General features: G+C 41.7%; 2 protein-coding genes across 2 annotated transcripts; both read right to left on the minus strand.

Annotated features, from left to right (window-relative positions):
* Window positions 1-1,340: 1,340 nt before the first annotated feature.
* MYSM1 (Myb like, SWIRM and MPN domains 1) lies at window positions 1,341-43,331 on the minus strand. Its single transcript, XM_060231894.1, has 19 exons — window positions 43,041-43,331; window positions 41,191-41,266; window positions 40,292-40,362; window positions 38,815-38,892; window positions 35,272-35,347; window positions 32,735-32,833; window positions 27,314-28,014; window positions 21,998-22,128; window positions 20,188-20,291; window positions 14,821-14,898; window positions 13,480-13,568; window positions 12,275-12,329; window positions 12,140-12,190; window positions 8,034-8,108; window positions 7,539-7,727; window positions 6,700-6,832; window positions 4,671-4,776; window positions 4,523-4,580; window positions 1,341-3,248 (listed from the first exon to the last, which is right to left on the minus strand). The coding sequence occupies exons 1-19, from the start codon at window positions 43,109-43,111 to the stop codon at window positions 3,084-3,086; spliced, it is 2,406 nt and encodes an 801-aa protein (XP_060087877.1). The 5' UTR covers window positions 43,112-43,331; the 3' UTR covers window positions 1,341-3,083.
* An 18,656-nt stretch (window positions 43,332-61,987) lies between these two features.
* LOC132567647 (CARD- and ANK-domain containing inflammasome adapter protein-like) lies at window positions 61,988-64,287 on the minus strand. Its single transcript, XM_060233329.1, has one exon. The coding sequence runs from the start codon at window positions 64,280-64,282 to the stop codon at window positions 62,012-62,014; it is 2,271 nt and encodes a 756-aa protein (XP_060089312.1). The 5' UTR covers window positions 64,283-64,287; the 3' UTR covers window positions 61,988-62,011.
* Between the last annotated feature and the right edge of the window lie 7,802 nt (window positions 64,288-72,089).

Below are 72,089 nucleotides of genomic sequence, written 5' to 3' on the forward strand. Positions count from 1 at the left end.
ACAGCCTGGACATATGGGATGCCTCAGACTGCTGGTCCCAGTCTGCGAACTCGTGAGGAGGGTACCATTGGTACGGTGGGTAGGGATAAGCGTAAGGAGGCCATTGGTGCTGCTCCCATGGTGGAAGCGGTGGGAAGTGACAAGCTACTGTAGTCGGTTCCAGCTTTCTCTGGCCTCTCGCCTGATCCATCAGTGCTGAAGGTTCCATCGGCGCCGACACCTCCACCTCCGAGACCGAGTTGCTCTCACTGCGACGCCTGGACCCTGAAGAGTGGGAGTGCTGAGTCAGGTCGATCTCTTGCTCCGATGCCGATAGGCGCAGCTGCAAAGCACTGCCTCTCGACACCGAAGGGCTACGACGCAGGGATGCCAAGATCTTCCTCAGTGGAGCTGTTGATGTCGAAGCGTCATGCAAAGGCGAAGGGGTGCGGGATGGTCTCTTCTTCCGCTTCTCCTTCAATTTCACCTTCTTCGGCATGGATGATCGGATCCCCGAGTCATCCCGACGCTTCTTAGCTGGGGTGTCCACTGACCCTTCAGAAGGCCATTTCGTGGAACGCCCGCGCTCGACCGGCATCTCGGTCCTGATCGGTGAAGTTTCAGCTGATGTGACCGTCAGGGCAGCGGCCTCACCCATTGGTACCGACGGGCCCGATGCCATCTTTTGAGGACGAAGTGCCAACTCGACCAAAGCTGCTGAAAGCCTCGCCGCTTGATTCTTACAAGTTTGCTTGGAGAAATTCAGACAGTGTGCGCAAGAATCAACGCGATGTCCCTCGCCCAGACAGAGGAAAAAGAGGGAATGGCCGTCGGGGGCGGCAATCTTCCCACAGGAGCGGCATCTCTTTAAAAAACTCCGTCTTTCCATAGACGCCCAGGAAAAAAACCCACCCAGTAAAGTCTCTGAGGGGAAAAACACGGGGGGGGGGGAACCGAGCCCCGAAGGGCAAGTCCAACAAACTTTTTTTTTTTAAACAACACCAACTATCTAACAATGAACTAACTACACTAAGAAAATAACAAGCGGGCTATATACAACAGGAAAAAAGGAATCTAAGATTACTTTACTGACCGGGGACACGAAAGGAGATCCTCGCAGCGCAGCGGTCAGAAAGGAACTGGCAGGATCCTCGCTCTGGCACCGGCAAGCATGCGCATTGGGACGCCTGCGCATGCTCATTGGTGCCGAGTGCAAAAAAATCCCAGGCTTTTTAGGTACTGATTTGGGGATCAGCGCAGGCGCTCTATCCCATGAGTGTGAAGCACAGAGACCACAAAGAAGATCCTGCCCTGTTCAATAACCCCTTTGATATAAAAAAAAAGACTTGAAACAAAAGCAATATTTTCAATACCTTCACATAGTTTATTGAAGGGGCAATGCTGCCGGGAAGTTATTTCCATTATTTCATGATAAACCTTCGCTGTTATTGGTAAAAACATGTTATAGGTAAATGTATCTGTACTGTACTTTACATCAGGGTCAAGTAGTCAGTAATTAATTTCTGTACAAATACACATTATTTACACCAGTGTTACACATATTTACAATATAATTTATATATTACTCAATAATAATGTTGTTGCAATATAATTATGACAAAAGAGTCCCTAACTTAAAACTATGCTTTTTCATTGTTTTTAAAAAATCAGAATCAATGACCTTGCAGGGGGTCTTTCTTGGATAAATGAGGGATTACAATCAATTCAATGAAAACAGACTGCATCAAACCATAGATCAGATTTCAAAATGAATACAGGCTCCTGTAGCACACTACAATCAAGAGGCTCTAACTTGCAGATGAATACTATTACTAAGCCAACCTAGGTTCTGATCTGTCACTGAGAAACACACATGCTCGGCATACAAATATGTCAGGATAACTAAAAGAGGCCCAACATGCAGGGCACATAACCGTACCCAAGTTAGCCTAGCTCTCTGCTTTAGCTGAAGCTAAAACAGTTTATATGGAACATAAAATGCTTATTTAGGAGGGGTTTGTTCTTTTCTGTCCTGTGTATTTTCCAAGTTTGGGATTCCAGGGGACTGGGGCATATTCTCAACCCAACTCCTGTTTAGCATATCTCTTTCCCTAGCCCCTATAGCTCTTGACAAGTTTTTCAGATTTCTGCAATTCACTCAGATGGCAGAATTTAGTTTGGGGGACTTAGTCCAATATCATTTTGCCAGTTCAATTTCAGGTGCAGGGAGTGAATGACAATGTTTTTGCATAAGCAGGGTGCAGATGAAATGGCCAAGACTGAGGGTCTGCCCTTGGGACAGCTGTAAATTGATTGCCACCTCTGGTCCCCCCTCCCCCATGGATTGAACAGGAGCTGCAGACACGCCCAGTTTGGGCTGGAGCTGCATTGTGGGGGCAACGGAGAAAAAAAATACAAGTATTGGGCAAATTACCTATAAACTTTTTCTCACAGGGCAAATCACATGTCTGGAGGGCCCCAACTAAAGTCAGGAAAATGAAGCAGAGAAAGGACCTCCCCACTTATCTTTGCCATCGCCTCAATCGAAAGGTGTACTGAGGTGGCTCTGCTATTTATTTTTTAAAGTAAAATCCATGGGAAGTGCATCTCCCTGCATCACACCTACTCTGAACCTCAAATTCCCTGAATGGATTGTGCCTGCTACAACAGCTTTAAGAATGGCTTCCCCACCCTTCCTGCTACTAGCAATATACAATATTGCTTTGTTTATAAATCTGATCAATGTGTTTGCTAACAAAAACATCTTGCACTAGACACCAAAATGTTCTATACAGTAATATTCCTTAGAGAAAAATGTAAACTAGGTAAAATACAATATGAACATTGACCTGTTGGTCCAAGTAGTACAGCATCACTTTAACTACTCTGGGAAACCAATATAGAGTAGCTTACTAATGCTAAATACTTCATACATATGCCTGCAGTATTACCTTAATTTCAAAAGATTAGGAGTACGGTGGAGTTCAGGTGACTTGTCATGATTGTTTCACACTCTTTCAGTACAAATAATTTTCTTTAGCAACACTGTATGTTCACTTCATGGCACCGTGTTAGGAAGCAAGTGATTGTTCTTTCCAACACCATCATGTCAGCAGGTCATCTGGACACATGTTATTTTTTTCAGTAGTATTATTCCATTTCTTATTACTATAGTCCGAGAGGAATAAGTTTTCTATCTGAGCCAAGAATTCTTCAGCAATGAAGCTATTTGCCACATGATCCAGAGTCTTCCTCATACACTCCAGCAGCTAGTTTATTGTTGAAGGACAATACAAAAAACACACATTGCTTAAATAATGTTTAAGAACAAAAGCAGCAAGCAGTCTATCGTCACCAGTCAGAACATTTTAGGAGTTAGTTTACACATTATGATGCAGTTAATGGTTTCTTACCATCTACCCACAGTGCTGGTTTTTCTCAACTGAAAAGCTATAGCCACAAATAATCAACAGCCTGTAATACTACTGCTCCAGAGGGTCATGGGCCTTCAAAAAGATTGCAGGAAGTGGTGTTCAAGCAGAAAGGGTAACAGCTAGAAATCATCCCCATCCTCTTGCAAAATTCAAAGAGTTCCCCAAAGACACAGGGGCAGCAACATGTCAACATCTCCTGCCTGCAGCCCCTCATGCTGCATCCTACACAATTTCTGAGGGTTCCCCAACACTAAACAGAAGCCGGGAAGGAGACACAAACATCTCTGCATTGAACTCATTCTGTGGATGTATAAAATGCACCTTATAGTTTTTGCAGAAAGAATCATGATTTTCAGACAAATGTCAACGGCTTTGCAAATACTTTATATGTAATGACCAAAGTTATATCTACTCTTCAGCAAACTACCTCTTTCTGCAACCTAAATCTACCTTTCAATTGCATACATAAATGTTCATAGGTTATGCTAAGTTTCTGGTCAATAATTACATGATACAAGCCTATCAGCATTATAGCTATGTATTCCACTGACTGACCGAGGATGTTTGCAAGCAAAGTCACTGTGAAGCAAAAAAAAAAAAAAAAACTAAAAAAACCACTGGCGACTAATAGTAGTTCCTCCTTAGTCTTTTTGCTTTGAGTCCAATTTTTTCCAATTGTTTCACAATGTCTTACAACCAGGTACACATGACACTTCAGTTTTCAAACATATACAGAAATATGAATCCAGCAGAACTTAGGAATATGACACAAATGCAAGTAATTCTATCATAGAATACACATGGTACAGACAAAGATGTAAAGTTGCTTTTGTTACATCTCTGAGTTTGTATTAGAGATATCTATATACAAGGGATGTATTCAGTGGTCATTTTCTGAAAGTAGAAGAGGAAATGCTTTTAGCAGATCCTCACCTACCACGAAAGACTCCCAAGCCCCCCCATGCTCTTCCTGAGAGTTGTGCTACACTGAAAATGACCACTAGATCCAACTCATGATGACCTTTCCCAACCTTGGTAACAGGCAATAGTTTTTATTGCAATGACACTCCTCTGGCAAATGATATGGAACAACAATTTGCAATTATTACCTTCTGTAAGCAGGTCAGATCTGAATCTCTGTGGAAGATTTTGTCCATGGGCACACAACTAATTAAAAGAATTACATCAATACTATTATTAGAGCATACAGAAAAGTCTGAAAATTACAGGTGTTCTGAAATGTGAACAGAAACATACCTATGCGACATTCTGTATTTTTCAATGATCCATCGTGTTTTTTCCAATACTAATTCCCATTGAGGTTCTTCCAACATCTGTTGTGCTTCAAACTTGTAAGGCAAGCCTGTAAACCATTGAAACACATTATAAAGTACATTGTCTAGTATACATGTTATTTCTCCTTTGACCTGCAATGAATTCTTCAACTCTTACATTGTGGTCACAAGAACAGGAATATGAAAGTTGGTCTATACTGTCCGGCAATTGGTACATCTAAATAGATCCCAGTAGGCAGCCGTGTTGACCTGAAGCAACAGAACAAAGCAGTAGACAAGTGCACCTTTAAGACCAACTAAGTTTTATTCAGAATGTAAGCTTTCATATGCTCTTAAGCAGACTTCATCAGACAAATGGGAATGGAAGCAGCAATTCGTAATATAAATTCGACACTGCCCACTTATATTACGAATTGCTGCTTCCATTCCCATTTGTCTGATGAAGTCTGCTTAAGAACATATGAACGCTTATATTCTGAATAAAACTTACTTGGTCTTAAAGGTGCACTTTACTGCTTTGTTCAATTGGTATATCTAGTCATTGATACAGTCAAGAATAGTTTCTGTTCCAAAATCAGGATTTGTTTTTTTAAAAAAGCACATAGCCTCAGCCACAAACTTTCCACTGACAGCGTCTGGAACTCAAACCAAGGCCAAAATTCCACACAGCAACTTCCTGTCCTATGGCAGATAGCTTCTGCAACTGGAAGAATCTTCAAAAACAGCTTTTGATATGGTTTGGGGCTTCACGATTCACAGAAAAAGTAATCACACTAGGCACACACAAATTATTTATCTTTACTGTACTGTTTTGTAAACTGTGGGGCTGTTAAATGCAGTTAAAAAATATTTCAAAACACACACACACTATGGAAAGTAAGAGTAGAGATCATCTGCGACATTTTAATACTTGCATTCTAATGTAACCCATAGATCTTTCTATTTTTTAAAATCTCAACTGTTCCCATTTAGCAAAATCACCTCATGGCTGAGATTTTCCATGATTTATGCTTAACAAGTTATTCACATTCAGAAATATACTTCTTACACATTTATGCCATTTCAGGTATACATGTAAGTCTTTTCATTTTCGTTTTTTATTTTTTGTTTAGGATAAAGGATAATTTGCACTCTAGAGCAAACACTGTGGAAAGTACTGGCAAGTACACACTGGGCTTGAACTGCAGAAAGTAGTAGTAAGTCACTCTGGGTCTGGACCTAACAGAATCAAGGGTCTGTAGGGAATCAGCCTTGAATTCACATGCTTTACTTATCTAGCTAAATTAACTGTCATGTACAACTATTGGCAATGGTAATTAATACCAACATGGATATAGTCCCTTGAGAGAACCTGGGTAGAGTTGGGAGGAAAAGGAAATTACATAAAAAGGAAGGAGTATATTCTCAAGATCCTAAATCCTTTTTCAAAGATCCAGACTGGAGATTGACATTCAAGTGCAGTGACTAACATTTGAGGCTATATTTCAAAGTGAAACTTAAATTATGAAAAAAGAGTAACAATCAGGCCTTGAATTCAGCAGGAGCTCACAGGAGTGCAACTCCTGAACCTTTCTGATGGTCCCCCCCTCCTTCTCCCCACCTACCTTGTCCATTGAATAGTAGGTGCAGCTGCATAACAATCCCTGGATTAGGAGAATGGGCAGCCAGCCAGCCACCAGCTTTGCCACACCCCCAGCAGCCCTCATTAACCCCTGGAGAAACCCACACCACCCTTTCTCCACTTCTTAGGTGATTTTGGGTGGCAGGTGGTTTGCTGGCCCAGGTGAGTGAGGCCTGCTTGGGTTGGCTGGATCTCTAGCCAGCCCAAGCAAACCTCGCTTGCCCGAGGCTCTCCTTTCTTGCGTGAGGTTGCTTTTGGCTGGTGGGGGACGGCATACGCTAATGAGTTATGCTAATGAGCTCCACCACCTATTTTTCTACAAAACAACCCCTGGTAACAATGATTATGAATAGCTTATAAAAACACTTACGGTAGGAACCATCAGAACTACTCTCATCACTGATTACCAGACATGTAATCTGGGAATATGGAAGTGGGTTATTTCGATTATATGGACTTATGATCACTCCAACAAACATTGAGCCACCTCTGGAGAAATAATTCTATATGAAGGAAAAAATTTCTTTGTTAATTTCTAATAAAGGCTATGTAAAACAGATACAAATTTGTCTAATAACCCCATCTATACATAAATATAGCACTTTATATTTGGCATTTCATATTCAGATTAAAGTAATTGTTGATATATTTATATTCAGAGCTTTTTTTGGGGGGGGGGGTAAAAAAGCCCAGCAGGAATTCATCTGCATATTAGGTTACACTCCCTGATGTCACCATTGATCACACAGGGCTTATTTGCAGCAACTTATTTGCATATTAAGAAGAAAAAGGTATTGGATTTATACCCCACCCTTCAATCTGAATTTCAAATTTCAGAGTGGCTTATAATCTCCTTTACTTTCCTCTTCCACAAGAGACACCCTGTAAGGTGGGTAGGGCTAAGAAAGCTCTCAGGGAAGCTGCCCTTTCAAGGACAGCTCTGCAAGAACTATGGCTCACCCAAGGTCATTCCAGCAGCTGCAAGTGGAGGAGTTGGGAATCAAACCTGGTTCTTCCAGATGAGAGTCCATACACTTAACCACTGCACCAAACTATTAGGTCACATCCCCTGACTCCAAGTCCACCAGAACTACATTCCTGTGTGTTCCTGCTCACAAAAAGCCCTACACTTATTGAGTAATGCTTTGAATTGTTGTAACTTACATCCTTATTTCCCTTGCACAAAGGAAGATCAAATTACATATTTACCTGGTATTTAGCCTGTGTATCAATGTCTCTTATTGAAGGATTAGAGTCAAATGCAGGGTGGGAATGATACCATCCAATAATACTGTAACCCCTAGCAGCAAGTGTCTCTGATGCTTGAGTCTGAGATACAGGATCCATCTCACATTGTAAGCCTGTACTGAGGCTATTGCATGGTTCTGCTGTACAGATCTGTAATGAACAAATAAAGAGGGTCATACAAATGTGCTACAATTCCACAATGATTAAATATTGATTTTAAGTATAAAATAGTATTCTAAAATTAGGATCTTCTTGAATACTAGATTTACTGAAGAGTTCTCTAGTGTTCCCTTGAACTATTATATGCACAAATTTACCACACGTGCAGCACAAGCATGAGGAATCCCCATAAGACACAGAGCTTCTGTTTTTCTTTATTCTCTCTGTGCAAGGATATTCAGTGTACCAAACCACAACAAGGAACATGGCTTTTTATTAAAAAGGTATGCCACTTACTTCAACTATTTCATCTGTTTTGGAATATCTTCCACCTAGTAGACCTATTACTTCTGCCATTGAAACGTGAGCATGCTAAAAACATAAGTATTACATAATTAAAATTCTTTGATTGAGATAGTAAAAACAATGTCTCTCTTCAAGTCCATTGCCCCAATAAAAGTTCAAAATAACAGAACTTAATTATTATATAAAGACTAAGATGTCAATTTGTAGCTTTGCACCCAAGAGTTTTTGTTGCCAATTTGATATACACAAACAGAGGAGTCATGGCTTACTTTGCATGCAGGACCCACTTTGCATGCAGGAAGTTCCAGGTTCAATCCCTGGCATCTCCACTTAAAAAGATAGGTAGTAGATGAAGTGGAAAGTCTCCACATGAGATCCTGGGTAGATGTTGCCAATCAAGAGTAGATAAGATTTAACAGACCAATTATCTGACTTGGTCCAAGACAGCTTCACGTGTTCAAGATACACACACTGTTAACTCGCTTTTTTATGTAGCACACCACAACATACCATCTAAAACCTAAGTCACATAGTGGAAGGAGATCAACTCAAATTTATCCCAAATTCTTCCCCATATTTACTTTCCACTGCCATCAGCAGTAATATACAGTATAATACACACAGAAGTGTAAACATATGCCCAAGAGGGTTTTAGACCTGTCTGGAATCTAACCCATCACTGAATTTACCACCAAAGTTTTCTAATTGCCCCCTGCACTGATACTATTTGTACCACTAGGCATTCTACAGAAATATTTTTAATTAAAATTTGTTTTACTGGCAATCATAAGAAAGCAAAATAATATAATAGTGGAATGCCTCAAGGATCTGTCCTGGGACCTGTTTTGTTCAACATCTTTATAAATGATTTGGATGAAGGAATAGAGGGAATGCTTATTAAATTTGCTGATGATACTAAATTGGGAGGGGTTGCAAATACAGTAGAAGACAGAAACAGGATACAGGATAAACAAAGCAGGGGTCAAGTGGCACCTTTCAGACCAACCAAGTTTTATTTAGAACGTAAGCTTTTGTGTACTCTCTAAGCACACTTCATCAGACAAGGGGATCGGGTATTGTGGCTGGAATGCATGCATTCTGCTGATGAAGAGGGCAAACTAACTGATCACATGGTAACATAAAACAGTGTGGCTTGGCCATTTGGTCTGGATAGCCATAAAAGGTAACAAAGTTCCCTGCCAAATGGTGTTTCTGCATATCTAGGTAAATCACAAAAGGACATGTATATCCTAGTTGTAGTCCACCCAAATGGCCAAGCCACACTGCTTTATGTGACCATGTGATTAGTTAGTTTGCCCTCTTAATCAACAAATTGCATTTATTCCAGCCACAATACCTGATCCCCTTGTCTGATGAAGTGTGCTTAGAGAGCACATGAAAACTTACATTCTAAATAGAACTTGGTTGGTCTTAAAGGTGTGAACTTGACTCCTGCTTTGTTCAACTGCTTCAGACCAACACGGCTGCTCACCTGGATCTATCTACTAGGATACAGGATGACCATGACAAGCTGGAAAACTGGGCTAAAACCAATAAAATGAATTTTAACAGGGATAAATGTAAAGTTCTGCATTTTGGTAGGAAAAATCCCATGCATAGTTATAGGATGGGGTAGATCTATAAAATTCTGCCATAGAAACTCTGCAGATCGTTTCTTCCTATATCCTAGTTAGAAACATCTTGATTATGGTAAGCCTGAGAAAATCGTTACATCTCAGTTGTTCTAAGTGAGTTGTCACAGACATCTTTATGCTATGTTACAGTATAATACTGCATTTTATGAACCTGTGGTGAACCATGCCAGAAGGAAAGTCCAGCATGTATTTATTGGCAAAATTTATATCCTGCCTTTCTGCTCTTATGAGGGCTGTCACAGTGGCCAACAATTTAAAACATGTATGTTTGCGTCATTCTTGCTCCCCCTCCCACCCCCGCACGCGAAGTACCCAGCAGTCTGCAATTAGAAGAAAATTATTATTTGCCATCAGTTTTTAATATTTAAATGTTCCAGAAATGTATGTTAAACATGTTTTACTGTGATTGTTTTAATTATGTTGTAAATTCCCCAGAGCCCTGCAGTAGCAGGGATTGGGCAATCCATAAATTTAATAAATAAATAATACGTGATAAAATTACATTATGAAACCATTAAAATAAACCCACCGAACATATATCATTGAAATAACTTTAAAAATTAAAAAGAGTTAAAATACATATACGGAATATAAATACAGAATACATACAAAACATAAAACGTTGGTTAGATAGGAGGGATCATTGTGGGAATGCCAAATGAAACAAAGTCTTCATGCACTGGTGGAAGATGGCAACAGAAGGCAACAGATGAATATCTAGGGAGGGAATTCAGAGCTTTGGTGCCCTAAGAAGGCCTTTTCAGAAGACGGGGGCATCTGAAACAGAGCCCAAAATGTAACCTTAATGATTGGACAGGTTTGTGAGAGGTTAGGCAGACCTTCAGATATACTGGTCCCAAATTGTATGGGGCTTTGAAGGTCAATACCAACACCTTGAATTGTGTCCAGAAACACATTGGAAGCTAATTCAGGAGGACCAAGACTGGAGTGATATGGTGCCTGCGACATCGTGTCATTCAGCATCCTGGCTGCAGTGTTCTGTACCATTTGAATTTTTTGAATACTTTTCAAGGGCAGCCCCACATAGTTGGATCTTGTAACCAGGACATGCACCACAGTGGCCAGATCTTTACTGTCCAGAAAAGGCTGCAGCTGGCTAACTTGTCAGAGCTGGTAAAAGGCACTGCTGGCTGCGACTGCCACCTTCCTATCTAGCAGTAGGCCTGGGTCCAGGAGCACACCCAGAGTATGGATCTGTCCTTCAAGGGAAGTACGACTTCCTCCAGAATAAGTGAAGTGACACCTTAAATCCTGGGTGAGACCTTTTGCTCACTGGTAGCACGTCTGTCTTGTCAGGATTAAGCTTCAGTTTATTAGCCCACATCCACTCAAAAACTGCCTCCAGGCATAGGTTCAGGGTTTCTGCAGCCTCTCTTGGATTGGCTGGATGTGCAAGTTAGAGCTGAGTGTCATCCACATATTGGTGACAACACAGCCTGATCTTCAGATGACCTTATCCAATGGTTTCATGTAGATGTTAAACAGTGTAGGGGACATGATGAAATCTTGTAGGACCCCCTAGGCCAAAAGTCAAGGGGCTGAACAACAGTCCACCATCACTACCTTCTAAAACCTATCTTTCAGGTAGGATCAGAACTACTGCAGAATGGTGCCTCCCGGATAGGCAGTCCAGAAGGATACTATAATTGATGGTATTGAAGCCACTGAGGTCCAGAAGAATCAACAGAGTTGCTCCCCTTCTGTCCTTTTTCTGGTACATGTCATCCACCAGGGGGACTAAGGCTGTTTTAGTCACATAACCAGGCCCAAAACCAGATTGGAAGACATTTAAACAATTTTCTCATCCAGGAAGGCTTAAGGTTGTCCATCCACCACCTGTTCAGTCACCTTGCTCAAGAATGAAACATTTGAGACTGGTCGATAACAAATGATCTCCTAGGTCAAGGTAGGTTTCTTTAGAAGTGGACATATAACAGCCCGTTTTAAGGCTTAATTCAAGAAAGGAAGCCTTACCCTTCAGTTTGTGAGACCTGAGCAAAGCTGTTAATGATAGCATGGTTTGGAAGTAATTCATTTGTCTCTTGTCACACACGGCTACTGCAGTTTTATCTTTGTTTAAGTGTGGTCCTCAATACTATGGCTAACAGAATGCTTCGGATCCCCCTTATACACTTTCTGGGTTGACGTGAGAAGAGATAGGATACAGATATAGCAGAGAAACTGATAGAATAAGTCTAAGGATTTGCCAGTGGTCTAGTTAAGCAAGAAAATAGACCTACCAGAGAAAGTAATGGCCAAGGCAAGTGTGCAGACACAGCAAAAGTGGACAACAGAACATTCGGAGCAACAATAAGGTCAGCGTGTAATTTTGTTTGGTTTTCAGTCAAATACCCCATTTCTTTGAGCTTCGAAACAGAGAAAACTGAAACAAGCGAAAAAGAACTTGATATTAGCACTTACCAAATCCATAATCAGAAGTGCCTCTGGTGCTATTTTTACTTGGAATGGCTCCTGAAAAGATAAAAATGATAAGGAACGATGACTTCAGTTAAGTTGACAAAGAATGTGCTCTGGTTATTATTAAATCATACTTACTCTTTTTTCTTCTGTGAAGGAACAGCAAGGGATCAGCTGAAAAGGATCAAATGAACTATAAAAAGAAGAAAATTTATCTCAAAACCTAGAATTTATTTAAACATTTAAAAGTCACATTGTTTCTTCCCATAGTTTGGTGGGTGATGCTGGTGAAAAGTGTTGTCAAACCAAGGCCAGCTCATGGTGACTCCACAGCAGTTGCAGGACAAGAGAAAAACAGAGGTGGTTTGCCATTGCCTGCCTCTACATCACAACTTTAATACTCCATTGAGATCTCCCATCCAAATACTAACCAGAGCCTACCCTGCTTAGATTACAAGGTATGACAAGATCAGGTTAGTCTGGGTCATACAGATCCCATAGTTTAATCCCTGTAAATGCTGTACTCTGCAGTTCTTCATCCCAGCGATTTATTCAAAGATGTACATTTGTGTTAGTATAGAACTAAACTGCAACAACATTTTTTTAATTTCAACTTAATACTAAAAATTCAGTCTAAGCAAGCAATCCTCACCTTTCTAAGGCCATTAAAGTAAATGGGTCTAAAACAGTGTAACTCTCTTTTAAGGAAAAGGAAAAGTCCCTGTGCAAGCACCAGTCGTTTCCAGCTCTGGGGTGATGCTGCTTTCACGGCAGACTTTTTACGGGGTGGTTTGCCATTGCCTTCCCCAGTCATCTACGCTTCCCCCCCAGCAAGCTGGGTACTCATTTTACCAACCTTGGAAGGATGGAAGGCTGAGTCAACCTCGAGCCGGCAACCTGAAAACCCAGCTTCCACTGGGGATCAAACTCAGGTCGTGAGCAGAGCTTAGGATTGCAGTACTGCAGCTTTAACACTCTGCACCACGGGGCTCTTTTCTTTTTTAAGACTGCACTGTAAATTATACACACACACTTGTCATCAAGTCAAAGCTGACATAGCAATCTGCTGGGGTTTTCAAGACAAGAGATTAACAAATGTGGTTTGCCATTGCCTGCTTCCATGTTACAATTTTGGTATTCTTTGGAGGTCTCCCATTCAAATACCACCCAGGGTCAACCCTACTGAGTTTCTGACTAAATCAGGCTAGCCTGGAGTATCCAGTTCTGGGATAATCAATATTTACAGTATACGTAATTCTGATAAGCAACATTCTTGCTTGAAGTCACAGAAGCTAGTTAAGCACTACTTCTAACATATCATAGATATATTTAGACATTTAAACCTTTTGCTGTATCTTAGTCCTTTAGATGTTTTCGGTGGCTTATGTTTTTCATCTTCTTGCCTCTTCGCTAACTCCTCAGCAGAAAGATGCTAAAAAGGAAACCTTAATTAGGCAAATCGATCAAAACACAGAAGCTAGACTCCAACAGACAGTTAAATACATTTCAGCTCATTTAGATCAATAGGTATAAAAACACTGGACTAGGTTGGGATGAATGACTGTCATGATTAAACAGAGGGTCATTATTACAGTAGGACTGTGCTATGTACATGTTAACTGTAGGAATACACTATGACCCCCATGTGAACAAAAACAAGACTCGTCTGTTGGAAAAACTCCCTTTGTTTTCCCATTGACTATTCAGTGACTATTTCTGAAAATTCCAGAAAAGCACAAATGACATTTGTTGATCAGTTCAGTCAGTCCTGCTTGCCTAGTTATTGCCTTGAGCTTCTGCTAAGAATATTAAGAATTGCCATACTAAACCAGACCAAAAGTTTGCCATTCAGTTTGCCATTCAGAATAGCCAGCCTGATGCTCCTAGGTAAGCTCACAAACAGCACAAAGTGGCAATAGCCATCTGGCAATAAGTGGTATGCTGCTGGTTCAAAACATGAAGGTCTAACACATAACTGTTTTGACTGTTAGCTATTAAGTTAAACAGGGCTGAAGAACAAATAATACGGAGCACACATGCAAACATAACAAAGGCTGCCAGAAAATGAGTGATAAGATGTATGACTTCTAAAAAATATACCATAACAGTATCTACAGCACTTCATTTACACCTTCTGTCTTCCTATACTCTATTATACTGTCCCCATCATAAATACTTTAGTGCCACAACTGAAACCATACAAAGGAAGTTCATAAAGTATTTCACATGGCAAATAAATGTATCAACTCCTGCCTTCTTATTAATAATTATATAGGATTTTTAATAGCCAGTTTTCCAACACAGCATAAACAAACCTTTTTGAAACTAGATCTGTAGAATTCAGCTAAGCTTAAACCAAGTGAAAGTAACCAGAATACAAGTATTAAATAACTTTAATAAAAACAGATGTGATTTTCCAGTAACAGCTGATGAGTTTTAAGGCACAAGAGCACAAGGAAACATGGAACATGCATAGTAAACATTATGCAGAATTAGTCTTTTTGCACAATCAGCATTTGTTTACATAGTTTATTCTAAGTATATAAATTAAGTTTATTTTGCACAGAATGTGATTTAGTTGAACAAAATATTCTGAACACCAAAAATATATGCATGAACGTTTAGTCAAAAGTAAACTTTCTGAATTTTTCAGTAAATATCATAGCAATTTGAAGTCACATTACCTCAAAAGTTTGTCCTTCCAAATCTCTGGCATCACACCAGTTTCCCCAAGGGTCTCTGACTCGCCGTCTCCTTGTACGCTGTGGCAAGGAGAAATACATTAATGTAAGTACTCAAAGAGCACTCAATGTTTTTAAACTCAGGAATAATACATGCAACTGCTGTAGGAGTGTTAGTAAATTACAGATAGAGCCCACTAAGGGATCCCCCAAATTCAGCTCTATGCTTATTTCCTACTCTAAATTCTCATGAGGTTCATGGTATTGCATGTCGCAAATTAAGACAGGGTTCCAGTAAAATGCCACACAACTCAAATGCAGTTCTAGCATAACAAACAGGAAGCAGCCTAAATGGGTCTACTTGAAAGTAATTAAATCAGTCCCTTCCCCACCTGAAATTCCAGTGATGACTCAATTAAAACAAATAAGTCATGGAAGGATCCAGCTGGCAATCACCCTTATTGTAAGTCCATTATTATCCCTTGGACATAGCTATCTGGCATGCCTGGTCTTTTGTCCATCTTTGGAACATCAAGTATCCAGTCATTCCAGCTGCACAACTCCCCCCCCTCCACACACACAATGTATCATTTTGCTATACCTAATTTTCACAGGCAGCATTGGAATCTAAATTCACCAACATATTCCAAACTTTTTGGCTCCAACCTAATCCAGGCTCAGGAGCACACTGGCCACCCTACTGCCAGTATTTTCAATGCATAACTATAATTCCAAATCCCCCAATAATTTGCAGCAGTTTTTCAGACCATCCGCCTTCTGCCCATGACCCCACAGGATCTTCAGACAGGATCTTCAGCCAGTCTGCCCCACTTTCCCAACATTCTAATATTTTCTGCAATCACTTATCATGCTGCTGACCCTCTTCTTTCCGCTGGACCCTCCAGGACTCCCACCTTCTTCAGGACAGGCATGTATGCTTTCATTGACTACCTTCTTTTGTTCCCTTTTGTAACTATTATATTGCTAGGAGTTATCCAAATATTAGGGTTGACTGTGTGTGCGCGTGTATATATATTTATACACACACACACATATATATGTTTGTTCAGCAGACAATTCTCTGTGTGCCTCCTGCTTTCCTATTCACCGATTTTCCAAATCATGATTTGAATTTTGATCTGATCTTCAGTGTTTTATTTCTGGGAATCTCCCCATTACCTTAGTGAAGTGCTACCTAAATGCAGGACCCTGGTATACATCAGGCAGAGGTCCGTCAATAGTTTTGCCCTGAAATGCACATGTATGTATGATATGTAAGGGGGACATTTCAAACACTGAGGACTACACACATATGGTCCATTTGGTCCAGTGACAGACCCTGGATAGCACGTAAATTTGTGAATAAGATCCCTGCTTGACTAAATGCACTTTTTGAATGTGCTGAAGCAAAGCACCGACTTGTGTCTTGTGATGAGCAACTTATATCATTAGTAGAGATAAAGGTAGTCCCCCTGTGCAAGTACCAGTCATTTCCAACTCTGGGGTGACATCGCATCACGACATTTTCATGGCAGACTTTTTACGGGGTGGTTTGCCATTGCCTTTCCCAGTCATCTATACTTCCCCCCCCCCCGTCCAGCAAGCTGCGTTCTCATTTTACCGACTTCGGAAGGATGGCAGGCTAAGTCAACCTGGAGCCGGCTACCTGAACCCAGCTTCTGCCAGGATCGAACTCAGGTCATGAACAGAGAGCTCAGACTGCAGTACTGCTTTACCACTCTACACCACGGGGCTGCTACTTATATCATTATATAATAATAAATATAAATACAATTATCATATAAACATTTGTTGTAACTTGCCCTAAGCCCACGTGGGGAAAGTGGGATAGAAATCCTATTATAAAATAAAATAAAATGACATGAATCAGCCTTAACACAGCCACAAGAGTATAGCCAATTGCCATCAGACTGCAGTTATCTAATTTACTCTCTGGAAAGAATCCAATGCTTTGTTTGTTCATCTAGTTACAGTATTTCAAGGAAAGTACATACAGTAGTAAGAATTCCAAGTTTTCTTAAAAGGTATGGCAATGAAGATTGATCTTAACTAGATTTAGAAGTACACACTAAATCATTCTAAAAGCAAGACAGATATAAAACAGAAAGGAACATGCCTTGTATACACATTTCTTCCCTGTTCTTCAGCTTTAAAAGCTTTAAATGAAAAGGACCCAAGACAATTAAAAGGTGAAGGGAAATGCCATTTCCACTCTTTGCTTCTGCTCTCTGGCTGTGATCAGTGGTGGCTCAGGGCCAAGAACCATTATGAGCCCCAAGTCATTGCTGAAAAGCCTATTGGCCAGTTCACTGGGGGTAACTTGGGGCGGAAAGAGCGCTTCCATCCCAAAAGGAACCAAAGTGGAAAATACCATTCCCACCATCAATACCAGCTCTCTAGCTATAGTTCTATTCATATGACCTTCTTTGTTTCCTCCTCACACCAAATATGTTCTTCTCCTTTCCTCATCTATTTTTTAAAAAAAAAACATCTTTTTATCAATCTGCACTCCCATTTTTTCACTTCCATTGTGGCTGCTTTCATTGGCCACTTACTTCCTTTCTCCTTTTTGGGCCCTCATCATCCCCAGTGTTTTTTTTTTTTTCTCTATTCCATATCCTCTCACAGCTCCTGCTTCCTGTAATCTACTTCTATGCCAGAGTTTCCCATTTGCAGGGTCGTGACCCGGTACCGGGCCACGGAAGGCTCACTGCCGAGCCACAAGAAAAGCCAAAGCTAGCCTCGCCCGCAGCAAAGCTAGCCCCGCCTCATCTCTGTGTTGTGCAGAGAGGAGCTGGGCTGCCTCTCCTTCCTTCTCCCCCGCTCCCAGTGTTTGAGAGAAAAGCTGGTATCCATTGGCACTTTAGACCCATGAAGTGTTCTTCAGGGTATGAGCTTTCAAGTGCCTTGCAGTATGTTCTTTTGGGGAGATTTCCCAGGGAGGCCTGGGCAGCAAAGAAGGGTGTGTGTGCTTTTTTCAGCTGGGAGGGGCAGGGAGTAGGCATTGCAGTAGCTGTTTTTTTTAACCAAATGACCCCTGGGCAGAATTTTTGCTGGCTGGGGTCATCTGATGGTGAGGAAGGCTTTTTTTTTCTTTGCCCCCCCCCCTTTCTGTCTTTCCCTGCAAGTGATGCTCTGTCTGTTTTCTTGGTGCTGGGGGGGGGGGGGCAAGCAACAGTGGAAGGGCTTCTAGTGCCCTGGCCCCACTGGTGGACATTCTGGTGCTTTTGGGGCATTGTATGAGGGAATTTTGGACTGGATAGTCCACTGGCCTCCTCTTATGTTTATGTTCTTTCTTTCCATGTCTTTCTTTTCCTTTCCTTCCATTTAATTCTTTCCCTTTCTGTCTGTCTTTCCCTTTCTCTCTTTCTTTCCTTCCATTTTTGCTGGATGAAACTTTTCTGTTCATCATACTGTTGTTGCAGACATAGGAGCTCTGCCAATGAAAAGTTGGCACCCCAGTTGTAGCCAGGTGGCCTTCTATGAGATTTCTCTGTGAGTGAGAGTAAGAGGTGTGGGGCAAAAAGAGATTATTAGAGATTACTGCGCTATATCTCAACAGCACTGGAAGAGATGGTACTATGAACTTGGCAACATTTTACTGGTTCTGCTTTTAACAGCTGTCTGACACCAAAATTAAACTCCTCCTGTAGATATTTAAAAGGATGAAAGTAGTTCACTGGCTAAGTATCTGCCCAACAGGTTGCTTTTAAAGGCATGGGAAACACAGCCAGTAAAAAGCTGCAAGCCCCTCATAAATATCATTTTTGGGATAACTGCAGAAAAGCTTGTATGAACTTCATATAACTTGAACTTAATTAATTGCAGTACAATTCTCTGATACCTTTCACAGCAATTTCCCAGTGTTTCAACCAAAGAAAAGTATGAAAAATAGCTGTTAGAAGATTTTCTTGAAACCAAGCAAGCCTGATTGTAGCTTGAGGCAGGGTTCCACTAGTAGCAGCTGAAGGAAGTGATCCTCTCTTTCCACCGCCACACTTGCATGCACTTATCTGTTTGTGTATTCTTCTCCAGCTTACAAGCACTCCTAATGCCCATGTTCAATTGCCTGCACCACCTACACATCCCTTCCTCAACAGCACTGGCCAGTGTATGCAGCACTGTGAACCACTCATACGAGGCCCTGGCAGTTGCTGTACCTCAAAATATGCTGACACATTTAGTAGGCCCTTCCTTCAGCTGCAAGGCACATGAAAGCTCATTATCTTGAAGAACACTTCATGGGTCTAAAGTGCCAATGGATGTCAGCTTTTCTCTCAAACACTGGGAGCGGGGGAGAAGAAAGGAGAGGCAGCCCAGCTTCTCTCTGTACAACACAGAAATGGGTGGGACTAGCTTTGCTGGGGGCGGGGCTAGCTTTGGCTTTTCTTGTGGCCCGGTAGTGAGGCTTCTGTGGCCCGGTACCGGGTCACGACCCTGCAAATGGGAAACACTGGTCTAGAAAGATCTTTAAGTAGAAAGAGAAAAATGCATTTCCATTTGTTATCTTATCAATAATAAGCTGTTGCTAGAGTAAACCATAAAGTGAAGGAACTTGTGCAAGAGGGGAAAAACTACACTGGTGGAAATATTTTTAAAGAGAAAAGTGATACTTTTAGGGTTGAATCTAGGCATGTGCATGCAGAATACACCAAGGTGAAAAATATCCCCCCCAAAAAATATCCTGTTGGTATTTTTCAAGTATTAAATCATCAGGTTACTGAGTGGCTTGCTGATTCAGGAATCTGAAAATGGCTGCCCAAAAAAATCCCAAAAACATTTAGGATTTTCGGGACTGCTCAGTCTCTTTAAATATGTTTGGAATGAACTCTCAGTTTGGGGAAGGCATTTAAAGGGAGTGTGAGCTCTTTAAACGCATTCAGAGTTCACTTGCTATAGAGCAGCACAGTTTGAAGAAGGCATTTAAAGGGATCACAAAACCACGATCCTTTTAACTGCCTTTTCTCCCTCCACTGGAAACAGTGGAGGATAAGGGCACCTTCTTCTGGGGCCCATATAATAGGATCCCCTGGTATAATCTTTTTGAAATGTGATGGGTTTAAAAAAATTAGGAGAGGCTCCAACAGCTATGCTGCATATTCAGGGCCTTCATCGCAAAAAACTGCCCTCCCAGAGCCCCCGATACCCCCAGATCAATTTTCCATTACAGCCCATAGGATATAATGGAGCTGATAATCCCAAATTATTTATGGAATCCGAAAACTACACCAGTATTGGGAGTCAGGAATATTGGGAAATACCTATATTTTTTAGATTAAAAATACCCAATCCCGAAAATTCCCTTTTTTTGGCACATACCCTAGTTGTATCTGCTGGTTTTTATCTTACCATAGACTGTAGCCGTTGCACTAGCTGATATGCTTCTATAGTATCCTTGCCTTCTTTGGGTCGTATTTTGTCAGCTGACTGTGGTCTGTTATACACAGCTTGCTCTGGAAAAATGCACAAGTGAAGTGACAATTCTGTCTGCAGCTCATTCAGACCCAAGAAAAATGGCAACTTCACTCTCATATACACCAACAAATGTACTGAATTCTAAGGCAGAGATAAAAAAGGAACATTAGGCTAACTCTTAGGTGGACAAAAGTATCTCCCTCCCATTTTGCGTGGACAATTTCTTTGTTTGTTCTTATGCCTTTCATAAGCCATTCATTAAGAAAGTTTTACGTTTGGGATTGTTTTTCTAAGTATAAGCATAGAGTCTCTCACTCTATCACAAAGTGTTCAGTCTTTTGGAATGCTTAAAGGCAAGAGAGAAGAAGCTAGAAGAGGAAAAAAGGACAACCTGAAGGAGAACAGGGAAAGAAACAACCAGAAGAAAGTAACAAAGTAAATATTTTATAGAACAGTAACATCTGGATCATATCATACCATCTACCAGATTATATTTCAGCATATTTTTCATTCAGTCAATAAAAAACCTTCTCAAACAAACCTCATTAACTCTTGGATCCAAAAAGCTAGTTTTAAGAAAGTTAAGAAAACTAGATTTAAAAACATAAAGAAACATGCATTTCTTCAGCCAGAATTTCAACTAGGCCCATAATAGATGTAAAATAGGTTGTTGAACTTTCAGGAAAACACTTTGAATAGCAACATGTTTTGGTCTGTATAGCCATGTGTCTAATTTTGTATATGTATAGATGTATTTCTTACATTTGGTTAAGTGTAAGAAAAACCGTTAGAGCAGTTTCTCACTGGAATAGGCTTTCTCAGGAGGTGGTGGGCTCTCCTTCCTTGGAGGTTTTTAAACAGAGGCTAGATGGCCATCTGACAGCAATGAAGATCCTGTGAACTTAGGGGGAGATATTTGTGAGTTTCTTGCATTGTGCAGGGGGGTTGGACTAGATGACCCTGGAGGTCCCTTCCAGCTCTATGATTCTAAGTGTTCTCTAGATCAAAAACTGCATGTTATAGTAATTTTTAGTAAGTAAATTACTTAGAAATCTCTTGTACCTTTATCTAGCACAAAACCATAGGCAAATTAGGGTGCTTATATAGTGGTGCTGCATGAGATGTACTGGGATAGATTTTACTGACAGACACTTTCAGACTAATCTCATTCACTGGGTTGTTGTGAGGATAAAGCGGAAGAAGGAAAATTATGTTCTCTACCCAAAGCTCTTTGAAGAGAGATGAGAGAAAAACTATCACCATGATCATAATCTGTGTCTCAGGTGAGAAAACAAAGGGGATGCAATACAAAAAGCAAAACTACTTAGGTCAAAGCCCATTCATTTCAATGTACTGTGTCTGGTATAACCCGCAGTGTTTTTTAAACATACACATGCTTTTTGACATCTGGTACACCTAGACTGGCACTGGGGTAAAAGATATAAATAGAACAAAATGGCAGACTAAGATAGTCTCACTAGTCTGCTCCATAACAGCTGAAATGACCACAGTCCATCACCACAAGAGTCAGCCCCCCCTCTTTTGAAATCAGAATTTTAAAATTGTTCCACACCCAACAGCCCCATGCTCTCATTCTTATGGGTCCATTATGGTTTAATTTTAAAACTCTAAGGTGCTGTTGGGTGTGGAAGTTATTTTGAGTGTGAGTTATTTTGAGAGCTCTTACCAAAAAGTGAGACACAAATATAGTAAATATTTGAACAGATTACAGCTGCCTTCTTACCACAACCAAAGTTAATTGCGCCTATTAATTCCAAATATGTGTGTATTCGGCCTATGCAGTTTACATCTCCACAGTTCTTCAGTCCTGGGCGTACTGAAGTTTTGTTCAGGTATTTGGGTTTGATTCTTTCCCTATAATTAGACCACCACAAATAAAAAGTTAAATAAATAAATGATGCCTTAACTGGACAGTTAAATTTGCTCATAGTGTTGTTATAATAAAAACAGAAGTCCTTTTACACACAATATGCACAACTCAGTCATATCTACTGCTATAAATTAACTGTATTCTGGACTCATTCATCAAACTACAAGATCATATATGTTATGACTTAGAATTATTGACCAGATTTGCCTTTTTATGCACTTACTTATTAAAATTTGCTTTGCAAGCTCAACCTGTAACAATTATTTTCTGTAACAGGTTGACTGTTATTAAAATGCTTATTTACATAAAAATATTTTAAAGTGACAAACTAGGAATTAAATGTCATAAAGTGAATTACCAAGTACATTAAGTTATATATCGCAGTCTATTTATTTATAGACTATTATCAAAATCATCTACAAACCAAATAATCAATTTCAGTCTCATTAACATTACAGGAGCTAAGACAATGGTATGCTTAAAACGTAATGATTAAAAAATGGCTTGCTACTACTTCAAAGAGCCTGAGGAATTATAGAACTTTCACACTCACTTCTCCTCTCTTCATGTGACAATGATTAGAAAGGTTCACAACAAACCTTGTTTGTTTACATCTGAACTGGCAATGGTGTGTTTCCCCTGCCACCCAGAATTAAATCACTGTTTAGAACCCTGCTTTGGCGGGGGGGTGGGAGGGGTGGAACCTTTGCTTGTGGCTCATACATATTGGCAAACTATGAATGAAGCACAGTTTTAAAGAGTGCAGCAATCAGTTTTTGTCCCATGACACAGACAATGTAATTTTTCATTTTCCAGTTTTGGCACAGCAGCAATGGTCGCGTTTTCAAATGCTCTCGCAGGGAACCGGTCAACCGCAGAGTTTTGGGGGGTCTCCTAAAGCAAGAAGGCCCGGTAGGACCCCGGTTGGGGGGTTCTTGAGGTGGGGGGGGCAAGAGGAGGAAAGAATGAGAACCATCTGTTCTCTTCTGAGCTCCTGAAACCCCAAAGATCCAGCTGCCGGCCCTTGACGGGGTGCCACTAATACCGGTCCCCAAGGTCAAGAGCTTAGGCGTGCTCCTTGAGTCCTCCCTTACAATGGAGGCTCAGGTGGCAGCCACTGTTAGATCTGCCTTTTTCCATCTTCGGCAAGCACGGCAGCTGGCCCCTTACCTGGACCGCAGCGACCTAGCGACGGTAATCCATGCTACGGTCACCTCAAGAATAGATCACTGTAATGCTCTCTACATGGGGCTACCCCTGACGCTAACCCGGAGACTACAACTAGTGCAGAACGCTGCGGCACGGCTGTTAATGGGGCTACCACGACGGGGGCACATTCAGCCAGTGCTGAGAGAGCTGCACTGGTTGCCTGTTGTGTTCCGAGTTCGCTTCAAGGTGTTGGTATTAACCTTTAAAGCCCTTTATGGTCAGGGACCTGCCTATCTACGGGACCGCCTTTCCCCATATATCCCCCAGAGAGCACTGCGATCAGGGACAAAAAATCTGCTGTCTGCCCCTGGCCCAAAAGAAGCCAGGCTATGCGCAACAAGATCTAGGGCCTTCTCGGTGGCAGCACCAGAACTCTGGAACACCCTCCCAGAAGCTATAAGGGCCCTGCGGGATCTGTCGGCATTCCGCAGGGCCTGTAAGACCGAACTGTTTAGACAGGCATTTCTGGTTGACTGAAAATGAGCTGCCACCAGACATCCTACAGAAGCTGGTGGTCATAGTCAGAACCCAATACCGCCAGACTGGATCGAGATAGCGTAATAGTTTTAAACTGATAAATGTATTATGGTTTTATATGTTTTATGGAATGATTGTTTTTATGATACTGTAAGCCGCCCTGAGTCCGCTTGCGGAGAGGGCGGGATATAAATGCAAAGTAATAAATAATAATAAATAAATAAATAAAGCCCGGACTGTTGCGGACGCCATTGGGCGGAGAAGCTGTGAATGCTGGAAAGGAGGAGAAGCGGCGGTGAAAACATTTAAACAACGAAAAAGACTCTCTCAGCAAAGTAAGTTTAGACTTTCTGATACCCATTTCAGTGATAACAGGGCTCAGAAGTGATGACTGGCTGAATGGAATATCAAGAGTTAAATATCAAGAGTTAAAGGTGGAGACGGTGCAGACGAGAGGAGAAAAGGGTGGAGAGGACAGAGGACAACAGCTCAGCGGACTCTGTTTAAAGGCTTGGTGCAAACCAACTGACCTTGCAGGCAAGTTGCAGACTGTGGAATTTGGATGGACTGATACTATTCGTGGCTAAGGCGACTTCCCTAAATTGGTGCTTTGGTTTGCTCTGAACTGGGACGAATGTGTTGGACTGTTAGTTGATTTCTCATGGACGATGCTCAGCAAGGAATAGACTGCTTGCATGCGAAAGTAAAATAAACTGACAAAGTGGGAGTTACAGCCAAGTGAGTAGACGGGAAGGAGAAGAATCAGAGGACGAAGAGGAGAGACGGCAGAAGAGAAGACAGAAGATCTAGGGAGCTTTAAGAAAATTCTAGGCGATATATTGGACTGTAAAGAAAAGTTTTGTAAGTTGCTGTATTAGAATGTAAAATAGAGAATAACAACAGAGTGTGGATGTATGTGGGAGATAAGGAGTGGATGTGGGAGTGTTTCGATCTATATGGATGGGTGATTGGAATAGTTTGAAATAGCATTGTATGGGTGAAGAGGAGTGAGAGTGAAAAATATAGTGAATGGATGTGAGTGCTCAATCATTACAAAACAGAAGCAATTAATTATTATAAAACAGAAGCAATCAATTTAAGCTGGTTTGAGTTGATCTTATGAAGTAATTAATAAATTAATTAGTAGTCCAGTTTGAATCTGAACAGGGAAAGGGAAAATATAAAATTAATAACAAATAGAACAAATAATAGTTTACAGTAATTAATAGTAGGTCATTGGTCATTAGGATAAAATACAAAATTTAAAATAATGAGTACGCCAGCAAAGTTAGCACCCTCACCAGAGGTCCCAAAATTAGTGGGGCCTCAATATTTCAGGATGTCATCAAAGAATTACAAAATAATATGCAAATCTATTTCAGGACAATACTGAACCAGGTACAGGCTAATCTAACAGACCAGACTGGGGGCTGAACTCAAAGGTGGACGGGTTACAGGTACAAATAATAGAAACTAAAGAAGAAATTCAGGGCTTAACCCAATCTGTAGAATTCTTTGATATTAAAATGAAGGCTGCTAAGCAAGAACTGGAGGTTATTGAGACAACTCAACTGAGAGAAGAAGAAAGGTTAGACTTGAGTCGGAGCAGGCAGTGTATAAATTGAGACCTCAAGATGCTCTAGAACAGAAACAAGAAGATGCATTACAAATATGAGATGAAGCACCAATAGTAGAAAGAGAAATAGAGCCCTCGGATATAGAGCCCTTGGATATAGAGAAGGAAACAGATGAGCTGCATAGGGATAACTTAGCCTATAGCAGAAAATATTTGTTACAGAGGGAAGTCTACAGTAGCTCTAATAGAAGATTGTTTATGGAGTTAAGTTGGAAAGTGTCAATTGATCAACCATTAAAAATTACTGGACAATGTAACTTTTCAAGAACAATAAATAGGCTCAAGATCAAACTTTGTCAAATCAACCCAACATTTATCAAGCAAGGAGTCAGATTCCACTGGAAAGTCGAATTCCAGAAAAAGGACAGATGGTGTATCCTAACTTTATAAAGTGAGTCTATTCGCCCTCCCAATAGCAATCACTCCCCACCCCAACTTCCTTTGTGCATATGCCGAAAAGCACAGGGAAGGTTTTCTTGATAGAAGTGGAAGAGAGAAAACACATGGCTTGCATTTCCTGTGTAACATCTGCAGGAAGAACTCAAGCATTTTCCCAGCAGAAAGGTATGTGATAGTATATCAACATGACACAAAAAACATCTCTTGGACAGGAAAATGCACAAGTTTCAACTTCAGTTACAAGTTACACAAATGCAAAAGGAATCAACAGAAGTCACTTGTTATTCCCTCATTTCTGTATTACATTTGAAACCACCGCAAGATGCTTAGATGAACAGCACATCTGAAATTAACAACCACGAGTTTCATTCACCCAGGTTCCTCACATTAATCAGAAGATGTATCTCTACAACCTGCTACGGCTCTTTGATTTCTTGGGCATCTGGCAAGGGAATGGCAAAAGCTCAGTCTCTATCAAAAAAATTATACATAAATTTACATGCTGAGTACTTATTTATTGTGCTGATCCTGAATAAATGAATGTCCAGACCCTAATATAGTCCAGGTCTGACATAAGAGCAATGAAATTATTTTTCATGCTGTTATTAATGATAGTTAACACAGGTAATAAACCAGTAAATCCTGCCTAGCAACTCATTTGTACATGGAGAGCTGAGGGGAAGGGAAAGTGTTCTCATACATGAAGCTGTCTTACACTGAGCAAGACCACTGGACCATCCTGCTCAGAATTGCCTATACTAAGAGCCAGTTTGGTGTAGTGGTTAAGTGTGCGGACTCTTATCTGGGAGAACCGGGTTTGATTCCTCACTCCTCCACTTGCACCTGCTAGCATGGCCTTGGGTCAGCCATAGCTCTGGCAGAGGTTGTCCTTGAAAGGGCAGCTGCTGTGAGAGCCCTCTCCAGCCCCACCCACCTCACAGGGTGTCTGTTGTGGGAGAGGAAGGTAAAGGAGATCATGAGCCGCTCTGAGACTCTTCGGAGTGGAGGGCGGGATATAAATCCAATATCATCTTCATCATCATCTACTGACAACACTTGTTTGAAGTCTCACGTGCATTCGTATCATTGACTATGTGGTCTTTTTTTAACTGCAAATTCTAAGAATTGAACCTGGGATCTCCTGCATGTCAAACAGATACTCTCCCACTGAGTAATAGCCTCTCTTCTTTCTCTACTTGGGTCAAAAGCAGTGTTGGGCATGAAAAGGCCAAAAAAAGGGCAAAGCACCATTTTATACCAGCTGGCAACTGACCCTACTAAAACTACTCCAGGGCAATGTTATTATCAAATATCATTGAAGAAATTCACCGTAACTGATCTAAAACACTAATATACTTCTTTTACACTTGATCAAATATCCATACACTATACTGAATATTTTTTTTCAAACTGAAAATATTATTGAATATTTTTCCAAAAATGCTTACCACTGATCTAAAATGTAGTTCCTAATTTTCAAGTAGCGCTCAGGAGTTTTGGCTTGACGTCCAACAAAAAATTCTGGTATTGCTTGCTTTTCTTCTTCTAGTATGACATTTTTATCTATTTCCACTTCTTGGTCAGGTGGCTTAAGCTCCTGTGTATCAATCTGGTTCTCCTCTTCCACTTGGTCAGAACAATGAAAAAGAATGCTGTTGTCAGCCAAGTCACCCTGTTCTCCATAATTCTCTGAATTAGAAAACCAGCTGGTACACTTGGGATGATTTGATTTCACAAGTTCACAATCATTTTTTTCACAATGTAATGTTACATTTTCTGGACTTTCACCTTCACTTTGTTCTGGCTTTGTAATGTATCTTGTAGTTAGAGCAACAGGTGGATCCAAAATAGGTTCCATCCAACTCGTTTGTTCAGCTTGACTCTTTGGACTATCTATTAGCTCAGATTTCCCAGATTCTTGATGAGGCACATAAGAAAGTTGTTCATCCAGTTCATCTATGATGTCTACTTCCTCATCATCAGATAATTTTTCAATTTTCACTGCATTCAGATTAGGGTCTGCGCGACCTCTTAAATGCGTAGGTGTATATAGCACCACTTTTCTTTTTTCCTCATTTTCACTGCTATTAAGAACTGGAGCACTGAAGCACTGACGTTGTTCCATTTTCTGCAAACCATCTGCTTTTGTCTTAACAGATAAGAACATTAAGAAGAATTAAACACAATAAAATGAAGTTCAAATTAAAAAAAATATTAGTAGCATAGGAGGTTTATATAGTAGGCCCTTGAGCTTTGCGCAATTGAAAAACAACCCAGTATTCAGAACTAATACTAGATCTAGCATTCAGAACCAGCATATTTACTACCAGCTTTTTTTAACTGAAAATTTGATAAGAAGAAACTTGTGCTTAAAAAACTTATACATCAATTACAAATCATCACAGTATTCCACAAATATTCCACTTTGGTTCATGAAGATGACATAACAAATATAACAGTATTGTGGACCAGTGTTCAGATATTTTCATAAAAGTTATTGAAGAAGTTCAGAAATTATACTTATGGTGGTATTAAAAGATTCCAAAGGTAAAACAATATGCAAACAAGCCCAGATTTAATTAATAATTTGATGAGGAGTCACAATCAGTGTTCACGCTAAACTGTGCTAGCATACAAATTTTCAGCCTTTAGTACAAAGGTTTTTTACTCAGCGCAGGTTGAGGAAATTGTCAGCTGGCTCGTCCCTTCCAGTGGCTCAATTGCCCGCCCTTTGCATCTAACCCTGTGGCAGCAGGCCACCCAGCAATCTCACCCTGAGGTCACTGATGCCAGGCAAGCCCTGTTTCGCCACTGCTGCATCCCTCATTCTCCTCTCTGAGAGGCCCCCACCTGCATTCAGACCCTGATCCACACACCGAGCAGAAGTTTGGCTTGGGAGCACAGCAGAGCAGGCACTCCTGCCAAGCCCTTGCGTGGCCTGACAAGTTCCCCTGCCACTGGGTACTTCACAGTGTCTGGTTGCTGAAGAGCCAGGTCAGCCTCAGCCAAGCCCACCAGCACTCCAGCCTTAAAGGTGCACAGACTGAGCCACCAACTGGGCACTCCAGGAGGAGCCAGTGGAAAAATGTGAGCAATGTTTCAGAGCTGGGGGGGAAGGGAGGGGACAAGAGGGGGTTCACCTTTCTCAGGCCATGCCAGAGTCGGAGAAGGCACCGCCCACTGCCCAGCAGCCAGTCCTTCTCTCCCAGGCCTGACTGGAGGCTTCCAGTGGGTGGTCCCAATCCTGGCATGCCAGCCAGTCCTGCTCTCCTGGGCCTAACCAGAGGCTTCCCAAATCTTGGCATAGCAGCAGGGCACTGGGGGCTTGTGCCATGCGAGACCAGCACTGCAATGACCCCTCTGCAGCTCTACACACTGCAGGTGAGGGACTTACAAGCACGGCTTCCCCACCAACCTAAGGCTGCCCTGGCTGTTTGGTGCCTGGCCTCTCTGGTAGGTAAGCTGCATGGTGACTTGTTCCTATTTGCCAATGCTTCCCTGGCAGTTCTGCTTGCTACCTCCACCACAGAGGCAATGGCTTGGTAGGCCATGGGGATGTACACACCTTTACTGTTTTTTGGGTAGAGGGAAGGAGAATTTATCCATGCTCTGGATTGCCCCTCCCACAGAAGGTTGGAGCCTGCCCCCCCCCCGCCCCGTCCTGTCACCACCATCACTTTATTGCTCTGCCTCACTTGGCTCTACTGGGGAATAGTCACCCCTTATTTTGGGCTCTCCAGAGCTCATGTAATATTTCAGACTGCTTGGTTCTGCTCCACTATTTAACTATCTACTTTATAACCTTGCTAACAGCTTTTTTTACTAAAACAAAGAATCTTGCAATATTAGAAATCCCTGTAAAAATACAATAAAGTACAGTATACAGCCATAAATACTATAGCTAAACCAGAAGAGTGTTTTTGTTTGGAAAACTTAAATGGGAAGGAAGGAGAAATGGCAACCAGAGCATACTATCGGGAGGCAGAATCCTACTCTGATATATTTTGATTCTCACACTGATGCTTCACTGAAAAGTTCAAATTTACCTATAAGTAGAAGCTTTTAGCTATTAAGCACCTGTTGACAGGCTAGTCTGAGGTGCCAATGATCAATGGCCACCTAATTTTTTTTAAATTTTGGCTCCAACTTAGAAAAAAATGGAATAGTAACACAGTAACCAGGAAAAACTCTTATGTATACTGATGTTTTTACTTGACCACAGAAAGCAAAGAAGTAGGCATTCCTGATGGTAGGTGCCACAGTACACATTAAATTCCCTTATACTTAGACTGTTCTTCTATCAAAGTCTACTCTAACTGGCAGTGGTTTTTCCCAGAGTCTCAGGCAGAGGTCTTAGATATCACCTGATTATACCAACTGGAGATGCCAGGAATTGAAGATTAACACAACTGAATGCTTAAAATCAAGGTTGTCAACTGCATCTTACAAAGTTCCTGGCAGTGGGAGGAATTTGGGGAGTTCAGTGAGGACCAGTGTTCTAAGCTGAGTTAGCATGAGTTCACAGATTTTTAGCCTCCAGCTCACGCATTTTTGTCTTAGCTCAGGAAAAATGGCCCCATAGCACAATAATTTATGCAGTAGCTCACAACTTTAATGCCAGTAGCTCACAAAGTAGAATTTTTGCTCACAAGACTCTGCAGCTTAGAGGGAACATTGGTGGGGATATGGTGCCATTGATTCTTCCCACCCATGCTGCCATTTCCTCCAGATGAAGCAATCCACTTGGTGGGAAGGGCGGGGTATAAATTACAAATAAATTACAAATTATATAAATTACAAATAAATAAAATCCCTATCATCTGCTGATCAGTTGTAATTCTTTGAGAACTCCAGATCTGTAACCCTAACTAGAATACATTATGTTGGTGTTTAAGGCGCTAATGGTCTTTAACATGTTACTTAAGGTGCTAATGTGCAGTAATAGTTACGAAAAGGTTATAGTAATCTTCTAAAAAACTAATGTATGTGATAGTCAAATCAGGCTTGCTCACAACTTCAATGCTAGTAGCTCACAAAGTAGAATTTTTGTTCTACTTAGAAGGAACACTAGTCATTTAGAGGGAATACTAGTCACAACTTAAGTGTGCATCATCCTCTTTTATTTCTACACTGCATCCTTCAAGTAAATTCCAGAGAAGGGAATTTCAAGATAGATATGAATGTCAATTTAAAAAAAAAATCACAGAATGCCCAGGCTTATTGTATCATTTGTTGCACTGGTGAATATGGAAATTCTCTTTTCCTTTTCACCCAAGAGTCCACTCTTGAGAAAGTCTAGCAAAGTTAACATGTAACACTGCAGAATCCATGTGGACAAATCTATGCATATTACAACGGTACAGTAAGGAGGGGGAAATCTGCAAAATCACCTCATCATCCATGAAAGCTCCATGAGCAGAAGAGGGGGTGATTTTATCCCATTCCTCTTCCTTTCAAGAGCTATCCCCCAAACCACATGATTCTTTGTTCATGCGGGTCCCACAGCTTCTACTGGTCAAAAGGAGCTGCTGGGGAAAGGAGAACACAAGAAGATTCATGTCCTTCAGCACTTCATGGCAGCATGTTTAGTAGGGTACAGCTCCTTAAATCAAGTGATGTCCAAACAGATCAAAGAAGCAAGAAGAAAAAGCAGACTTAAATTTGTACACAAAGCCAGAGAAATGCATTGGTGAAAAACAGTCTTGCCATCTGCATTTTCCTTTGTATAAACAATTCAGACTGTACATTATTGTTGCATTATATTTCATGGCTCATTTTCTCCCAAAATGAGAATTCAAAACTGTAGCTATATTAAAGTCCAGTAGCACCTTAGAGACCAACAAGGTTTACCAGGTATGCATCTGACAAAGGGAGCACTAACTCTAAAAAAAAAATCTTGCTGGTCACTAAGATACTACAGGAGTCATATCTAATGCAAACAGATACGGCTACCCTCTGAAACAGAATTGTAGCCTATATGTTAGCAAGCAACAGATATGGCAACTATGAGAAGGAAATCAAGCACAAGAGAAATACCTTGACTTCTTACCTACTAGGAGCACCAACATTCCCTTCTAATATCCAAAAGATGAAAACTAATTAATTAAGTGCTCTAGAAAACTGGCCCAGGTCTCCCACTCCTCCAGTACATCACAGTGACTTCCTCATAAGCCAAATGCAACTGAGATCCATAAAGCAGCTTAACAGCATAAAAGAGATGTTTTTCTCACAACTAAGAATACAGAACCAGGGATTAAGAATGGGTCAGTTGGCAACGCCAGTGTTGCTCAACTCATGTTTAAAGTTTTAAAAATAGGCTCCATAGAAAATTGGTCCAGGTTTTTTATGCTAGAAAGCTGGTGGGCTGAGCCTAAGAACTGCTGAACTTGAGAACTAATGGTAACTATAAATGGACAGAAACTACTAAAAGGGAGCAAAGGGACTAGCATGCACAGGAAATGTAGGGAAGCCCCCCCCCCCCCCAACACACAAGCAACCAGAATTAACAAACAAAGATTGAACCTTGCAAGGGACTTGCAGAATTAATAGAAGAACTTGAAGATACCTACCAAGACTGTAAGGTTTCAAGAACAGAATTTCTGCTTCATGATAAAATGGATTTTTAAAAACCCACTGAAATATAATGCATACCCAGGATATAACCATAAAAAGTCTAAATATCATTGAATATGTCGAGGTAATTCAAAGTGCCATCTTAAACAGAGTTGCACCTTTCTAAATCTATTGATTTAGGAAAGGATAACTCTGCTTAGGATGGCATTTCTACTCCCTACAAGTCCCCCATTTTCAGAGAGATGTTGTCAGAGTTTGCTACCCATTCTTTCAATTACAAGTTATTTCAAGCTTACCTTGTTCTTAAAATATTGCCTGGCATAGCTCTTTACTTGAAGAACATTGCGACTACTAATCATCATGGCAATTTTTGTCCACCTTCTGCCAAACTTAGCCTAATAGAAATGAAATATAATTTCAACTCTGTATCCAGACTAACAGCCTTTTCAGTTAACGTCAAAATATAATGTGGGATCAAGTTTGTTCAGCACATGTCCCCTTCTTTCTGTTTTTCTCAAGATACAAGTACACTACACACATCCTGTTTCACAGTTATTTCTTTAGAGCATCCTAGGAAATGTATTGGGGGACAGGAAAATACAGCTGACAGATTTTATATGCATTTATTAACCATTCTTCTAACAGAATGGTGATCAAAGGTCAAAGTCTTAGTCACTGTACCAACTACAATAATCAAAATTGGGGGCAGGGAGCCATGACTATGAAATTAGTGCAAAAGTACAAAGCACACAGGAATTCTCTTCCCATCCCATTATTTTTCTATATATTTAAAGTAAGTGTTATGCCGGGGCAACCTTTGTTACAGTTCTGGGCCCTGACCTACTAGCTGAAGACTGTCTAATCAAATATCATTATATTTGAGTTTTTAAGTAAAAGGGGATACAAGCCTCCATTTACATCACAGCTACTAAAATTAACTCACTTCCAGAAGCCTCTTCATCCTCTGCCTCATCCCCATACAACTTCTCACTAGGGCAAATATGCTCTGATAGAAGGCTGAGACCCTTAGAGAGTGAAACACCATTTCACTCAGAACTTCTACAAGAAAAATCCTATTGTGTAGGTAAGTACGCAGTAAATACCATAAATAAGAATTAATTATTAATGTCTCTTATTTGATGATTCTTCCCCATATAAAATTATTTTATTATTATATTAAAGTCCAGGTTTTTTTGTTATGGTAAGTATTTAAACAAAAACTTAACTCTCAGTGTGGCCGCACCTGTGGATACTTAAATCCAGAGACTGGAGCCATAAACAAGTAACACAAATCTTCTTACAATCCTGAGAAAAGTCCTGCATTTTCAGAAAAAAATGAAATCTAAAAAACAAACAAAAATTGGGGTTTTAACCCCACCTCCAGTAAAAGCAGCAGTTCCTGTATTTTTAAGAAAGGAAATCTCAGTAGCTATTGCAGGGTTTCCTAAGCAATCACAATGCTATTGCCAGACTTCACTGCTTCGTTTATGAATAAGAGAGTGTGGGGAGAACATGGCCCACTTTTAAGGGCTATTTTGGCCTCCTAGTCCACCTGTGCTCCCCTTCCTCCTATCTTGGAGGGGTGACTCCTGGAGCCCAGGCTCAGCAACCATGACCAGGCAACTGGCTATCATGCACTCTGTACAACTCACCCAACTGCAGCAGCAGCTACAACCTGAAGTCACACAACCCACCTGGGCCCCACAGCAGCCTTCACATGACTTGTACAACGTGGCTGAGCCCAACAGTGGCTAACACATTAAAATGGGCTCCGTTTGATTCTCGTACATTATCCTGGGATAAGTTAAAGGAGGATAAGCTACTGAGTCTAGGATTTAATCAGTGTCTGTCCTCTAAGGATGTCTCAGAAGTTAGAAGGCTCTGATCTTGCTGAGATTAGAACAGGAGCCATTAATTTAGATGCCAAAAGAAGCTGTTCTCCTTTTTTCAGGGGCCTTTCAGCCTCTCTTTTTCCTGTTTACCACACTATTTACACCTGTTTAACAGTCCCACTTTTTCACCAGCTATACTTCCTGGCTAGAACAAATGCTTTACCACTCACAGAATTGTTGGGTCACTATGAAGATTGATGAGAAACGCCATTTTGGCTTGTCTTTCACTGGGAGTTGGCTAGGAGAAGGTTGTTAAACTGAAGGCAGGCCTAGACCTAGTCTCCTCTTCCCTCCCTCCTGTCTGGAACCAGCAATTCGGGGGGAGGGGCTCAAAGAGAGACGGGAAGTCCTGGAGGCCTGTCTCCCAGAATGCTGCAAGAGGTAAACCAGTTCTTGGGTGGGAACTGGATTTTTATATAGATTTTGGGAGGAAGCCCTCAGTTGAGTTCAGTTATTCAGTCTAGCAACAGACTCAGGAAGGTATGGTCAGGCTTGCAACAATCTAAGTGAGGTGCCTGCCCTGCGTGTCATCCAGTTAGAGCAACTATTATAACAGGGAGAGAAGGAGCGTTTTTTCCCTACTATGATTTGTTTCTTCTGTTCACTTTTTAAAGATGGAAGCAGAGAAACAGTAATAGATATGGAAGGGGGGAGGACATAGTGTGGGGAAAATGAAAATGAAGCAATCCTTGAAAGCCTTTGCATAAGTGAGATATAAATGAAATAATTAATAAACAAAGCTGAAAACTTTTTTTGGGGGGGAGAGATGGAAGCAGAGAAACAGTGATAGATATGGGGAGGTACCAGAAAGGGGGGGGCATAGTGTGAGGAAAGTGAAAATGAAGTGATCCTTGAAAGCCTTTGCAGGTTTCTTGCTTGTCATGCAGAACAGCCTACAATAAGGTCTTTCAAAATCTTTAATAATTTAACACTATATTTACCAGTCCTTGCTCAAATAACTCCTTTTCTTCTGATGTCCATTTTAACGATACACCAGATTTTGTAGATGATCGTACGCTAGAAGAAAAACACAGTAAATTCTCTTTTGCTAGATGCAAATACCCATACAAAATGGAGCTATAAAATTTCTTCACTACAATTAACATGCACTTCAAAGTACTCAGAAATGGGGCATAAATAGACTTTTAGTCATCTGTCTTTCCAAAAAAAAAGTTTTAATGTTACTGTTGTCTACTGTGTACATCTATTTACTGTACTGTCCACACATTGCCATTTTTTTCCTAGTTGGCAGTTAGGTTCGAAAAAAAATAGATACAGAAAGTAAGCTAATAGCAGCAATTCAGTTGTAACTTGGGGTGATTCTAGACACATTCAATACAGCCATTTAACAGTTAGCAAGAACTTCAAGTTCATATCAATAACAAAATTATCGAACTTGCCAAGGCAATTCTGCACAAGAATTATCAGAAAACTATCCAGTATTTTTCGCTCCATAAGACGCACCTAGTTTTTAGAGCTGTTTGTGTGAATTTAGAGGCATTTGTGTGAATTTTTTGCAGTATTCGCTCAAGACGCACACACTTTTCCCTCCACTTTTTTTGGGGGGAAAAGTGAGTCTTATGGTGCAAAAAATACGGTATGTTAAACGTAAGGGCGAAAAATCAGCCTTTTTGTTCTTAGATGCTAAAAAAGCCTTCGATAATGTGTCCTAGACTTTTCTATAAAAAGCACTGCAATGTTTTAAGTGTCCTTCCAGATTTTTGAATTGAAATATCTATAACAACATACAAATATTTTCATCAATGGGGCTTTGACACATGGATTTAAAATAGAAAAAGAAACTTGTAATGGGTGTCAACTTCTTCCACTTTGCTTTATTCTTGCAATGGAAATCTTTGCTTCTAAGATAAGATAAGATTCTAATACTGAACGACTAAAAGCAGCAGAAGAGTTTAAACTAAAGAGTTATGCGGACAAAGTGGTCCTTTCAAATTCCCAATTATCTCTCCAATATGTAATGGAGCTAAGTGACAAATTTGTCCACCTTCAACAGGAAGAAAAGCACAATTATTTTAAAATTTTCATCTAAACAACATGAAGAAGAGATTAAGAAAATCTCAGAATGTGATGTAACAAGTAATTCAGTCAAATTCTTCAAAATATAATTCACGGGACAACATGATACATTATTTAAAGACCATTATAAGGCAAACCGGTCTAAAATACAAAAAGATCTTTAAAGATGGTCCAATCTCTGCAATAAAAATGAATGTATTACCAAAATTAAACTTTTTGTTACAAATCATTCTAGTGTCAATCCCAGAAAAGGTTTTGAGTGACTGGCAAAAACAAATAAGTGTGTATGGAAAAATAAGAAGCCAAGAATAAGATTTAAAGTACAGCAAGATGATAAGAAGAGAGATGGTCTGGCAATACCCAAATCAAATTATACTACCAAACTGCTGGGTTAGTTTGGATATCAGATTGGATCAAAAACCCCAATGAAAGATTGATTAAACTAGAATCTTCAAGTCTTGATGATGGATTTACATAATTATCTCTGGGTAAAAAAAAAAATCTATATTAAAAAAACAAACCCCAAGATAAAAGATGTATAATTAGAGGTAGCTTATTCAAAATATGGGAAACACTACAAAAGAGAATCACTAACAGATTCTTGTAACAATAACCATACAAAAACGAATAATGACTTTATAACTTAGGGTGATATGAAGAACACGCAAGATATGATTAAGATGTGGCAAGAGATCAAAGGAGGAGGAAAGGAAATAAAATGGTGGACACGCTTTCAAATTTCTTCAAGACTCAAAAATGGTATCTATATCAAGAGAGGTGTTAAAAAAACTGACTTTGAAAAGATTGTTGTTTGTTTATTTATTATTTGCATTTATACCCCGCCCTCCCCAGTTGGGCTCAGGGTAGCTAACAAGTAAAACTGTAAAACAACAATGTTGAATTATTACAATAAAATTATTACAAAATCATTACAATAAAGCATTATTTAAAAATATATGACAATATAATTAAGATATAATTTGTGTTTCCAGGATGGAGTTAGTAGCGCTAGTTAAAATTCTTGATGTTTTAAGCGCTTTCACAATCTAAAGACCATTTATTAGGACAAATTTACAAATTACTGCTTCAATATGATTCTCAAGAAGATCAGATAAAATCCTGCATGATCAAATAGATGCAACATTTTTGTAAGAAAATACAATTTCAGTGCTGGGTAAACCTATGGACTAAGGACATTAAATTTACTGCTAGTCAAGCATTAAGAAAAAACTGGTATAAGATATTCTATAGATGGTATGTTACCCCAAAAGATACTGAAAAAATGGCCAAGATTTACAAAGGGTTCTGGTGAAAATGCAAAGAAGCAGAAGGCATATATGGTGGACCTGTACCAAGACAAAAAGGTATTGTAAATATATACAAGATATACAAAATATTTAAAAAAAAAACAAATTCCCAGCGAAACCAGGAAAACTAGCTGAATGCGTAATAATGACAAAATTAATTATATAAACAGGCCTCAAAGAATTTCAGCAAAAATGGCAAGCCTATTACTCATATTATGTGAACAGCTAAGTATCTTGATTCCTGAAACTATTTGTATATTATTTCAGAGATGAAGGTATTGATCACAGTTATAACTCTTTTTAGTACTTAGTATTCTACCAGCATTTAGATACTCTGTAAAAATAAGAAACAGAAACTGTTAAATGTTTATCCTAGATTCTTAGGATGGTTAATATTTATCATTAAAATGATCTAATTGTAAGAGATGTAACTTTTTATTGTTAATAGAATACTGCAACTAAGAAAGTTCTTGATTATTCTTTCAAAGAGAGAATTTACATCAAATACTATAATAATGAAGTATTATTATCCATTTGAAATTATTAAATGATTAAGACAATTTCTAGGTTTCTCAGGATGGTTTAAATTTAGTAGAAGATTTCATCTAACTGTAAAAGGTGTAAACTTTTTATCATTAGCAGAATACCACAACCAAGAAATTTTTATCTATTCTTTTAAAGAGAGAACTCCCTTCACAATACTATAAGGATGTTTTAATATCTGCTCACATGTGAATTATGTATTTTTATGAAAACAGTTGATTTTATTTGATTTTACTTGTTGTATGTAACTATTCATGAATTTATACTTTCCCCTTCCTCTTTTTTCCTTCTGTACCCCCTATTTCTTTTGAAAAAAATTTAAAAAAATTAAACTGAAGAAAACTATCTAAACTCCAAAGTATGAAGACAGCTATGAGCTCTTTCAAAATTCTGTAGCATGAAAATAATTGTCAACATAGCCTTACAAGTACATATGTGATTTCCCCATCTTTCTTGTGAGGACTGTAAAGCATACATATATTTTTTTAAAAACCAAATTCAAACTCTCTTATGCCCATCTGTGCTTTTTAAAATGCATACTTCACAATTTAAAACATTCAAAATTATAGCAAGATGCGATTCTCATCCTCCACATACCTTTTAACGCACTTTTTATCGCCTTCCTTCAAATCACGCCAAAGCCTTTCTGAAGGTGATTTACTAGACAAATAGTATCTGAAAGTTATTAAGGACAGTGCACTTCATTTCCCCCCCACAAATAATACTTTGTTATACTAAGAAATACTGACATGGTAATATAATGCAATCTCTGCATAAGAAGAAGTAGGCTTCAGAGTATGGCTTAACTCTAACAGTGGCAAAGCTTTTATGTAACCCATATGCATGTGCCCTTCCTTGAGCTCCCTCTTCACGGCATATTCAGTATTTCTGACTAAAGGTAATTTTCTCCTCATTCCTATGTCTTGTACATGCAAACAACCATCTTTCATTTATTAAGGAGGTTGTGCTTTAATGCAATAGTAATGAAACCGCAAAAATTAAAAGTGAAGTTTCAGCAATTTACTATTTCCACTTACATGGTGGTAACATTTTTTTAGGATTCAAACTCTTATGAAAATCAGTACCTCTTTTGAGGCCGTCAACACTTTCTGCCAGATAAACATTAGCAAAGTTATAGCACACAGATGTTACTCTCCAATAAACGAACAGCTTTTAAAAAAATTCTCATTAAAAATGTTTGCATTTTATTTAAACCAACAGAAAGAAAGTTTTACCTAAAATTTGTGCAGTATTAATACATCACTGCTTGCTTTAAAAATTTAACAATGAAACTACAAAAAAGATTAATGGAATTTTCTATATAATCAGTACCTGGAACCATACCAGGTGGGTCAAATGCAGTGCCAACAGAAGATGCTGGTGGAGACAGACCTTCCCCAAGTAGCCACTTCTGAGCATCAAAACAACAGTGCTGGGGTTTGAGGACCTGCATTGGCTAATGGCTATGCAAAAAGAGCAGATTCAACTAAGAGGCAAAAGAAGCAGTCAAAACCACTTCTGCCTCTTGTGTTAGTTGAGCACCTATCATCAGTGGAAAGGAAGCCAGGATCCAATCAAAATTATTTCTTCTTTAACACTGGACTTTCAGATTTTAAATCATAATGCTTTCAGAAATATAACTCACTCATATTCTCTGTGAGTAACTGCCAGGGGAAAACCTCTAAATCAGAGATGTCAAACTCATTTGTTATGAGGGTCAGATCTGAGATAAATGAGACCTTGTCGGGTCGGGTCACGTGTGTACCTATTTAAGATTATATATATAAACTTTATAAAGGATCCAGACAAACACAATTAAAGAGCAGGCCTTGCAAAGGAAGTTGTTTATGCTGAAGGAAACAAGAGAGAGGGAGAAGGAAGCAGATGACAGCCAGTTGCTCAGGAGCCTGACAGGGGGGGGGGGTTGATTCAGCCCCCAGGCTGTATGTTTGACACCCCTACTCTAAATCACGAGTGGTGATTAGCTGACATGCTAACTACCAGTCTGCAATGTAGATCTGTTTCTTACTAGGGCTGAAAATTGTATTTTGTCAAATGGATTACTAAAGGATACTCTTCTTCCAACAACATCTTCTCAATGGCAGCCTTGTTTTCTTCACTAATTGTGCTATCAAGACTCCAAGGCTAGAAGAAAAATGTTTTATTATATAATCACTTACAAAACCCATGTTTTTGTACAACAATTCTTACATCAACTCTGTAGAACAGTATTATTCTTATTTTTGAACTGCAAAAATGAACTGAATGAGCAGTTATTTAACATTGCAGAGCCAGTTTGGTGTAGTGGTTAAGTATGCAGACTCTTATCTGGGAGAACCAGGTTTGATTTCTTCACTTGCAGCTGCTGGAATGGCCTTGGGTCACTCATAACTCTGGCAGAGGCTGTCCTCGAAAGGGCAGCTTCTGGGAGAGCCCTGTCAGCCCCACCCACCTCACAGGGTGTCTGTTGTGGGGGAGGATGATAAAGGAGATTGTGAGCTGCTCTGAGACTCTGAAATTCGGAGTGGAGGACAGGATATAAATCCAGTATCATCATCTTCTTCAGTCAGTCAGAAATTTCATGGCTGAATTGGGATTTGTAAGATTAATCAATCAGTAAACAGGATCCACCTGAAAATCTTACTGTCCTTAAAAGCTGTGGTTAAGGAAGATTCTAAATAGGGTCATGCCCACAATACCAGCTTATATTTATACTGGCATAAGTTCCTTGCACATGGACATATGAAGCTGTGTGCAGAGAAGAGCATAAAACCCTGTTACATGCAGCTAGCTATGTGCTCATATTTCAAGGTTTTGACACATGTACACAGAACTCCGTAAGTGCTGCTGCTTCTTTTTAAGTTCCCTGTAGCAGTCTAGATGTATTTTAACTAGCCAGGGCAGAGAAAAACCTTAAGAAAATGTTTCCAAGACAGAGAGAGGCTCTCATAAATTGTCTCATAGCTGACTTACAAGATCAGTATCAGTTCTCCAAGTTGAGTCAAGGTAGTGATCTTGGAATAAACTGGATGATGGATTGTCATAGCTTCTGAAATAAAAACATAACCTCATATCAAACACATCCTTAACAACACCAATTCTTATTGAATCTGCATTTGTACTTATTTGAATTAAGCTTAAAAACAATAAACACCAAGAGAATTATACCAGTTTTCACAACTCATTATAAAGATAGACCAATTTTGCACTAGAGCTTTAATCCTGGTTTAACTCTGTCCTTAAACTGACTTTCTACACTAAAATCATAGAAACCAACTTTATGACTATGATTTTAGTGTAGAAAGTCAGTTTGGGGACAGAACTAAACCAGAATTAAAGCTCTAGTGCGAAATTGATCATAGTTTTTATAATACAGTTCAGGAAGTCAAGCTTAGATATTAACAGTTACTACTTTCACACCACCTTCATGTAAAGCTAGATCTAGAAGCAGAATAGAGAAGGTGCATTTTAAAAGTTTGACAGGACTAGCATTTCTTATGGAAATTAAGAAGGAATTGTTCCACGAGACTAACTCTACAGAATACTATAGAACAGTAAGGGTCCAGTTACTATTTCTGGGACTGTGTAGAGCATGGAGAATTTGCTCCACAGTGGTCAGAAGCAGTGGTCAGACTATAATAAATAAGGAATTGCAGCTATCCACTTAATCAAATCCTTAGCGGTCTTTTTGCTCAGTCCCTTAAGCAATGTGCACATTCACATGAACCAAACACATGTGCAATGTGCACATTCACATGAACCATCCTTACTTAAAGGCATAAATTGTCTATTTTCCTATATCAAGATACTCAACAGTTTTCTTCTGCTCTCCAGTGGAAAACATGAAGCAGGCATTGCACTGGTAACCTTTACATGAAGGAATAGCTCAGAACTTGAGGTACATTCTCCTTCTCAATTTAACTTAAATGATCTGGCAGCCAAGATGGCACAAGAGAAGCATTACAGACAACCCTCAACAGCTGGAAATATGTACAATCTCATAACATACCTAGTCTTACATACATTATCACACATTGCTGAAGGCCACATACAGCATCTACTCTATTCTTCAATAACCTGTTCTGCAGCAGCTTCTGAACTTGGGTACATTAGCAAACTGATCACAAATTTTCATTTTTAAGTCAGCTAAATATAGTCCATAGGATGTCAGGCCTGAAAACGAATCTAGCAGTATTTACTTCAAGAGGCACAACTCAAATATTCAGCAATGTTTACTATCTAGGTAAGCAATGACAGAGATAGGAACGGGGTGTTTTGAATGGGAAGCTAGTAACTTCAAGCTAAATATGAATCTTACAATCCTCAAGGCTGAATAGGAAACTTGCACATGTTTTGCAACAATATTTTGTGGGGGCCCCCCATCTGAAATTTTCTACTTCAAAACAACCCCCGAAGTCTCCTTTAAAGAAGACAAACAGGAGCACGAATTCACCACAAACAGAAAAAACACGGAGGGCCCACAGCTTAGTAGAAGAGATCCTGTTTGGGTCTCTGCTAAGGGGCTTAGGAGAGAACATCCGAAGCTGATTCTGTGTGGACAGAGAAAAGGGGGGAGGGGGGTGCTGTCAGAGAAAATCTCTTCCGCTGGCGACAACTGCCAAAAGTGCACACACCAAAACCACGGGTTCCCCAGGCAGAACCGCAACCAGGTAGCACAACAACCCACCTCCAAAAGAGGAAGCGCCAGTAAATAGCTAAATGAAGCCAGGCCCTATCAAAAATCTCCCCACAGAACCGACCGAAGCAGCAGCATTCCTGTCTCGGGAGGAATCCGAAGCCGGGCCTCTCCCCTCCCATCTTACCCCGACCGCGCTTCTCCAACAGCCGTTGCGTCCCCTTCAACATCGACATCTGCCTCTTCTACAGCCTCCATTCCGGACTCTTCCCCAGGCCTCGCGAGAAAGAAACAGGAAATGGGGTGAAAGGTCTGTTTTGTCACGTGCAGTCACTGGAATGCGGAGGCCCCTTAAGAGTTCTTGGCGTGCATCGTTTTCTCTTGCCTTCTGTGAACCGTATTTGATATTTGTACTGAGGGAGTGGAGGCGAAGAGATGGTAGAATCACGACAAATAAGGCTCTGAGAGAGCACCTGATGGGAGAAGAGACAGGCAGAGTAGCGAACACATGGCGAGGGGAACGGGTTTTTTTTCCTCAGCCAGATAAATTTTGAGACAATTTTATTTAGGTTTTGAAAGAAGTCTTTCTTAGGATTTATAGGGATTGTTTGAAACAAAAAGATTAACTTTGGTAATATAGTCATCTTGACGGCGGCTATTGTAGTTTTTCACAACTTGTCAACTGTCTTTCTATATCTTTCAAGGTTGTGAGATAGTTATTTTCAAATAAAAAGCTACATCTGTTTGTGATATATACCACAAGTATCTTATTTTCCTTTCTATCTGGAATGGGCTTCCCAAAATTTTTTGATGACGATTCTCATCAAAGTTAATGGGGATAAGAGGACAGATTCTCTTCAAAGAAGCTAACTGATTAACAGGAAACACTGGCCGAAATAAGAGTTGTGAGTAAGATCCCCAAGGATTCATACAAATTTATTTATTAGATTTTTAAGCATTGCTCACCCAAAGAGTTTTATGGTGACTTACAACATAAAAAACATAAATAAAAACATAAAAGCAGATAACAGGTATAAAATATTAAAAATTAAATAAGTCTGGCAGGATGAGTTGAGGTGAGTAATTACATAACCCAAGTTTGCAGTTGGCAATATATTATCACTGTTGTTATTGTTTACAACTTATATATGCTGCCTCTTCAGAGACCTGTTTAAGGTGGCTCACAAAATAAAAAATATAAAAACATAAACATGTTAAAATTAACTATTTTAAAAACAGCCAACAAAACTCAGAAATGTACACTTATAAAAGCACATAAAAATCCAGAGGATAAGTATTTTGGCAGCTAGAAGCAGAATGTAGAAACAAAAGATGAACCCCCTAGTTAAAATGTTGGGTAAAATTTTTTTTCCTGGTGCCTAAAATGTAATGTAAAATTTTATTTGTATCCCGCCCTTCTCCGCCGAAGCAGGCTCAGGGCGGCTAACAACATTTAAGGTGAACAACACAATAATAAAACAATAAATTCATATTAAATTCACATTAAAACCAATCAATGATTAAAACATTCCTAGATCTGATACTGGCGGTAAACATTATTAATCTGGTGGTAAACATTAATTTAGTCATTGGTGAACGCCTGTTTAAAGAGGACGGTCTTGCAGGCCCTGCGGAACTGGTCTAGGTTCCGCAGGGCCCACACCTCCTCTGGGAGCTGATTCCAGAGTTGTGGGGCCGCAGCGGAAAAGGCCCGAGTGCGGGTGCTTTGAAGTTTGACTTCTTTTGGCCCAGGGATATTCAGTCTGTTTTTTCCCACTGACCTCAGTGCTCTCTGGGGCTCATATGGGGAGAGACGGTCCCTCAGGTAGGTCGGTCCTTGGCCATATAGGGCTTTAAAGCAGTGGTGGGATTCAAATAAATTAACAACAGGTTCTATGTCCTAATGACCATTTTAACTATATCAAAAGATATACCGAAAGGTAGTTTAATAATTCACGCATTAAATACTGCAATAAGAACAGTAAAAGAGGTAAAGACAACTAGATTATGTTTAAAGAAAGATTTATTGAAGATATTTCCATATTGGGAGTTCTGGCCCTCACATTTAAAGGGATGGCACACCTTTTCAATGCCTTCCTTTCATAGGAAATAATGAAGGATAAGGGCACCTTCTTTTGGGGCTCATAGAATTGGACCCCCTGGTCCAATCTTTTTGAAACTGGGAGGGTATTTTGGGGAGAGGCACTACCGTCCTCCACTGCGAAGACTGCCCATTTATACTCACTCTCTGTTTCCTATTACTCAGCCAGTTTTTGATCCACAAGGGGACCTGTCCTTTTACTCCATGACTCTCAAGCTTTCTAAGGAGCCTTTGATTAGGAACTTTATCAAAAGCTTTCTGGAAGTCAAGGTAAACAACATCTATTGGGTCCCCTTTGTCCACCCCCTCAAAGAACTGTAACAGGTTAGTGAGGCAAGATCTTCCCTTACAGAACCCATCCTGAGTCTTCCTCAATAACCCGTGTTCATCAATGTGCCTGCTCATTCTGTCCTTGATAATGGTTTCTAACAACTTTCCCGGTATTGAAGTCAGACTGACTGGCCTGTAATTTCCCGGAAATACTCTGGAACCCTTTTTAAAGATGGGGGTGACATTTGCTACCTTCCAGTTTTCAGGAACGGAGGCAGATTTCAATGAAAGATTACATATTTTTGTCAGAAGATCAACAAGTTCAACTTTGAGTTCTTTCAGAACTCTCGGATGTATGCCATCCGGACCTGGTGACTTATTAGTTTTTAATTTGTCTATCAGTTGTAGGACCTCCTCTCTTTTCACCTCAATCTGACTCAGGTCTTTCAACACCCCTTCCAAAATTAGTGGTTCTGGAGCGGGCAAACACTTCTTGTCTTCCACAGTGAAGGCAAAAAATGCATTCAACTTCTCAGCCATTTCCCTACCCCTGATGTAGCCCATCTTTGTATTCAGGTACTCATGATGTTATACATGGTTTACTAGCCTTCCCCTTTAAATCCGCACAACCTTGTGCAGTAGGTGGGGCTGACAGACACAGCACCATCCTTAGGAGATCTAACTCAGACTCTCACGCAGGTCTATGCAACTGGGCTGCATAGGGAAATGGCTTTAGGATTGCACTGATAGTGACTGATTGAAATCAGCCTGTGAGTTTTGCAGGAATCTGACCTTCAGTCTTCCCAGTCCAGAATTCTGATTGCAACAAATCTTGGCGTCTTCTTCTGGCCAATTAAATAAAACACGATTGCTCCTAACTTTGAACAATTTGAACAATTGCTTTGAACAATTTTGAGGAAGAGAAGAAGAAGAAGAAAAAGAAGACCATAGATTTATACCCCACTCTTCTCTCTGAATCAGTCTCAGAGTGGCTTACAATTTCCATTATCTTCTTCCCCCACAACTGACTCCCTGTGAGGTAGGTGAAGCTGAGAGAGCTCTTCCAGAAGCTGCTCTTTCAAAGACAACCTCTGCAAGAACTATAGCTGATCCAAGGCCATTCCAGCAGCTGCAAGTGGAGGAGTGGGGAATAAAACCCAGTTCTTCCAGACAAGAGTCCGCACACTTCACCACCACAACAAACTGGCTCTTGATAGAAAGGATAAACAGGATAGAAACCTGGTAAACTAGTCACTAACTGCTGTTAATACACCTATGTCCTTAGTAATGTTTGATTTTTTCCCTCTTCAGTGTTGGATCCAACCATTTTCTCGCCATAAATACCAACAACTGTCCATAACAATATAATTCCCAGGGTCCTGGGTGGGACGTGCCAAAAAAGTACCTTTTCAGGTTCAGGTATATTGGACTGGGAATATATTGGTAATTCCAATATTCCTGAATTCCAGATACCTGTATGGTAATTGGCTTTGGAGGGCCCCCCCCCCATTTCCAGTTTTTTCAGGACCATTATTCTGTATGGGGAATGGCTGGGGAATGGAACAGTTGTTTTGAAAGATTTCCAGGTGGCCGGGGGAGTTGTTTTTAGAAGAAGAAGAAGAAGATATTGGATTTATATCCCGCCCTCCACTCCGAAGAGTCTCAGAGGGGCTCACAATCTCCTTTCCCTTCCTCCCCCACAAAAAACACCCTGCGAGGTGGGTGGGGCTGGAGAGGGCTCTCCCAGCAGCTGCCCTTTCAAGGACAACCTCTGCCAGAGCTATGGCTGACCGAAGACCATTTCAGCAGGTGCAAGTGGAGGAGTGGGGAATCAAACCCGGTTCTCCCAGATAAGAGTCCGCACACTTAACCACTACACCAAACTGGCTTTTAGAGGCACAAGCACCACAATCGCAGGGAAGCTGCTGGTGCCTGTCCTTTCAATCAGTGGCTCCCAACCTTTTTGGCACCAGGGGCCAGTTTTGTAGCAGACAATTTTTCCACGGACTGTGGGGGTGGTGCAGGGGTTCTTGCTGCCCCAGACCACCCTGCTCCCATGTCCCTGCCCCCATGGGGGTCTTTAAATACGGGGGAGACTGGGGCTGCTTCTGGCCACCTCCCCTGGAAGGGGAGGCAGCCTCAGAGCCTCTTTCGTCCACCACCATCTTTGGAGTGAGGCTGTGTGGGTGGGCAAAAGGGGTGGTGGAGCAAGCCTGCTCTCCTCTATGCCTGGGAAGCAGGGCTTGGAGGAGAGCACACACTGCTGATCCATCCCACCGCTCTCAGCTTCCCAGATCTGTGACCCAGGAAGCCAAGAGTGCTGTCCCTGTGCAGCCTGGATGCTAACACACCATGGACCGGGACCGGTCCATGGCCTGGGGGTTGGGGACCCCTGCTTTAAATAACCCCCAAGTTTCAAGTCGATTGGACCAAGGAGTGAGTCCAATTTTATGGGCCTCTGAACATTATTTCCAGTGGAAGGGGGGACAGAAAACCCTGCAAGCTGCTTCCAGGGCAACCCCCGCCCCCCATGTCTGCAAGTAGGAATCACTGACAGACAGCGAGTTCAGCAGAACTTCTACAGAACTCAGTAATCCCAGAGGAACCACAAGCCAATGTGTCAAGCCAGAGAACCAAAATCAAACCAGAGAATCTTGCAGTGGAACCTGAAGCGGGGTGGGGGTGGGAGGTTCAAGCCCGTTACAACCAGTGTACAGACTGCTATGGAAGTGTCAAACTCATTTTGTTATGAGGGCCGAATCTGACATAAAGGAGACCTTGTCTGGCTGGGCCATGTCAGGCTGGGCCATGTGTGTTCCTATTTAAAGATTAGGTAGCAAAGATACAAACTTTATAAAGGACACAAACACAAATATATTTCCTAAAAAACTTAAAACATGCTAAAAGCATTAGCACTTGTTGGTCTTAAAGGTGCTTTTTTTGTATTTCTCCCACGGGATCCAGGGAACTGGGCAAAGGAAGCTCTGGCTCTTTCCTTCCTTCCCCAGGGGACTGGGGGGGGAGCCTCAGCAAATAGAAGGAAGAGAGGCTTCACTCAGTATCTCTGCTGTGCGATTGAAGGAGCCTGGCAAAGCAAGCTATTCCTCCTCCTTCCTCCCCAAGGGAGGAGCCTCAGCCAATGGAGAAAATAGAAGTTTTGCTCTGCAGTTCCTGTGCAATTGAAGGAGCCTTGCAAAGCAAGCTGTTATACAGAAAGGAGAAAGAAGGAAGCAGATGACAGTCAGTTGCTCAGGGGCCTGATAGGAGCCCTCCGAGGGCCTGATTCGGCCCCCAGGTCAGATGTTTGACACCCCAGCTTTGCAGAACGAAGTGTCACTCTGGCAATGTGAGCTTAAAAGGCTGGCCTCCCTAAAAAAGCAGTGTGCCAACCAAAGCTGGTTATACAAGCTTGAGCAAACACGGGTGGAGGACTCACATGTCCAGGCAGAGGGTTTTTTTTACCATCACCTGAAAGCTACTACAGTTGGGGCACCCAAACGCATGCCACAGAACCCATCTGAACAGATCAACCATTGGCTGGGGAAAAGCCCGGTTATCAAGCCTTGTTTTGCATACATGGCAACACGCTCCAATATTTATCTCTCTGCAAAAAGAAAAATCTGTCACCTAATTTGACTGCCATTTGCAAAAAAACCAAACAAGCCCGACGCCCCCACAAGCGTTTGCAGCCCACAGACCTTTGCCTACTCATCCTTCCAGGAATGAAAGTGGGCAGGGCTTCCTGACTCCGCGAGCACGCACGAGCGAGCGGAGCCCTTCTTTGCCGAGGGGCATGCCGGGTCTGGTAGTCTTTCGAGCCTGCTGCTCTACCGAGCGCAAGGACTATGAGTCCCAGAAGGCGCTGCGGTGGTTAGCTTGAGCTGCTTTTTCCTCGGCGCCTGGGTTTTAATCACACGTGGGAGTGGTGAAGCTGGAAGGGGCTGGAGGGAGTGAGACGCAATTCCTGGCAGGGCGCGCGTCTAACTTGTTCGCTTGGGCTTTTTTGCAGTCTGGTGGGGAAAAGAAACTGGTGAGTTTTAGGCACGTAGAGGGGAAAGTCCCCGTTGATCCGAGGGTGCCCGACCAACAAGCGGTTCTATAGAACCGATAGCGCATTAGGTAACGGTTCCATAGAACTGGTGCGAACCTGCTGAATCCCACCACTGCTTTAAAGGTTATGACCAGCACTTTGTACTGGATCTGGTATACGATCGGCAGCCAGTGCTAAAAGACCTAAAAGAGAGTAGGGTAGGTCCCTGGAGAGCCTGGAAGGAAAAGGTATTCCGCAGGCCACGTGCCCCCACTGAAAAAAAACACACATCCTGATTGCCATCTGCCTCTACATGTGGGAGCATAGAGCGAAGGTCTTGTTTGTGAGCAGGATCTTCATTGGAAGGCTGAATAGTGAGAGAGGAAGCGATCCATCAAGCGCCTTGGTCCCACACTGTTTAGGGTGGGATAGGTTAGAATTTGAATTGTGTCCAGAAGCAGGCAGCCAGTGCAGATCTAACACAGCACATAGCTGATGCAGTAACTATTCAGTATGAAAAACATACAAAGTGTATAAACAGACAACCAAGTAGCAAATGAGATCAACATATATATGTTGGGTTGTTTGTTTTTTTAAAGGGGTCTGAAGTACTATGTCTACCCATTGAAGAGATTTTGAGATTAGGCCTATAGATTTGCCTGATAAAGGATCAAAATAATGATAACCTAGTACAGCAGTATCTACATTTCTACACTACCGTCCTGTCTGTGCATACTTGGGATTAAGCCAATTGAACAGAGTGTGATGTATTTGCAGTAAAAACATACATATGGTTGGACTGTAAAATAAGGACTAGATATTGTATTCTTCAGATGTGACACTTCTTCCCAATCTATTCATTCCATTCATGTAAATGAAGTACCACAATACCTCATCAATTAAAATCTACCCTCTTCTGTGGGATAATGTCTATTATAATTACCCTGTTACAGTTTTCCCTATTGTTCTCTTATTAATAATATCATTGTGTGTGCATTTCCTAATTAAAAGGTATTTAATATTTCATACTTTAAAATTGTGCAAGTTGAAATCATGAAACTACTGACTTTTGGGAGTATCTTTCTAGATCAATTATAATGTTGAGGAAATGTTAATCCTGAGGTTGGTGTGGGGCTATGTCATGCAGGTGTATGCCAGTTTGGGAACCCAGTATAAGCAACTCTGAGCTTTCTGGGAGAAGCAGCACATATGTGTAATAAATAAAAACAAACCAGGATTATGAGGCATGATAAAACAGCATTTAACTTTATTAAGAGCCCATCTCAAGACAGCTTCCAACCAACTTTATGTTTAGATAATTCATGGAACAAAGCAGTATAGATCTAACTCAATATCACAGTGACTAGTTTTGGTTTTAGATTGACTGGGTTGCATCCATATGCATAAGTGAATATGATTGATATAGACATCCTGCCTATATTTGGTGCTGATTTCTGCATGTCCCATAATGATACAGCCATAGTCCTGAAATCAGTTAGTTCTCTTTCAGTGCTAAAAGTGCTGAAGTTTACATTTTCAGCTGTTTTCAGCACCTCCTCCAGAAATAGTTGAATTATAACCTGCCCATGAATATAGTTGAGTTCAGTTATAACGATTACCAGGTCCCAGTGGCAGGTCTGCTTTTAACGGGTTCAGATCAAGAGTCTGCAGGCTGATACAAGAAGTTCAGTTACCTTTGTGATGATCAAACAATCCTAAGAGAAAAAAATCCTTAGAAGTAAATGCTGACAACAAGGTTACCTTATTGTCTTTTTAGTCTGGCTAAGAAATGGGGAAACACTTTTACAGTTGCTCTAATAATCTAAAACAAAATCTGAAACTTTTACAGTTGCTCTAATAATCTAAAACAAGCTATTAATATTAAATGACACTGGTCTTCTGATGTTTTTCTAGTAACTCAGTGGATTTTGGAAGATGCTATGGACTTACCAAAACTTGAGCCTAAGCATCTTTCAGGGCTGTTATTTTAATTTGGGCTACCCTTCCATATTCTTCCTAAGGTTTCATTCACATCTTCATCACTCGGTGTCTCCTGCATTAAAGATTCTCAGATAAATGTGTAAACTGTCACCATTGCAAAAAAAATGCATTAGAAGTTACATGAATTATCCCTTTCTTGTGATTGATTTGAGATTTCCACTGTAGAAGCCATCACTTGATACTGCAGTCTAAATCAAGTGAAGGACTTGCTTGATGGACAATTACCGTTTCTTTCTTTATTCAGGCTGTTTATAACAAAGTGCTGGAATTATTTCTACTTATTCTGACTCCAGGGAGCTAATGGGTAGTATTTCAATGTGTTTCCAGGTATAATGACTCAAGTTAACAACTACCTTCAGAAGAAGGAGATTGGATTTATACCCTCCTGTTCACTACCCAAAGGAGTCTCAGAATTGCTTACAATCTCCTTTCCCTTCTCCTCCCCACAACAGACACCTTTAGTTCTGTAGTTCTGGTTTTGAAATTTCATGGAATGTGAAGGCTTCCAGTAGCTGATCAGTACAGATCAGGTGTGAAAAAGCCTCCAGGAATTACTCTGTATTTCTGCAGTGATCTGATCTGCATATCTGCCAGATGAATTGAAACTTTCTGGATTGAAGTCTATGGCGTTTTTACCCGATGTATAAGATTGTTTATGAAGAGATGGAAAAAGCTAGAGCGAAATAAGGGCACCAGTATGACCTTCTGGCTGTATTGAACTGCTGGCTGCTTTCCTTGAAGAATTTTGGACAAAGTGGATTTTTTTTACTATTTTACCAGGATCATCCCTAAGGAAGATCAGCACGGTAGTGCTACAGAAGCAGTGGGACTGGCATCCGGTGAACACGTCTTTTGCACGATTTAAGAGACTGAGTGACTGTGTTGTTCATTAACTAATACAAATATTCCTTTGATATATATGTTTTCCTCTATTTGCTTTCTTTGATTTTTTGAGGCTGGTAATCACAGTAGCGTGTTGCTTTGTTTCCCCTGCCTATTTATGCTGTGATTCTCTACCAGATGCAACAGGAGATTTCATGTGTGCTAACCAGTCAACTTCAGCTCTGTAATCTATTGCATGCTATGATGTTAACTGTTTCCTGACTAAAGACTTGGTCAGTGTTTGTCTGTTTTTCTGACTACCTTTTTGCAGTGACATCCACTTTCTTCCCCCCTCCCCTTTTCTTCAGCTGCAGTGTTGCTATAATAAATAAAACTAAATATCTTCGTGGTAGCTCACTGCCCAAATAAATACAAAACTTTATTTTAAAATGTGTTAGTAATGTACACTCCTTCAGCCTGGCTTGTACCCTTTTTGAGCTGACACTGTTTCAGGGGGTTTGATGTCTTTAGTTCATAAATTCTCAGAAATTCAGGCACCATAGCTTTTGAACATCAAACAGAATATATCTTTATTCACACAAACACAGGTGGGGTTGGGATATTTACACAGAACAGTGTTTTGTTTTATTCAAGATGCTTCACTTTAATTTACTCTAGGCAGATGTTGTACTGGTATAGCTTACCCTGGTGATCAATGGGGTGACAGATGTCACAACCAGATCACCCTCACATCCTATTGGTACAGCTTATGCAGTTATTTTGTTGGTGGCTCTGAGAACACACACAGTTATTCCATTTCTCCTGCTAATATATCCTGTTTTTTCCTAAGTCTGGACTTCCGTGTAATCTCTATACACCATGAGAATTACCTCAGTTTCACCTGATCTATGAGATTGTCCTTGTCTCTACTCAGGCCCTTTGGCAAGCCTTTCCAGACTCCTAATCTTTTCCCAACCAGGTTAAAGCTTTCTCTGAGAAGTGTGTGTGACTCTTTTAACACCAGGGAGCTTTCCTGCTTGAGGCTCCTTTTATTTAACTACCCCCCCCCAGAGATAATCAACAGAATTTGATCTCTCGCAACAGTTTCCCCTCCAACTGGCTGCTTCCACAGATCTGCTTTCTTAAGTCCGAACACTCTGACTGACCCTCTTAACTCACTGGCCGATTCTGCATTGATGTTTGAGCCAGAGTTTCTGTGGACTGACGCCAGACTGAAGCTGGCTTATATAACTCTGGGGTAAAGTTGTGCGATCCAGATTGAGCAGGAGAAACGAAAGGCAAATGAAAGCCAAAGCTGCATTTCTGCACTGTATCCACAAGGTGGCGCCATTGCTCTCATTGTAACATCTGAAGTGTAAACGTCTCCCCCATAAGTCTGTGCAAGTGCCTATTTGCTTATGTAAAGAGCAACTTTAACGCAATAGGATATGACCATGACATGTGTTCCCATGGCTGAAACAAGGGGGGGGGGTGGGGCTTCTGATGAACGCCACCTGGCCAGGCATTCCCCATCTCTCTCTCCCTCCCTCCTCCAGGAAGTGTGCTTATTTTAATCGAGGCAGGAGAAAGTTCCTCCCTTCCACCCGCACAGCACAAGAAGATTACCGCTCTGTGTTGGGGGTGGGGGGGGGCGGGGGGGGGGAACAGAAGACTTTTGCCAATTAGTAAGCAGAGACAGCTTGGTATAGTGGTTAAGACTTTTATCCATTGGGAATAATCAAGGATGGTGGCAACTTCTCTGGTGGCTCATAGAATTTCTCCCCCCAGTACTATCGTTTTGAAACTTTGGAAGGTCTCTTAGGAGAGGCACCAGATGATATGTTGAACTTTTCGTGCCTCTTCCACAAATTACGCCCGCCCCCAGAGCCCCAGATACCATGGATCAGGTCTCCATTATACCCTATGGGAATCGATTATACCCTATGGGTATAATCGAGTGCAAAGTGGAGATTTCCCTCCCCTCCCCTCCCCTACTTTCTGATGACACGCAAGCAGGGGGAGTTTTATGGGCAGTACAGGAACACTGCTGACTGCTGTGATTTGCAAATGTAAATGTGATATTTGCTTCAGGGAAATATAATTCACAAGATGAGAGCCCTGTGCCATCGAAAAGGCTCATTCACATATCAATTCCCACTAAAACCCATGCTTGCTGCCCCTACTCAGCCCATCAAATGCGTGACTTGTCCAGTTGAATAGGCGGTTATATGCATATTTGTTTATATATAAGTCTGCTCTTTACACAGGAAGGTGCGCCAGCCCAGGGAGGGCCGGTTTTGAGGTAGTCTGTGGTCCGAACCAGGGAGTCTGAGCCTATATCAGGACCATGACAGAGCCCTGTAACGCAATACGTACAGAGAAGACAACCTCCACATGATTGCTCCTCCCAACTTGCCAGCAACCCACACATTCTGCTCCCTTGTTGGGTCAGGGTGAGCTAATGGGCGTGGTGGTGGAGGATGGGCACCTAAGCACAGTTGGTCTATTGTAAGCATGTGCTTCCTAGAACCGTCATTACAATGCTTATGGTTATGTTTTTTCACCATAAAAATCATATGAATTCATGAGGATTCATGCTTTGCAACTCAGTTTTTGCACTGCTGAGGCGCCACGAATTCGTGGAGGCATGATTTCTGTGGTCCTGCCTATAGTCTAAGACAGGATGTATAGAATTAAAGTGGTTTGATTTCATTTCAATGTAGAAATCATATGAATTCATGAAGATCCATGTAGATCCGACTTTTACCCAGACCCTTCAGGGACACTGCATGATGAACAAATATGTCAGTCACCTTCACATCGGTCGTGCTGAAGAAAGTAGCCTTTGGCCCAGTACTATTAGCTTAGCTGTTCAAACCTTAAATTAGGAGGTGCACCCAGGTTAATACTTGGCCCTTAAATAAAACATATACCTAGCCTACTGAGATCGACTGTGGGCTTTTGTGAGCAAGAGTGGGGATGATTAGCATTTCTTCCTGATGGAGGAGGAGCACGAGTGCTGAGCATTTGCAATACTTTAGCCAGCTCTGTTTGGGCTAGTCTTTGGGCACTCCATACAAGCTCAGAGGCTATACCACTGTAAAATTCATAGAGCTGAGGCAATGAATATTTTCTGATTTTATAAGTGGCAGAGAAAGATGAGCTTGGGAGTTTCAAAGATTTACATTCAGCCAATTTGAAAGTTGAAATGGTCATTTCCTAACCATTTGCCCTGAATGTTTTGAATTAACAAAACCTTTTTCAACCTCTTTTTCTCAGGTTCTTGATTCTGCCATTTTAAAAGGTTAAAATAAAGATATTACTCCCTTCACCCTGCAGAAAAAAATGAAGGCTGGAAACCTTGCTGGGATTCCAGGGGATCTCCAGCTCTTGGCTGGAGAACTGCCCTTGTCTAATGTTATTTCTCTTTTTTTGTATTTACTTGAGGGAAAAGATGCCTCTGTTACCTGTTAACCTTACAAAACAAGGTTTCTGTATTCAGGTTTTAAAGTTAGATTTCCCTTGGGGGGAGGGGAGGCTCACAGACAAAGCCTGCTCATGTGGGAATGCCATTCTCTGAAGTTCCCCAGAATTATGGCTTTCAAGTTCCCCAAATGAGATGAGCTAAGGACAGAACATTTCTGGGGGAAAGGACTGGGGCTTCCTCATGTGGGAGTGCTTGAGCTAGTACTTGCTAAAAGGAATGCCTTATGCCATGAGTGTGGAACTCTGCATAGGCTCAGAGACCATTCTTCCTTCATGATTCTTGGGTAGCAGAACTGAGAAACCGATTGCCTTCTCAATTTCATTTCAAGCGCACAGACTGCCTAAACCTTTGTCCCTCGGATGGTGCCAGAAGAAAAAAATGCATCTTCACATGAAAGCTAAGTAGCTTTTTTGTGTAGACCTGTCGCCTAGGTGTCAATTTGGCCATCCATTGATATGTTTAACAGCTCTCACAGCAGGAGTTTTCCTCTCCATTTGTTACCTGGTAGTCCGATCAGATAACATAGGACGTCACATAGGACCACTGAACAACTCCTCTGATCCTTCAATAGGAGGATGAACCTGCCCAGAATTATGGCTTTCAACCAAGCTTCCGCCAGGATTGAACTTGTCGTGAGCTTTCACAGCTTTCACAGCAGCTGCCCTTTCAAGGACAACCTCTGCAAGAGCTATGGCTGACCCAAGGCCATTCCAGCAGGTGCAAGTGGAGGAGTGGTGAATCAAACCCGGTTCTTCCAGATAAGAGTCCACACACTTAACCACTACACCAAGCTGGCCCTCCTGATTCTGCTGGATTTCTTGGAGGCATGCCTCATGAGAATATTGGAAATTATTGCATATTGAAGAACCTTCTTTTGGAACGGAGCATATTTTTCTGCATCCTGAAGTCCATTTTAATATCTACCTAAAGTGGGAGAAGTGAACAGTCAACCTGAAAAGAAAAGAAACTGGACTTACCTGTTGAATTGTGAACTGTATGAAAATTGACTGTCACTTTCCCTTTAAAATGTAATGTTATGTTGTTTTTTTTATATGAATGTATATTGTGATTTAATAATAATTTTCTATTTCTATTGTCTGTAGTTGATTAAGAAATTCTTAGTAGTAGTAGTATCTAGGCTTAGCTTCTCTCCTTGCCAATCCCCAGGTGGGGGCAGGGGATCCCTGGGTTGGAGGGGGGCCCCGTTTCAGGGTCATCAGAAAGCAGGAGGAGGGAAATGTTTTCTGGGCACTCCATTATTCCCTATGTAGACCGATTGTCATAGGTTATAATGGAAAATTGATCTGTGGGTATCTGGGGCTCTGGGGGCCCAGTTTTTTGAGATAGATTCAATAAATTTTAAGCATAACATCTGATACCCTCCTCAACGTCCCCCCCCTCAAGTTTCAAAAAGGATTGGACCAAGGGGCCCAGCTCTATGAGCCTCAAAAGAAGGTGCCCCTATCCTTCATTATTCCAAATGGAGAGAAGGCATTTAAAAAGAGCATGTTCCCTTTAAATGTGATGGCCAGAACTCCCTTCAGAGTTCTACTGTGCTTGTCACACTCTTATTCCTGGCTCCACCCCCAAAGTCTCCTGGCTCTACCCCCAAAGTCTCCTGGCTCCACCCTCAAAGTCCCCAGATATTTGAGTTGGACTTGGCAACCCTACCCGCATCCTAACAATCTTTTGAATCATGACAGAAAACAGAATCTTGACAGAAATGTCTCTAAAGTGACATAAATAGAGCATATCAGAGAGAAGCGGCTTCAGACTGACATGTTTTCTTTTAGATCAACAGATTCCAGTAAAGTTTCAAACACAACAAATGCAGAACATGCAAGGATTTGCAAGGTCATATCACTTGTATCTCCTTCTGCATGCTGCTCTTTCTTTCTCTCCTCCTGACAACCCCCATACCCTCTCCCCTTTCATTAAAGGTTGCATATCAAGCTAGCTCTTATAAAAGGCATATTCATAGCTTTTTTATTAATTGAATGGAATGCTAATGTGCTTGAATAACCATGGCGATGAAAGCACACCTCACCTCACCTTCAACCACCCACAAGGAATAACTATGCAGTGCTTCAGAATTTCAAAGGATCAGTAAATCTTTATTCCAAGTAGAAAAAAAGGGATAACATTTGAGATTGGAAAATAATGGATTACATTTGACAAGTGTAATTGGGCAACATAACAGCATTGATCAATACATTGTTGATGCTATAGGAAATCTATGATAATACGGAATTCTAAAGGAGGTTTGCCATTGACTATATTCTTTGCAATGCAGCGTGGTGACTAGAACACTGAATTCACACAGATTCACCCTCTCCCTTGCCCTGCCTGCACAAGAACGCCTTGGTTGATCTGCAGTTATCTCTTGCACAGAAACCTCGGGAAATCTGCCTCTGGAGGGAGATTTCTCTTGAGAGGAAGGGGGGTGGAGGGTAGGAAGGGGGGTGGAGGAAGTAGAGGGTGGAGGTATTCCCTTTTTGCTTCTTATTTTTCTTCTTCTGCTCTCAAGATTCGTGTTCCTACGTAAATCACATCACTCAATTAACCTACCCAATGAGGGGGCAGAGTGTCACACCAATGGATAATTGGGGTGTCATATGTGTAATATCAAATCAGAGACCATTCGCATCATAGATCCATCCCCCAACATAGGCATTTTAATTACACTGGCCAAATGACTTTATGGCCTTGTTTTTCCCAAAACTGGTTCCTTTGAAGCTCCCCACAAGTGATAGATTTCTCACTTAGTGTCAACCATGGATGGGCATCCATCCATCAAGTGGTCAGGGGACTGGCTGACTTTGATGGCCTTAGCAATTAATTGCTAATAATGAAGGCAGCTAAAAATAAATAATGAAGGCAGCTAAGAAGAGTCTTTTTTCCCCCCTCCACCGTAGGATTTTGAGCATCCTGAGTCTGTCTTCCAGAGCACAGCCACCGTCTTCTGCATTCCCATCCTCAGAAACGATTTGCCTCCAGTCTTATCCGCTGTGAATTGTAAAGAGAGAAAGCACAATGACATATTGTCACCGCAATGCAAAGGAAAACGAGAAACCCCAGACAATGGGAAGAGGGTCAACTTGTAATGTACAGAAAGTTTTCTGAAAAAGACCATGCCCTCACTGCCAAATGGAAGGGACCAGTCCCAGTCACAAAGAGGATCAGCCCTGCTGTGTACCAAGTTGCCATCCCCAAGTCAGGAGGTACCTGGCTCACGTTCTTCCACTGCTCTCAGTTGAAAGACTGGAAAGGGAAGCCCCCTGACGCTGTGGCCAACTCTGCTCCAGCTGCTCCCCAGCAGAATTCTGAAAAGCAACCCCCAGATAAACCTGGAAAAGCCTCCTCTATAAAGATCAGACAGATCTCACTGAATTATGCTCCTACACCTGCTCTGATTGATCTGGCTTAGACTTTTGTGGCTCTCTGAGGCTACAAGCATTGAGCTACTATGTAAATATAGGAAACTTGACCCTGCACCCCAGCAGCAAGGGGGGGGCAAGCCTCTGCTATTTGTGTGTATGTTTCTTTTTTGATCTTCAGCTAGAAGTACTATGCAGCCAGGCATAACCCTTTTCCCTTACAGAATACACTGTTCTCCAAGGATTGCACTTCAGGACGAGGTTGTTTTTCTTTTTAAATTTTTAAGTATTATACTGCATCCCATAGTCATAATCGTCGCCATACAAACTGGCATGGTAGTCTTTTTAATTAATCTGGTATGTTGGTTAAGGCGTCAATTAAATAGACTGGAAGCCTTGGCAAACTCAATCAAATATAGTCACTCAGAAGAGCTATGAATGCATTACAATTTTCACAAAAATATCTATATATGCATATATTTAGGCATATGTGCATATATATCTAAGAAGAAACAGAATTTTTTTAGGAGTTTTTTTTTAAATGCCAATATCCAGGGCAAACCTGGAGATCTCCAGCCGAGACCTGGAGACATGCAAATGAAGTCTGGATTTTTTGTGTTTAATGATAGCAGCCAATGAAAGTACTCAAAACTCAAAAGAGAAAAACCAAAAAAACTCTGACCATTTCCTTTTTGCAAACGATTGGCTATAAGTGAAACTTTAGGATGCCAGCTCCAGCCTGGAGGTTTCAAATATTTGAAGACTTCATTGGAAAACCATAACACATGGTTTCTTATTTTTCTTTAAGCCCTTTTCCACAAAGAGACATGGTATTTAAGGTCCAGGCATAAGATATAATTTTGGAAGTAATCTCCAGGTTCCAACTGGAGACTGGCAACCTTACAAGGGCAGCCATGTTTTTTTCCCCCCTTTTCAGAAATCCCACATGTACTCCCCCACCTTTTTTTCTCTACAGTCTCTCCCTGGCATGCCTAGCAGGAACTACAGGAAGCTGCCACATCTACCCACTAACAACTCTGCTCTGCACTTGCACGCCAGCCCTGCAAGGCAGACCAGGTACAAATAGCACGTTTGTGCAATGAGAACAGAGAAACAGTCCAAAAAAGCCTTAATGCAAACACAGGGGTGGCAAACAAACAAACAGCATTACTTTGAAAACCCCAGCCAGACTTTTTTTTTACAAAACTTCCACCACAGAATAACTTTTTAAAACAAAGAACCAGTGACCACATGGTCAGCACAGAGATCCCTTAGACAAAGGCAAAGAACTACAAAGAGTTTTTTTCTTCCTCTCTCCCGTCAGTACAGAAAAAAAATAGGGGGGGGGGAAGTCAGTGATTTTTGAATAGATTTCTGAATGGAAGTCAGAGATGTTTGAATAGATTTTTAGAATGGGAGTCAGTGATTTTTGAATAAGAATCTAATACTGTGGAGTGTAAGCCAGTGAGATTATTGAATAGATTTTTGAATGGATCCAATGAGTTTTGAACAGAATCTAGGATTTTTGAAAGGAAATTCTTTTTAACCCGTTTGAACAGAATTTTTTTAAATGCCTTCCCTTTTAAATTAAGATAATAAAAAACAGTTTTTTTCTCTGCAAACAGCCAAAAGTTTTTTTTTATTCACCCTTGCTGGAAATTGGAAACTGCAAGCAGAATTTTTTTTAAGCCTCTCAGATGCTGCTACAGATTGCACAGCCAGCCAGGCAATGGCTGATCCCAGCTTCCCTCTCCCCCCCCCTCCTTTGCATGACGAATATACTTACCGAAAAACCGCGTGTTTTGAAATTCGTATATGCCCGTGTCCTTTTTTTCTGCTCCATGCAGGGAAAGCAAATCCTTTGTTCAATAAGGAAATAAGGAAAAAGAGACTGCTTTTTCTCTCTAGATCACAAAAAATCACAGAGAGAGAACTTTTTTCTCTCCCCCCCCCAAAAGAAGTGCAGGAAAACCAGTAGTGTCTTTTCTCTCCCGTGCCGCGAGTACCAGCAGGTTGGAGAACTTTTGAAACAATGATGAGGAACTTTTCACAGCTCTCAGCAGAAGGAATGACGAAATGCGCGTCACATTGTAGCTGACCAATGATGATTGCTGCAGGAAGCGCCACCTGCTGGTGGTAATGAAGAACAGCTACAGAAATAATAAAAGCGGCTGAAAAACCTCTAAAAAACAGGTCTTGAAAACGAAGCATCAACACCGCGGTTAAAGCAGCTTCACTACTTTTCCAGGATTTCAAGTGTGGATCGTACCGGAAACTCTGGAGCAAGACAGTCTTGAGGCCAGTTTTCAGTGTGGATTGAACCATCTGAGAGGGTGGTATTACTGGGTCTTTTGCCCAGTGCAGAATCGGCCACTGTCTCCCCGCTTCTTATTTTTCCAGTTCCTCAGAATGCTAAGCAGTCTGATGTCACAGCTCTTAGTCATGTGTCCTAGCAGCTGCTTAGCTAAAAGCCTTGCAAGTCTGTCACTCATGCCCTTAACTGGATTGTGAATGGCTCAAAATGTGGCAGAATGTAATCATTTCCGAAATAGTAAAATTCTCAGCATTGACATTTTAAAAACTGTGTGTTATGTGAAATTTTGCACAGTAGATTTTCCCTCACAAGGCACAAACTCAATGTTTTCTCCTCCTTACCCCACATTTTTGGAACTTGCTAAAACTGGAGATTCTGAAAACGTGGGGTAAGAAGGAAAAAACTTCAGGTTTGCATCTGGTAAGGGAACATCTACTGTGGAAAAATGTCACATAAAATAAAGCAAAATAAAAATGGAATATGCATGCTGGGGAAATGAAGTGCTCCCCTCCCCACAATGCTCTTTGCTTTGTGTATTTTTCTCTCCAGTGCTATGAGATCAGATGGGATAAGGGCACAGTTGCTTCCCTGCTCTCATGCACTTCATTTTCAATTAAAACTAGAAATTCACCCACCGTTTTACATATGAACACGAGTATTTATGAATAAATGCATGTAGATCATCCCAATATATTCAGTTGGGCCCTTTGGCAACAAAAATGCCTATGATTAGTAAGTACCTATCTCCTTGCAGACTTATTTTATCAAGAACATTTTTTTTTTCAAAAGTGCAACTATCTGAGCTTGGTTTTCTATTGAGCTAGATTCTGCTATTTGTAATGGAGTCTTTTTAAGGCTATTTGTAGCCTGTAGGTTGGCTTTCTCTCCCACAGAGTGGTGGACCAGTGTATTCACACAATCAAAATGACCAGCTTTGCAAGCACAATGTAGTGGTGTGTCTTTATTGTTGTCCAAAGCATTAATAGCTGACCTGTTGCTTAGCAAGAACTGTAGTAAGTTGCTGTGCCCATGTTCTGCTGCCAGATGCAGTGGAGTTTTTCTCCAAATGTTTCTGTCATCAATATTTTTATTTTTCCCAGCCACCAAAAGAGCTTTTACTATCTCTGTATTCCCATTAATGGCTGCATAGTGCATTGGTGTACAGCCATCCATGTCTCTGGCACCAAACCTACCATTTTTACCTAAAAGAACTTTCACTGTGTTGAGATGGCTTCCTGTGGTTGCAAGGTGAAGTGGGGTCTTTTTCTCTTTATCTACTGCATTGGGGTCAGCACCGCAATTGAGAAGTAGTTCCACCATAGTAGGATTTCCAGTTTCAGCAGTAAGATGCAGTGGTGTCTTGGACCACCTGTCCTTAAGATTGACATTGGCCTCATAGTGCAGTAGCTTTTGAGCAGTATCAACATGGCCCTTATGACTTGCCATGTGCAATGGAGTGCGTAGCTCTTTCGTAACTGCATTAATTTTAGCCCCCGCATCAATTAATAGGCCAACTAACATTCCCTTATTGTGTAACGCAGCAACATGGAGAGGTGTTTGATCTCCTTGGCCAGCCAAGTTAGCATCCATTCCTTTGTCAAGAAGCATCTTTGCAATGGAAGAGGCTCCAGCTTGAACTGCCAGGTGCAAAGCACTGCTTGAGTTGGGGGTCTTGTCCTTTAAGCTGGCCCCCATGTCCACAAGAACTTTTGCTGACTTTGTCTTTCCCATTTCACATGCCAAAAGTAAAGGTGTGTACAGCATTTCATTGTGAACATTTATGTCTGTACCTCTTTCAATTAAAGCAGCTACAATGCCATGCAGGTCTTTCTGTATGGCTTTATAGAGAGCTGACACCATTGTATCAGGTGATAATCCTTTGGAATAGTCCAATATTAACTTGAAAATAGATTGGTTGTTGCTATTAAAGGCTGCATCAATGATGCTGGAATCAATGTTGGCTCCAGCTTCCAGCAGAACCTTCACTGTCTTCTCAAACCCCCGAGACACAGCATAGCCCAGAGCAGTTTGTCCTTTCTCATCCTTGGTATCCACTAGAGCACCATGCTTTAAGAGTATTTGCACCAAGTTGCTGTCATCTTTGAGAGCAGCCATGTGCAGGAAATTGTGCTGGTTCTTGTATTGTCTTACTTCTTCCCCCAGAATGCTCTTGAGTACCTGGGTGTGGGAGCTCCAACTGGCCAAGTGAAGTGGCGTCTTGCCTTCTTGATCCAAGCTGTATATATTGGCACCAGCCTGGAGCAGCATTTTTACAGCATTGTTATGACCCTTCTCAGCAGCTCTGTGCAGTGGGGTTCTTCCTTTTTTATCCTTGACACCCAACTTGGCACCTTTGTTGATTAAATAATCAATTATCTTGATGTGTCCATGAGTAGCTGCAATATGTAGGAGGGTTTCATTTGCGGAGTTAACTGCATTAATATCACTGTCCTTTAAAGTTTTTTCTAGGTCAGAAAGATTACCTTTAGCCACAGAATCAAAGATACAAAGAGAATCAGAATCAATTTGTACAGGCTTTACTGCAGCTGAAACTTTTTTCTGTTCATGTTTGATCTGAGCTGTTTTTTCTTGTGTAGCTAAAGCCTGTCTATGGCTGTCTTTGTTCTTTTGGTGATGATCCTTTGGCTTTTGAACCCACCCTTTGTCTTTCTCAAGTAGGTACCCTATCAGTTGCCTTCTTGCATCTCCAATTCTCTTATTCACATCACTGACATAATTCCTCATGTTGTTATATAGTTGTGGCTCAATCTGTTTTAGACAGGGATAAAAAAACAACCTGCAAGCTCGCTCACCTTGAGAAACCAGAATGTCCAAAACTCGGGAGTTCTTTGCTATTCGTGTCCTGTAGTGGGATAAAGCCATTTTCTTCTCTGGTGTAAGAATGCCATTGTCTATCAGCCAGTTCACAAGGTGGTCGGGGTTGTTTATGCCTTCTGCAAGTTCATCCTTTTTAGTCCTTAGTACTTCTATAGCATATGGATTTGTGAACATGCTGGTTGAGTACATGATGTTTTTAGATTATTAAATCACAGGTAGATTAAGTTTTCCTTTAAAGTTGACCCTAAGGAAGCAGAAACCATGACATGGCTTTGTTCTGGTATCTGCTGGCAGATATTGTAATGGCACTACTGGAGGTGGCAAGAATTAAAAAAATAAACTCTTCTCTTCTGTTGTCCAGCACTGTTGCCTTCAGGTCCTCTTTTCAGTTTGCTTCACAACCAGCAAAGCTGATGAATAAAAGAAAACAAATCAAGAACTCAGTAAAAGTATTCCAGTAAATATGTTTGTTTAAATAAAACTAAGATGGAAAAGTCTTGTTTTCAGACTTGGTAACTAAGGTATCCATTGGGAGGAAACTTTTTTGTTTGCCATGCAACCCATCTGTCAAACATGTCAAAAAAACCAACAGGCTGGTTACTGTTGCTATGTAATTAGTCTGTGAGTAATGTTAAGATAAAACTGTATACCTTTTCTTGTTCTACAGAGGCGTATCTCACCATGTTCAAGATTTGCAGTGCTGGATTGTGCAACAAAAGCAATCCATATAAGTCGCTAGAATGAGTTTAATGTTTGCAAGTGAGTAGATTTTAAAATATTTTTACGTAACACAGAACACTAAAAACAAAGTCTTATTGCTGAGAAATGGCCATATTAATGACTGCAACTTTCAAAAAGAAAATGAAATATTTTTTAAAAGCTAAGTTGGCATTGTGAAATCACAGTGTTTTGAAGAAAGTAATGGTAAGTTCTGATCAGAATTAATCTGATCTTATTTAATTTAGTTTCTTTTTGTATTACCTTTAACTCTTAAGCATATTTGGAAGATTAGGACAATCACATAACAATAAAACATACTTGCTAGGATCCAGTGAAAAATGTCTTCTAATGGAAGGTGTTTCTTTCAGTGAACTGGAAATCCCTTGCCTATCCCCTCCTCATGCATCCTGAATTGTTCTTCGAATTTGCTGCCTCTGAGAGATAGAAGACGCTTAGAGACACCATGAAGGGCAGACTGTGAGATCTGCAGTAAGAGGGAGAATCAGTGAAAACTAGCTGCAATAAAATCATATTAAATCATCAACACAAAGCAGTAACAGTCACTTACAAGCAGCTAAGATGCAATAAAACAGTAGCAACATTCTAAAAGGCCCCAGTGGTTGTAACGTCTAAATGGTCTCAGAACACACAATATCAGCGTTTTTTGAAGGCCCTCTGGAATGGACAAGTTTCTAGTGTGTTTTGGAAGGACAAAGGAGGCAGGGACAGCCACACTTCTAAGATCACAATGTCTTATAACCAAAAGGCAGCAGCTGGGACGGGGAAATATTCAGTCACAATGGGCTGTGAACTTCATATCTGATAAGCAGGCTGCTGCTCTCTCTCTTGGCTTGACTTCGCGAACGAAGATTTAAGAAGGGTGCAGTAGTCCACGTCTGCTGCAGGCTTGCTGGTGGCTGACAAGACCAATGCGGGACAGGCAGATCCGGCCACAGTGGCTGCAGGGAAAAGTCTGATTTGGGGTTGGTGCTGTAGCAGTGCGATTCTTCCTCAATCTCCTTTTGTCCTCAAGACCAGCTATGCGTGCGTTCTCAAAGGAAGAGACAGCCTGGTGGATGGTGTGCCTCCATGCTTTGCGATCTGAGGCTAGGTCAGACCACTGGTGATGGTTGATGCGACAGGTGCCAAGGGATTTCTTCAAGGAGTCCTTGTACCTCTTCTTTGGTGCCCCTCTATTTCGATGGCCGGTGGAAAGTTCGCCATACAGAGCAATCTTGGGAAGGCTGTGGTTTTCCATCCTAGAAATATGCCCTGCCCAGCGCAGCTGCGTCTTCAACAGCAGTGTCTCAATGCTTGTAACCTCCGCCCTCTTGAGGACTTCAGTGTTGGTCACAAAGTCACTCCAGTGGAGGTTGAGGATGGTGCGAAGGCAGCGCTGATGAAAGCGCTCAAGGAGTCGCAGGTGATGACGGTATAAAACCCACGATTCGGAGCCGTAGATGAGGGTTGTCATCACAACCGCTTTGTAAACATTGATCTTTGTGCCTTTTTTCAGATGCTTGTTGCTCCACACTCTTTTGTGCAGTCGGCCAAATGCACGGTTTGCCTTTGCCAGCCTGTTGTCAATCTCCTTGTCGATCTTGGCATCTGAGGAGATGATGCACCCCAGGTAGCTGAACTGCTGGACTGTCTTCAGAACTGATTCACCCACAGTGATGCAGGGAGGGTGATAATCTTCCTGGGGTGCAGGCTGGTGGAGAACTTCTGTCTTCTTCAGACTAACTTCTAGGCCGAATACCTTGGCAGCCTCTGCAAAGCAGGACGTCATATGCTGCAGAGCTGATACCGAGTGGGAGACGAGTGCAGCATCATCAGCAAACAGTAGCTCTCGGATAAGTTTTTCCATTGTCTTGGAGTGAGCCTTTAGTCGCCTCAGGTGACTAAAGTGCGATAGCAGATGTAGAAGAAGAAGAAGATATTGGATTTATATCCCGCCCTCCACTCCGAAGAGTCTCAGAGCGGCTCACAATCTCCTTTACCTTCCTCCCCCACAACAGACACCCTGTGAGGTGGGTGGGGCTGGAGAGGGCTCTCACAGCAGCTGCCCTTTCAAGGACAACCTCTGCCAGAGCTATGGCTGACCCAAGGCCATGCTAGCAGGTGCAAGTGGAGGAGTGGGGAATCAAACCAGGTTCTCCCAGATAAGAGTCCGCACACTTAACCACTACACCAAACTGGCTCTCCTGTGATCTAGATCTCCTGTGATCTAGATCTCCTGTGGCTCTTTGAAGCACATTGCTAAAGAAGATCGTAAAGAGAGTTGGTGCGAGAACGCAGCCTTGCTTTACACCTGTGCCTATTGGGAAGGGCGCCGAGAGGTCATTGCAGTGTCTGACTTGGCTTCGCTGGTCTTCATGTAGCTGGATGATCATGCTGAGGAACCTTGGGGGACATCCTAAACGTTCCAAGATTTGCCACAGGCCTTTCCTGCTAACGGTATCGAAAGCTTTGGTAAGGTCGACAAAAGTCACATATAGACCCTTGTTCTGTTCCCTGCATTTCTCTTGGAGCTGCCTGAGAACAAATACCATGTCGGTGGTGCTCCTGTTAGCTCTGAAGCCGCACTGGCTCTCTGGGAGGAGTTCTTCTGCAATGGTGGGCACCAGGAGTATTCTGGCAAGGATTTTGCCTGCGATGGAGAGCAGGGTTATCCCCCGGTAGTTGAAGCAGTCTGACTTTTCCCCTTTGTTCTTGTGTAGAGTGATGATGATTGCATCGCAAAAGTCCTGTGGTAGTTTGCCTTGTTCCCAGCAGGTGACAAGTACTTTGTGAAGTGTGCTATGTAGTACTGTGCCCCCATGCTTCCAGATCTCTGGTGGGATTCCATCAACTCCCACAGCCTTGCCACTTTTCAGTTGCCTGATGGCTTTAACAGTCTCTTCTAGGGTGGGGATCTCATCCAACTCTGTTTTCACTGGTTGAAGTGGGGTGAGGTGGATTGCTGAATCTTGAACTACGCGGTTGGCACTGAAGAGAACCTGAAAATACTCCGACCACCGGTTCAGTATGGATGCCTTCTCTGTGAGGAGCACTTGGCCGTCTGCACTTTGCAAGGGACTCTGAGCCTGATATGATGGACCATATACTAAACCCTTCAAGAAGGGTTTTGATAAATATATGGAGCACAGGTCCATCAGTGGCTATTAGCCACAGTGTATGTGTGTATATAAAATTTTTTGCCACTGTGTGACACAGAGTGTTGGACTTGATGGGCCGTTGGCCTGATCCAACATGGCTTCTCTTATGTTCTTATGTTCTTACTGCCTTCAGGGCTTCGTAGAACCCTCTTAAATCACCAGTGTCTGCACACAGCTGGGTTCTCTCTGCAAGCTTGGTCCACCACTCGTTCTGAATGTCTCGAAGCTTGCGCTGGAGGTTGCTACATGCAGCGCGAAAGATTGCTTTTTTCCCGAGACAGGAGGGCTGAGCAAGATGTGCTTGGTAGGCAGATCTCTTTTTCGCTAGTAATTCTTGGATCTCTTGATTGTTCTCATCAAACCAGTCCTTGTTCTTCCTTGTGGAGAACCCGAGGACTTCTTCAGAGATCGACAGGATGGTAATTTTTAGGTGTTCCCAGAGTGCTTCTGGAGAAGGATCTGCGGGGCAACTGGGGTCCTCAATTCTTGACTGGAGTTTTGCCTGGAAGGCAGCTTTAACTTCGGCTGACTGAAGGCTGCCAACCTGAAGCTTCCTCCGAGGGATACCTCCTCTCCTGGGTGTGGGTTTAAAGTGAAGACGGAGATTGCAGCGTACAAGACGATGATCCGTATGACATTCTGCACTGGGCATTACTCGGGTGTGTAAGACATCTCGAAGGTCTCTCTGGCGCACCAAAATGTAGTCGATAAGGTGCCAGTGCTTGGACCGTGGGTGCATCCAGGTTGTCTTCAGGCTGTTCTTCTGCTGAAAGATAGTGTTGGTGATGGTGAGCTGGTGCTCCGTGCAGAATTCTAGAAGAAGAAGAAGATGATATTGGATTTATATCCCGCCCTCCACTCCGAAGAGTCTCAGAGCGGCTCACAATCTCCTTTACCTTCCTCCCCCACAACAGGCACCCTGTGAGGTGGGTGGGGCTGGAGAGGGCTCTCACAGCAGCTGCCCTTTTAAGGACAACCCCTGCCAGAGCTATGGCGGACCCAAGGCCATTCCAGCAGGTGCAAGTGGAGGAGTGGGGAATCAAACCCGGTTCTCCCAGATAAGAGTCCGCACACTTAACCACTACACCAAACTGGCTCTCGTTATCATTGCAGTTGCCAATGCCGTGTTTGCCAAGTACTCCTTTCCAGGCTTCCGAGTCTTTACCTACTCTGGCATTGAAGTCGCCAAGGATGATCACCTTGTCCTCTGTAGGGGTCTTCCATACGAAGTTACGTAGATCAGCATAGAACTTGTTCTTTTCTGCAGGATCTGCTTGAAGGGTTGGGGCATACACACTGAAGAGTGTTGCATGCTGCTTGTTTTGAAGTGGGAGGCGCATGGACATGATGCGATCTGAGTGACCTGTTGGCAGGTTTTCGAGTTTGGAGGCAATGGAGTTCCTGACCATGAAGCCAACGCCAGAAAGGCGGCTCTCAGCCTTTGACTTACCCGACCAGTAGAGGGTATAGCCAGCACCATGTTCTTGAAGACTACCTTCCTCAGGGAAACGGACCTCACTGAGAGCTGCTATGTCAATATTCAACCTGAGAAGTTCGTGGGCAACTAGAGCAGAGCGTCGTTCAGGGCGACCACTGTCTACTGTGTCAAGCATGGTTCTGATGTTCCAACACGCAAGTTTTAGTCTTTGCACACTTTGTGAGGCAGGTGCATGCCTTTCCTTTGTTGTTATTTTTTGACCGCAAATAAGGATGCCCGTTGACCGCGGCTAGCCAACTGGGGTGGGGGAGACGAGCTTTATTTAGGCCACCTTTTCTAGGCCCCTCTCCGTGTGGAGCAAGCAGTGCTGTCCCTAGATAAGGCTGCTTGGTCATTCAGGGTGCTGCCGAAAAATGCTTTCGTCTCCGGGTCAGCATCAGGCAACCAATACGCTGAACTGCCTACATGCAGGATCGGGACTGCGGCTTCCAGTGGCATCTTCCCCCTGCCGTTTCGCCCCTTGCCCATCGCTGCAGGACTTGGTGTGTTGTGGGTTGTGGATGTGGATATGCCCTTCAGGCCTGCGCAGAGGAATTTTTAGGTGAAGCACAGTGTGCGCGGTACTGGCTCCACCCTTTCACCTTGGGGTCATCTGCCATGGCCCAGTAAGCCGGGACGCCGGCAGCGAGTCCTCCAGGTGGTAGGTGTTACATTAATGAGCTCTATCTGCCTGGGTTTGATGTTAGAGTTTTCCTTCTCTTGGCTGGCGAGGTTGGTGAGCCCAGCCTGCCCATCCGGTTATACCGCCGGACATTCGGTCGCACCATGACGTGGCAAACTCTTTGAGAAATGGGGGGGGACCAGCGGGAAGGTGTTGCCACGGATGCAGTAATGCAGGAGAGGCCATTGCAGTGACCATCTGCCAGGCATAGCCGGACAGTGACCACGCGGCGTTCACTACACCAGGAAAGGAGAGGCTATGTATTGCGCATACACTTTCCCTGGAGGGGCAGGATACCCAAGAGGGAGCCCACCCCTCCCCCCCCCAGGCTGCTGCATAAAGTGGAATAATGTAATACTTTTGGAATTAAGACCTGTTAAAGCAATACAGGAAAGCTATAATGAAGGTTTCTGATTTAAAAAAGCAAATGAAGTCATTTTTTTTCAACTTCCGTCATAATTTTTAAGGTCAAATTAGTTTTGTTTTTGTTTTTTTAATATATTGAATAAGGAAACTGGAGGCAGGGAAAATACTGGGATCCATAGAGACCTTAGAGCATTTTTGCATTTGATGCAAAGAATTCCTTTTAGAACATATAAAGCAGGATAGAAAAGTAAAACAGAACATTTTAAATTGTCTGTGTGCATGTGCGTACACATGCTAATTCTAGCCTGTAGAGTTTTTTGCATTTAAATTGCAGTTGCAGGATATTGATAAAAATTGATTTCAGCCTTGTAAACTCTGTTTTGGGCTTCAGACTGAGGGATATTCACTTTCTTTCAGGTATTAGCTGTGTCCCAACTGTAGATGGGATACTAGGCAGCAAGATGCTCCAAAATTGTTAAGTAAGTGAAGGTGAGATGGATGGACCTTGCTTTTGATCTTAAACTAATGAACTAAAGCATCTGAGTTTAAGAATCCCTTCTAACACTGGTATCCCAATTCTCACCTCATTTAGGTTGCATGGTTTTTTTTTTGGGGGGGGGGGAATGGCAGAACATGCCTGCTCTGGCCTGTAGGCCCTACCCTGCTCTCCCAGGGGGTTCCCAACTCCCTGGAGGGGCTCCCACTCTTGGGTAGCCCACTACCACCACCTAATTGTTGTTGAATTTCCCACTGGGAGGATCAGGACTCCCAACTTCCCTTCCAAGTTCAGATGCCTTGTCTAGGGTTGCCAAGTCCAATTCAAGAAATATCTGGGGACTTTGGGGGTGGAGCCAGGAGACTTTGGGGGTGGAGCCAGGAGACATTGGGGTGGAGCCAAGATCAAGGCTGTGACAAGCATAATTGAACTCCAAAGTGAGTTCTGGCCATCACATTTAAAGGGACGGCACACCTTTTCAATTCCTTCCATAGGAAATGATGGATAGGGGCACCTTCTTTTGGGGCTCATAGAATTGGACCCCCTGGTCCAATCTTTTTGAAACTTGGGGTGTATTTTGGGGAGAGGCACTAGATGCTATACTGAAAATTTGATGCCTCTATCCCAAAAAACAGCCTCCCCCCAGAGCCCCAGATACCCACGGATCAATTCTCCATGATTTTCTATGGGAATAACTCTCCCTAGGGAATAATAGAGTTCTCAGAAGAAATTTCCCTCCCCTTCCCCTGCTTTCTGACGGCCCTGAAGCGGGGAGAAGGCCTCCAAACTGGGGGATCCCCCGCCTCCACCTGGGGATTGGCAACCCTACTCTACAGTCAAGTGTTGATGGTGGCTCAGGTTCCTGCACTCTAAAAGAACCTACAATGTTGTGTTTTGCCAGTGCAAAGAAAAAAGAAAAAAAAGCATGAAATCTGAGTTTTAAAGAATGGTGCTTTGTTGTTAACCAAAATAAAGATTTGTCATATGGATATTCTAGAAGTAGCTCTTCATCATACCACTGCAAAAGTCAAATAGTCTTTTACTCTTAGCATTTGTTTAAACTCGCTTGCCGTTTCTCTCTTACTGCAATATGAAGC

Source organism: Heteronotia binoei, chromosome 2, assembly GCF_032191835.1.
Source record: "Heteronotia binoei isolate CCM8104 ecotype False Entrance Well chromosome 2, APGP_CSIRO_Hbin_v1, whole genome shotgun sequence".
In the NCBI taxonomy this organism is placed as follows: Eukaryota; Metazoa; Chordata; class Lepidosauria; order Squamata; family Gekkonidae; genus Heteronotia; species Heteronotia binoei.

What these genes read in the sequence shown, in the direction of transcription:
- LOC132567647 (XM_060233329.1), bottom strand. Translation starts at nt 64,282, where the DNA reads ATGTACTCAACCAGCATGTTCACAAATCCATATGCTATAGAAGTACTA.
- MYSM1 (XM_060231894.1), bottom strand. Translation starts at nt 43,111, where the DNA reads ATGGAGGCTGTAGAAGAGGCAGATGTCGATGTTGAAGGGGACGCAACG. An exon ending in CCTTCACAGAAGAAAAAAGA is followed by an intron (nt 12,191 to 12,274) that starts GTAAGTATGATT and finishes TTATCTTTTCAG; the next exon opens with GAGCCATTCCAAGTAAAAAT. An exon ending in ATCTGACCTGCTTACAGAAG is followed by an intron (nt 3,249 to 4,522) that starts GTAATAATTGCA and finishes ACAATAAACTAG; the next exon opens with CTGCTGGAGTGTATGAGGAA.